Source organism: Stegodyphus dumicola, chromosome 11, assembly GCF_044657685.1.
Source record: "Stegodyphus dumicola isolate Sdum_Otavi_A_Nest chromosome 11, ASM4465768v1".
NCBI lineage: Eukaryota > Metazoa > Arthropoda > Arachnida > Araneae > Eresidae > Stegodyphus > Stegodyphus dumicola.
Genome location: NC_140778.1, coordinates 132139740 through 132203346, shown reverse-complemented (window position 1 = coordinate 132203346; position 63607 = coordinate 132139740). Strand labels below are relative to the sequence as shown.

The 63607-nt window shown below is 34.7% G+C and overlaps 1 protein-coding gene and 2 non-coding genes across 3 annotated transcripts; all 3 read right to left on the bottom strand.

Annotated features, from left to right (window-relative positions):
• Positions 1-18971: 18971 nt before the first annotated feature.
• On the bottom strand, positions 18972-44705 carry LOC146994385 (uncharacterized). The gene is made up of 3 exons (XM_085826358.1): positions 44587-44705; positions 40104-41067; positions 18972-19051 (listed from the first exon to the last, which is right to left on the bottom strand). Exons 1-3 carry the CDS (start codon positions 44671-44673, stop codon positions 18972-18974), a joined length of 1131 nt encoding a protein of 376 aa, XP_085682484.1. The 5' UTR covers positions 44674-44705.
• LOC118198503 (U1 spliceosomal RNA) lies at positions 23160-23320 on the bottom strand. The gene has a single exon (XR_004759780.2). It is a non-coding gene; the product is annotated as a U1 spliceosomal RNA (small nuclear RNA).
• Positions 35350-35511, bottom strand: LOC118198504 (U1 spliceosomal RNA). Its single transcript, XR_004759781.1, has one exon. It is a non-coding gene; the product is annotated as a U1 spliceosomal RNA (small nuclear RNA).
• Positions 44706-63607: the final 18902 nt, after the last annotated feature.

Here is a 63607-nt window from a genome sequence, read left to right as displayed (position 1 = left end):
TTTGTTTCTATTGGTTTAGATGTGAAAGACAATAAGTTCCGAACATCAAAATACAGAAGTCCTTTGAATTATCCCATGCCATACCTAAGACTTTGAATGGGAAATTTTCTCTATTAAAATCTTCAGGATTTTCATCTGGAACGATACCCTGTTTTACCCACAATTCTTGTAATTGTATTGAGTTACTATGCCATTTGTGAAGTTGCATGCTTGCTTCCTTAAATATTTGGACCGATTCTAGACTCGTAGTTAATGCTTCATTGATCGTTGGTTGGCTTCCAATCACATCATCTACATATACGTTCTCATTCAAAAAGTTAACCGTTGTAGGATAAAGTTTATTATATTTTTTCAGATGATGTTTAATGGTAGCAGCTAATAGAAATGGACTACTATTTATTTCGAATAAAACTCTAGTGAACCTATATATGTTAGGAGAAATGGTTTCATCATTAGGGAAATCGGAAAACAGAAACATGGTTGCGTCTCGATCTTATTCATGTATGAGAATCTGTAAAAAGTCTTGTTTTATATCTGCGGTGAAGGCTATTGGATTATACCGAAATCTTAACAATATTTCGAATATTTCAGGGTATAAATTTGGCCCAACATGTAGACAGTCGTTTAAAGAAATGGATCCTGGGGCATGCGATGATGCATCATAAACAATACGTAATTTACTTATAGCTCGATCCTCGCGTATAACTTCCCTATGTGGCAAGTAAAACACGACATCCTCTTCATTTGAAATTTCTGAAACTGGTTCGATAATATTTTGTTTTAACTGATCTCTTAATACATTCCTGTATTCGGAAAATAGATTAGGATCTTTTTTAAATCGTTTTCTAAGTCGATGAAATCTTTGTTCTGCGATTTCCCTATTATTATTTAGATTTGATGTGTCATGTTTCCAAGGCAATCTAACTTTATAGCGAGAATTTTCATATGTTATATTTGATTCGAAATATTCGAAGACTTCTTTTTCAGTTGAATCGAAGTTTTCCCTCTTATCAATAAGTCCTGAGTTTTCCAAGTCCCAAAATTTTGTTATTTGTTTGGAAATCAAATCTTTCCCTACAACTACATTGAAAGCTAAAGAGACATCATCATCACCTTTTTGTCCATGTAGGCACCAGCCGAAAATAGTTTCCACTGCAACAAGATTTTTGCTTAAGCATTTAACGTGTCCCATTACTATGTTGTAATAATAATCTTCACCAATCAGAATGGCAATGGGTTTTTTACAATCGGGAAAATCTGCGAGCAGCAAATATTTTAATTGTCTGTTTTGCTTAATTTCTTCTGATTTAGGAGGAGGAATATCTGTACCTGATATATGATCAGTTACTAATAATTCAACTGCTATTCTAGAATCGGGAGAACTTCTATGTTCTAAAGTTAATTTAACTACGTCATAATTTTTTTGGATGGGAGAAGTATTCCCAAAAGTGTAGACAATCAATTTTTCTTTTCTTATGACTTCGAGGTTTAACCTATCCGCTAACTCGCTAGCACAAAAACTTTCATACTTCCACTATCCAAGAGAAGTCTGGCAAACACCTTTTCCTTAGCTGTTTTAACTTTTATCGTGCAAGTCTGTAAAAGAATTGTGTTATTTGCATTATGTGAAACGGCCGAAACAATTTCTTCTTTCTGTTCCTTAGTTTGTGTATCATTTTTCGAAATTGATATACTATCCTTTTTATCACTTGGTGTATTTTTAACTATCGAACTGGATTTAAAACATATGGCTTCTGAATGTTTACCTTTGCAAATTTTACAAACTTTAGTTTGGCGTTGCCGGCACTGTGAGATTTTGTGTTTTGGGGCCAAACAAAGAAAACAACGCGCTTGTTTTTTTTTTCAAAATATCTCTCTCCTCATTAACTGTAAGGCATAAACAGGACTCTGAGTCATGGTTTCGAAAACAAAAAATGCAGTTTCGATTTGATGACGCGGCTGCCATAAATTCATGTGTGGTGACAGTTTGTTTATGTTTCGGCGTCGGTGGATATCTGTTAATACCTTTCATTTCCGGGTTTGACTTGCGTGGAAAGGATAACGAATTAATCTTTTCTCGCGATTCTATTTCTAATCGGAGAAAGTCTAGAAATTTGTTTAAATCATAGGTTGAAGGATTTTCAGTATTTGTACGATGAAATTCTAAAGTTATATCGTTCGGGACAATTTTCATCAAAATCGGAATAAACATGTTGGAATATGTTTCTGGTTTCACCCCGAATGCTAAAAGCTTCTGACTTGAACGTTAATTGTATCATAAAGTTTTCGCAATTTTGTCACTTCACTTGAACTTTGAACGGGATTTAAATTTAAGAGATTAGAAATGTGTGTATTGATAATAAGGTCACTTTGACCGAATCTATTTTTAAGAATGTCTATAGCAGAGTCATAATTAGCCTCTGAGATTGAGAGACCTTCTATGGCTGATGCTGCGTTTCCACATAAATAAGTTCCCAAATAATTAAATTTTTCGATCTTCGAAAGTGTAACATTGTCATGAATAGTGACCTTGAATGAATTCCAAAAATTCATCCAATCGTTATAATCTCCGGAAAATTTATGAATTAACAGTTTGGGCAATTTCACATTGCCTTCAATCTGTCTTTTGGTTTCAACTTCTGTAGATGAATTATTTAAATTCGTGTTGATATTTTGAGTATTGTATTTCCTTAAATAACGGTTGATTTTAGACTTCGCTATTATTATTTTATCGTTATATTCCATAGGAGTGTTAATATCTGAAACTAATTTTGATTCATCTTCAATCAAGTTTTGTATTTTTTCATTTAAATCATGTAGTTCCGTTTCTTTACTATTTAACAATTCCAAACAATTTTCTAACTCTTTTTGATTTTCTTCTTTTAAATACTCATCTACATTTTTAATAATTTGAGTTACAGAAGCATGTATATGTGCTCGATTCTTAATTAGTGTCTTCTGTTCCATTTTAATAAATTATCAAAGGAGACTTAACGTGAGAAGTCTTCGCTTACAAAGCTAGTCCAAAAGGCGAAAAACACAAATTTTCAAATTAATCAGATTCTTTTCTGGAGCCGATGCACCATTCTGTAACGAAAGTTCTAGATCAAAGTCGAATCACTCATAATCCAAAAGACGAGATGCATGGCCTGGAGGGTTTTCCATAAATTTTAATTAAGCTTAATATTTACATGTATACAATGTAGGCTAAAATGCCTGAATCGAATATTTAAGGCTCAAAAGGCAAGAACTGAATAGTTCCAGCTAAAATCTCAATCGAATTCTATTGCGTAGTGCATCGAAATTCTACCTTCAAGAAGAAGAATATTTTTTCAAGTCACGTGTTCAGAAGGGGAAAGGTTAAGTAAGCCAATAGATGGACTCCTAACGCCATCTCTTGGCGATAGCAAAGAATATTCCTTAACACCATGCTTGTTCTGGATATGAGGGAAAAAAAACAGCCTTTGTTTGGCATGGATTTTAAATAAAATTCTATAAATATTAAGGGTGATCTGACTCAAATCTCTTTCTTCAATTCATTCTTCAGTGTGGGGGGCATGCCTCTGTTTTCCTCCCACCCTTCCAGCCTAATTGAGATTATACTATATAAAGTCAACGGCAAATAAAATCACTGCTGGGTAGCAAAGACGCTGCGTTGTAGCAAGATCTAAGAAACATATACTAGTTTTGTGTCAGAGCTTCTACTTGTTCCTAGGACGCTGTAGGTTTTGTTCCCATCTTTGTATGTTTTGATTGTTACAATCCATAAAGCTGGAAATATCATTTCTTTCTTCAATCCACAGAAGTCATACTCACTCTTATGTTATTCTATGGCCCTTCTCATAAGTTCATAAATATTCTTCAGTCAAGTTCAAACCCAGTTAAAATGAAACCATCTAGTTCAGGAAGACAATGCTAGATTTTTAGAGAAAAAGACCCATGAACAAAAACAGAGTACAATACACTGCCTCATGTTTTATGTAATTTTAAAAACAATCTTTACACATGATTTTGATATGGGCTGTATATTATTTACATCTTCTTTCAGGCAAAACGTCCAAATTTGGAACAAATCAAATTCATCCCCCTTTTCTAATGCAGTTTTAATGGCTATCAGTATGTAAACCACAAAATGTAACACCCTAAAAGAAAAACATAAATGATGAAATTTTAATTTTGCCATAGAGAAATGCATATTTACCCCAAAAGAGAGCTTGTATTTCTACCTTTTACATTAGAGTCAAACATTGAAATGTCCATATCAGAACTGAGAAGAAAAGTTCTATAATTAGTTTACCATAATTAAGTAAATGTAAGAGTTTCAATATGATGCGGAGCCAATATCTATTTTAGAATCAAACCAACTTACCTCAAGAAAGCCTGGTTTGGCTTAGGAACATTAGCTGTAACTTCTGAAGTAGAAAAGTCAAGCGTTTCATTTCAAAAGTAAGAATGGAAGAAATAAACTGCTATGACACAATTTAAAAAAAAATATGAATAAATAAATAACACATAACAAATTTAAGCTATGTGTGACTAAAATCTCATCTCAGAAATGAATTATGAACTAAAATCTCATTTCTCATCTCATTCCGTCCATACCTTGTGCAGCTATTATATCATGCTGTCACAGTTAAGAAAAATTACAAAATGTGTTATTTATATCTGTCTAAAACGGTACGTTACATAATTTGTGAGAATAAATTATGCGGCTCGGCCAATTAAATTCCTTCCAATTAAGAAATGTAGGAACAAAGAAAATGCAGAAATACAAAACTTATTATATTTTTTTAAATGTACAAAATCCAGGCCACATATTTTTCAGCAGTTAAGATACACAGGAAGTATGTGAATTTAGGACCCATGAAGACAAGAATTATATCGATTTAATTCATCTATGCGTTCATGAAGAAATGAAAAAAAAATTGCAATATTCAACACCACGCAAATGTTATTCTTTTGCTCATTGAAACACTTGCGTTCACTCAGTTAGGAAGCATCATTCATATATTCACTGCAGGATTAACAATGTTTGCTGCTAATAAGCTACAATTGTTACAATAACGTTTTTGACTTTAAACTAAACTAAACTCAGTGGCACAAACAGCCCTAATGGTCCAAGGCCTGAAGTGCCCCGAAATCTGCTTTCTTGACCGTGGGCCCTGGGGTACGTAAGCATAGGCCCTGAACAAGTGGTCAGCTTGTCGCAGGAGCCCCCAGTGTTTAGTCCCCAAGCGAACTTGGTACTCATTTTATCGACCCAAGGGATGGAAATTAAAGGATGAAAGGCTGAATCAACCTTGCACAGCCCGGGGTTCGAGCCCCGGACCTGGGGTGCAGTTGCGCGATGCGCTAGCCACTGCGCCACCGGGCCTCGTTTTTCTCTTTATCTATGTTGTTACTGCGTTTACCAGCGGCCGAGTGGTAAAGACGCTGAACACTGATAGTTCGGTCCGAGATTCGAATCCCGCGAACGGGCTGGCTGCATGGGCGTTTTCGTGGTTTTCCCCATGTGTAACATGTGTACGAGCCAGTTTCCCTTAGAAAGTCCTCCACGAAGGCATCCCACTCTTTAGGCAGATAGCCCTCATGTGCTTTGCCATAATTGAATAATCCAATCCAATCCATCCTGTGTTGTTACTTACTACAGGACTGACAATCTGAAATCTGTAATCGGATGGATTTACAACTTGGATCTGTCTGCAACAGCTTCTTCTCATCGATTTTAAGATAGTTATATATTGATCTAAACAGGCATTCAGTTATAGATGGAAAAAAAATATTAACAAAAATTACTTATAGCTTCAAGCAATTCAAACAGCAAATCATGCAGTAATGAACACAAACATGAAAAAGGAAGCTCTCACCTAAAAGCAGAATATATTTTTTAAATGTTCAATCCATATTCCTATGAGTAGAATTCCTTTGAGAACTACACATTTGAATTGCGATTTTTAAAAAAATATATACAAGAACAGAGCTTAGAACTTTTTGAAGAAAGTCATGAAAATGAACATGAAAACCTGAACATGAAATGTGGAACAAGCGTGAACATGAAATGTGGAAATCTTCTTATTGGTGGATTGTTGATCAGACAGATACAGAGAAAGCATGCATTCCCTTCCCACTAAAGAAAATTCAATCTGGACAATGGCCAAAAGGCTAGAAAACAAGCATAAACATGCTGGTCCCACTCTTGATACTACAGGTGTGGTCTCCACTCAAAAAATATGGCAGATACTTTTTTATTATCTGCATCCCAGTTTCAACTTATAGTGGAATATTTTCCTGTGGCATATTTTTCAAAAACTGCAGTTCACTGTCATAAATAATGACAAATACACAGAACCATAAGTAGATAAGAGATAATATATATGTATATATGTATATGTATATACATATATATATAAATTTTGCCAAATGATCATAAAATGTTCCAAAGCTAAGCGAATTTTTTTTTTTTGCATCCAAGTAAATAACAGAGCAAACAAAAAAAGCAAGTTGAACAGCCAGCACATGAATGCAAAGTGCATATACCTGTTAAAATATACCATAGGTAACTGATGCAATAATTTTAATGAAGTGAATTAGGAGAGGGAGAAAATGCATGTCATAGCAAATAAGTAACTATAAAGTTTCCAGCACCATGTAAGGATGGCAGATCCAATTTAGATGACAAGAACATGCACATACTTTTGAAAAGATTTATTTATTTCAGCAATACTTCGTCAATAGGAATTTATCCTTTCAATATTTCCCAATGGAAATATTAGAGGAATAAATTGTTGTAACAGGACTGAATAATTACTAGCATCCCCTCATACACCAAAAAAAAATAAATAATAAATAAATAAAAGGAAAAAAAGTTGGTGTGTTTAATTATGGCAAAGCATACTAGGGCTATCTGCCTAGGGGGAGGGATGCCTTCGTGGAGGGCTTTCCAAGGGAAACTGGCTCGTACACACGTTATACATGGGGAAAACCACGAAAACACCCATGCAGCCAGCCCGTTCGCAGGATTAGAACCTCGAACCGAACTACCAGTGTTCAGCGACTTTACCGCTCAGCCGCTGAAGGGCCAGGAAAAAAAGGAAAAACTTGCTTTGGAAAAATTCATTCGGGAAATCAATCTCCTTTGACGCAGATGCAGATACACCAATAATTTCTAATTTTCAATAAAAAAATAAGCATATTTTATTTCGGAAATCACCTACTGCGAAATCATAAACACGAATAGTGGATATAAAGAGTAAAAGGTACTTTTCCATTTCACTGACGCAAATCTCGCCAAAAAGACTTTATTGGTCACAAGACACAGTATGCACATAAAAAAATGTTAATAAATATTAGTTCTAAGAATTTTTTAATTTAGAGGCATAAACATTTTAATATCCTTTAAAAATTTTTCAGATGGGTCTTGCGTTTCCGTTCTCCACATAAATTCAGCGAAATACCTTTTCAGATGATAAAGTGCCGTTCCTCGGTGTTTCTTACTTCGCTATTTGGCGCTACCTCATAAGTATTTCTATTTTTTGTATGTGGGTTTCAGTTTCCGCATCGATAAAATTGTATTTATAGTTTCCTTTGCAATATTCGAAATTTTCCTCTTCCAGTTTTTCAGTGCAGTATGATTTCCACGAATCCGAATACATTATAGTCTCTTTTTAGATGTTTCCCTTAATTGCTTCTAATGTTCATCGATCGGTTTGGAGCTTCGCAAGGAAACATTCCTTTGTTTCACGGCAAGCTCCACCAAAGTTCCATTGTTGTGGTAGAATCCGTCCGGCATTGTTTTTGCGCTTCGTGAATAAACATGTACTTTCATCCACTTCGACGATCATACCAGGTTCTTCTATTTTCCTCTGTTTTACGTTTAAGCAAAGAATCCTCATAAACCTGGCGCATGTAGTTATTACAGTCTACAATTTTTCCGGGACCTATTTTCAACTTAGTGATTCTCACACCATTTAACTGAAGTTAATTCTTCGCTTCAATCATAAATAAATCTCACACACTTCAAGAAATTCAATTTCGATGACTCAAACTATGTGTCTTTCCGGATACTTCTTTTACTGAGACAAATTGAAAGACTACAGCGCCACTGACTTTCATTTCCGAAATACAATTTCATTTCATGTCTATTATCAGAAGGCAAAACGCAAGGTAATTTGATTTTACTCGGTTAAAGATTGCAAAATTTAACATCAAAGTTTATTGTATTATTAATATTAAAATTATACATTATTTCTTTTCTATTTATAGAGCTTCTTCCTAAAATAATGTTCTCAAATATGACATGATTTTTATATTCTGAGGCATCTTTTAAATCGAAAAATATAAGTCAATTTATAATTAATGCTCTATTCGGTCCATTTCAAATTAGAGCACCTTTTATTTTAATAGCGAAATACTTAGTACTTAACTTTATCTGAATATTTCTGAAAGGAAATAAGATAAGGATTATTTTTTAATATTATTTAAAACTTGCAACTTAGTTATTATAAAATGTAAGGGGAATAATTCTTTTAATTATACTTATCAGATTTTTAACCTTAATTTCAACAATACATATTCCCAAACTCTTCTTTATTACTTTCTTAAGTACGCATCTCATAGAATTTGATTTACAATACCTTTTAACAGATTGCTTTCCAGTACGAACAATTCTCGCTTACATAGTTTTATAGCGTATTTGTCAACAGGATTTCAATTTATGTTTACAATTCAATGTTAAGGTTATTATTATATATTTAGATAATATTTATAATCATTATAAATTTAGATACATTTAATAATTAGATTTCGTCACAGTAACTCTCACAGTTGTTTATGAATGTTCACAGTGGTTTCACAGTCTTTATTTCAAATACATTTATAAATAACTAGCAGCTTTGCTGCCAGCCTTTGTCTGGCTTTTAAATGTACCGGAAAAATGGCTGAAGGAAACACCAAACGTTAAATTTAAAAACTGCGTAGAAATTTACTCTGCAGAACAACTTCATAAAAAAAGTTATTACGTATAACAAAATTACAATGAAATAAGCAATATCCCTCAATACAAATATTAATTATCCTAATAAATAAATTAATCAACTTCCCTTCGCAAAATCTTAAGAACTCAAATGGTGTAAAGGAGGTTAAGAACTTTGTTTCCTAAAAAAATCACTCAAAACTTTTCAATATCTCAAAAACGGTGAAATGAGCAATAAATAACATAAAAGAATACAAAAAACAAAAAATTCTGAAAAGCAAAGTATAATTAATGATATTTTATCTTATATTTTCAAGAGAAAAGAATTAGAATGAAATAAGCTATATCTCTTAATAAAAATATTAATTATCCTAATAAAAAATTAACCAACTTTCTGTTGAAGAAAAAAAATCATGCAAAACTTTTCAATATCTTACAAACAGTGAAATAAGCAAAAAATAACATGAAAACAACTCAAAAAACATAAAATTCCGCGCAGAATTTTACTCTGCAGAACATCTTTATTAAAAAAAATCAATAAAAATTTATTATATATAAAAAAATGACAATGAAATATGCCAATCTCATAAAAGCAGTGACATAAGAAATATGATGAAAAATTTTTGCCAAACTCATATTCCTAAAAGAATGAAACTATTCAAAATGATGCGTTTTCATGAAAAATCTATCAACAACAATAAAAATTGTTGCCAAAATCACATTTTTAAAGATGTGAGATGTGAGAAGTGTATTCGGAAGCTTCATTTAATTTTTTTTTTAAATACAAAATATTATCATTTTTCCAAAATTCTTTTTGTAAAAGCAGTCGCAAGGATGAAAGTTTAACGTGTCCAAAAATCAAAGAAAAATAAACTGCACATTTTAAAAAATAAACTGTTTTAGAGAAAATCCCGTTGAAAAGGTGTCTCCCTTTGTTAAATAAATTCTTATTTAATCGATTTATTGAAACACGAAATTTATTTTAAGTTCGTAAAATAGCTAAGTGCCTACGTTTCATGACGATGTGAAAATAGAGTGTATAGAGTAAAATCTCGGTTTCCTATATCCCATTATGTCTCAAAATGACGCGATTTGGTCACAAAACATAAAATAAAAAAAAATTCGAATTCGAATTTCGAAAAAATCACTTCGAGGTGCACTGGCTCAGTCTAGATGCGCCTATGTACCAAATTTCGTAGCCGTGGGTCTATTAGCTTACGCGCAGCACGAACGAAAAACACACACAGACTCTTTCTTTTATTATATGTAGAAATGTAATAAATAGTTACGTATTTTGTTTAAGGAAAAAAGACTTGCGTTGGAAACATTTAACAATCTGAAATCAATAAGAGGACCATTCATAATTCGGACCTTCTTTGGCAGGTTACACAAATGTTTTCACCTCCGTCGATTACCCTATTTTAAAATTCTTTATAAGCTATCTTGATGATGTGGCACGCTCATACGGTCACATCATCTTGACCGCACATGGTACTTGCGCCGAATTCGCAAATGTATCCGTCTTCTGTTCCACACATTTGTGTAAAATTACATATAATTTTACACAAATGTGTGATTACAAATCAAGGAAAAGTTAAGTTATTGGGTTATCTGTATATTTGGTTAATTTTGTCGAGGATTGCATTTGGTAGTAAATTTATCTTTAATTAACCCAAATAAGTAAAACGTGTAAGCCCAAAGTGTTTATTTTTCAGATATATAAAAAAAAATGTTAAGTTTAAAATAAGTAACAGTAAAGCCTCTCCTCCAAAAAAATGTAAAAAAGTACATGTTACAATAATATATGGATGTGAAAAAATTTCTTTTACTTAAAACCTTTTGGCATTTGGAACATAAAAGAAGTAGCGAATACTCTATCAAGAGTATCGAAAGATGTATGCAATTTTAAAGGTACGGTAAAGGTAATTTTCATACTTTAAGCATAACATTTTTGCTAAAATCAAAAGCAATAACATAATTTTTGCTTTTGTTTTTGTAGTTCAACAGCTTAGAATTTTATAAAACAAATTCATAATCAAAATCGCTGTTGTTAGTTATCGAAAAATAACCAAGATATGAATTTTGCGTAAATGTCTCTAAACTATACAAACTGCTATTATCCATCACACTATAAATGTTTCTTTTATGCGGAAGCGTCCCGTTTTTCGATTTGTATGGAAGCGTAATGTGTCGAAATACTACCAGAACCTTGGGCCTTGTAAGAGAGAGAGAGACCTCACAGGAGTTCAGCATTCGAAAGCAATGACTGGACGTTTCCCTTGGACTCAATCAACCAATCAATATCTTTTATGCCGAACTGTAGCTGTTAATTACGCGACGTCGCCGGCTCTTGACATACGTGCCAACATGGGCGCAGCACGTGGAAATGTCCGGACGGGTTGCAGGAGTATGGCGATGTTAGGAGGGGGTGACTGGCATCACAGGACGGAGAAAAAGCAATGACGAGCGCTGAAAACAGGAGAGGCTCGACGTAGGTGGAAATCTGATGAGTGTTGTTCGTGATGTATAGGCGGTTAAAAACATGCAAAATAATATGATAAATTAATTTTATTCATCATCTGATAGGTACATATGAAAATACAGATACATAAAATAATAGGCAACAAAATACATAATAGTGGGATATACAAAATGAAATTATATACACTATGTACAGGAATCAGAAAATGCTGCAAATTATGTCGGAAAATTTGACTCACGGGTGAGGTGGGCCGCGTAAGGTCTGAGTTTGTAATCTTCTCTAAGTGGGATATAATCAAAGACTTTAAAGTGATGCAGATGCTAGCAGGTAAGAGCCTTGTTGAAGAAGTTTGAGTTCATCTTATGTAGAAATTTATCTACAGTATCAATCTTGAGGTCTGGATGGAGCGTATAATTCGAAACATAGTAATGGGCATTAGTGATGATACACAGATACTTGTTTGCAGTATTTGTAATTTTTTGATATCATTATCCGTGACAGCTGGCCACGCAGAGGACGCGTATGACACAATAGGGCGTACAATCGCCGTATACAGATGTCTTTTGTGAAGAAGATCCAACTTTGAATTTTTGCGTATTAACGCGATAATCTGTTGATAACAGCATGCGCTTTATTGCGGACCTTTAAAACATGGTCGTTCCATCTAAAAGTGCTATTTAGGACAATACCAAGATAGGTAGCTTTCTTGACTATTGGGACTTCCACGTCGAAGATTTTAAGCTTGCTGTTGATGGGAGTTTTTAAGATCTTTTTACGAATAATAATCAGCTGGGACTTTTTGCGCGTTTATAGCGATGCGCCACTTTTTGCACCACTCTTCAATTTCAGGTATGGCACGTTGCAGGTTTCTGATAGCATTATCTACACTCATAGACTTGTTCGCAAGCGCTGTATCGTCGGCGAAGCAGCCTAAAAAGGAGTTAACATCTGTACAAATTCTAGGGAAGTCAGCTGTGTAAAATATATATAAAATGGATCCTAAAATCAAACCTTGTGCAACTCCAGCGTTTAATCTTTTGTAGTCAGACTTGTCAGCACCAATGTTCACATAAAAATTTCTATTTTTTATAAAAGAGTAAATGAGCAAGATTAAGTCAGGATTGAAGTCTAAGGAGATGAGTTTACAAATGAGCCCCTCATGCCAGATGCGGTCGAAAGCTTTCGCCACGTCCAGCATGAGTAAGGCCACGCTCTGATTGTTGTGGAGTGCTCCTCCAACGAATTCGGTAAGTCTAACCAGTTGTTTTGTCGTACTAAGTTTTTTCCTGAACCCGAATTGCTCGGGAGGGATCTTGCTAAGATTCTCCATACTCCATTCTCTTCAGTATGATGCGTTCAAAGAATTTTCCAAATCCTGGGAGAAGGCTAATGGGTCTGAACCCGTCCGGCCTGGTAATATCCTTTCCTGGTTTAGTTAGAAGAATCACTTTGGCAGTCTTCCACTTATTAGGAAAATAATTGTTCTCCATGCATGCGTTGAGTATGCTAGTAAATTTTGTGATAATTTGGAGAGGTAGATTTTTGATTGTAACGTTGTTTATTTCGTCGAAGCCTGGAGCTTTTCTATTTTTTAACTTGCGTATGATCTCAAGCACCTCTTTGGGAGTAGCATAATCAGTTTTATTTTTCGCCCCTGGGCCATTAACCCAGTCTTTAATGAAATATCTGGTGTCATAAGAGAACATAAGATCACATGGATCTAAATTGGGCATGAAATGTTTCTCTAGGTACGAAGCCATGACCTCTGCATTGCCCTTATTTATTAATGCGATACTATTGTTATCGTAGAGAGGTTTATTTCACGTTTGCTTGCGTTTACGATTTTTAGCAAAAGTCCAGAATGAGTTATTGGGTTCGTTAAAGCTAGTAATTTTCTCATTCGATTTTTCTGTTCTATAAATACTTACTTCACGTTTAATCTCTTTGCTCAGCTTGTTCATGCTGTGTTAATATTCAGATCCCATGAAATACTGTATCTCTTACGAAGTTTATTTCTTTCTTTTATTTTGTTCCTAATGCACAGAGGCAATCTGTCAGCATTGTGATCCCAAGGGATTTTCTTTGTTGCTGTGTTAAAAGCATTGAGTATGCTGTTTGTAAGATTTCCGCTTACATAGTGGATATCGTACGTGGTCTTTAAGCTTTTAAAGTCAGGAGGGTGTTGAAGGATGACGTCACTAAAAACATTCCAGTTTGTGCATTTTCTATATTTCGTGTCATTACATTTATTTGTACCTAGGGTGGCGATGACTGGCACGTGATCGGATGCCAACTCGACTTTAACTTCAAGATACATTGGTATAGAAGTTGTGGTGAGAAAGATATCAAGTATGTCCCCATACCTGGGGTTAGACTGGGAGGTATGTATATTCATTTGGGACGGTGGTATGTATATTCATTTATGTATATTCATTTGGGAGGGTGTTGAAGGATGACGTCACTAAAAACATTCCAGTTTGTGCATTTTCTATATTTCGTGTCATTACATTTATTCGTACCTAGGGTGGCGATGACTGGCACGTGATCGGATGCCAACTCGACTTTAACTTCAAGATACATTGGTATAGAAGTTGTGGTGAGAAAGATATCAAGTATGTCCCCATACCTGGGGTTAGACTGGGAGGTATGTATATTCATTTGGGACATAAAAATATATGGGGTTGTTATTTATAAAATCCAGAAGTTTTTCTCCGTTGCGGTTTGTCTTTCTACATCCCATTCTGTGTTCTTGGCGTTAAAATCGCCGGCTATGATTACGTGCTTATTGTTAAGGAGTAAATCATTAAGTACATTTTCGTCCAACTTGTTAGTGGATGAATTGTACAAAGCGACGAAATACACAATACCGTAAAGCGGTAGCCGAACAGAGACAGGGATAGACTCGTGTCCATTACAGCGGTCTTCTTTGATTAAACACGATTGCAAGGAGCTTTTCATATAAATGGCGACCCCCCCCCCACCTCTGTGACTTGACCTGTCGCCGCGATAACATTAATAGTTTGCGGTATTGATATTTAAACAAGGGCTCACAAACGTTTCAGTAATTAAGGCAATATCTATATCGTAAATAAGTAGGAAATTTTGAAATTCCTGAATTTTGTTATGCACTCCGCGTGCACTCCAAGTCGTGATCTGTATTGGTGCCGTGTTAATTGTTCTTGGACCCATTATCAGTGTTTATTGTGGGAATTTCGTGATTGTTTTTATTGAGGTCCTTGACCTGTTGTGTAAGCTGGAGAAATCCAGCACTTTTGATGGCTGTAACGAGCTCAGCCAGGTCTGAGAAAACTTTTTTCGCTTCGTTGATGGTATCGGTATAAAGACCGGTAGAAAGAGCTTTAGCATAGGAATTTCCCTCAATGATTCTGTTGGAAAATGTTTTTGTTTTATCTATATTTGGTTTAGGGTATTTTTCACATCCCTTATAACTCGAGGTATGGTTTTGGTTGCAGTTTGCGCAACATAATGGTTTATCTTTGTTATTTTTGTCTGGGCATTCTTTTATAGTATGCTTTTGGCCGCATCTAACACATTTGGGTTCATAGTTACACCCTGCCTGAGTGTGATTAAATCCTTGGCATCGATAACATTGTATCGGGCCTTGTCTTCCTTTGTACTCGACTACTTTCATCGTGAAATCGCATAAGTATTTTTCGTGATAGATTTTTCTAGATGCATCGTTTTTCGGGAGGGTGATAAGAAAAGGTGGAAGCATTCTTACTTCACCTCCTCGACGTCCAGACATTTGTTTTATATCCTCTATGGTGTATCCTAGTTCCTGTAACGAGGTTCTGATTTCTTCAATTTCTGTGGTTAATAACAACCCATTTATGACAACTTTGAGGCTTTTGTCTTGAGGTAAGATATACGAGTGATGTTCGACTTTGAGTTCTTTTAGGACTTTAACTATTCCACTGCAACTGTCTGCATTAGCAGTCGTAACCTTAATACCTCCTTGAATTCTTTGACCGATGAAGTCGAACTTGTGTTGTCGAACTATGCCAGCTATCTTATTCCCTTGGACTCTGGTCGCCACGGACCTTATAAGAGAAAGACAAAGAATAAGTATTGTTAAGAAGGAAAGCTTCGCAGCAGGAGTGGCTCCTTCCGAAGGAAAAGGGACACAACTGCGCATGCGTGAAATATCTGTCGCCGAAAAGCGCCAAAGCTCGAAGCTGATGTCGAAGTTCGAACAGGTTCGACAGTCACAAGAGTTTAAAGTTGTGTGACTCCATTTTTTTCCCTACATATTGACAGATATAAAATCAGACATCAAACTGCGATATGGATAATACAAGTTCAACTAGTAAAGCAAAAAAGCACGAAAATTCGAGTTTAAATTATCGCGAAAAGTCAGAACGATTCATCTTAACCCGTGGTCCTCAATTTCCTGTACACGTGGCGAAGGTGGAACATCTCGGCCAGGTACATCACAAAGGGAAAATTCTCGCCAACAGGTTCCGTCGCCAAATCCCTTGGCGAATTGTCCCTCTTCTTTCTAGCGGCGTAGAAGACAAACTGATTTACATTCATGGACCTTATAAGAAATAGACTAAACCAAACGGGTTTTCTCCCTCGTCTGAAGCGTTGCGGGCTGTCACTTTGATCACATCCGGAGGAGTAGGGACGACATGCAGAAATTTAACATTGGTTGCCTATTGCAGCGTGTACAATTGTCAAGATAAAGCTGTCTGTAGTGCCTCATTTCACAAATTGCAATTTCTACATATTTTTAATTTTGAAATTGAGATTGATTTTTAAAAATTTAGCATATTTATCAAGCATAATTTACATTCCAGATAATTATAAAGCTATTGCATGCTATTTTTTTAGCTTTTCCTATGCTGTAAGGAAATTTATAACTACTTCTTTTAGAAAATAATATTTTGAATCTGAACTAACAGAAAATTGCTAGAAAATAATATTTTAAATCTGAACTAATAGAAAATTGCTAGAAAATAATATTTTAAATTTGAACTAATAGAAAATTTCAAACAAGGAATTTTCTCTTGCAATTTTTATGCTTTTTATTGGTGTAAATAAGTAAAAAATACTAAAATATTTAAAAACTAATTTTTGAAAGTTTTGTTTAAAATTCTAAATTGTGCTGCTTTTTTAAAATTATAGTTCAGTATTATAGCACAATTTCTATAAAAGAAATTTATTTCAATTATATTTCATAATACATCATGGTGATAAATACTTTTGACTCCTTAAAAATTTTTATACATTTAATTCTAATATTAAAATTGTATTTAACCGTCATAATTAATTTTGCTTGATTTTATAGTGATTATTTTTTAAATTTATTTTTAGTTCAGCGTAAGATTTTTTTTTTTTTTTTTTTTTATTTACTGTTAATTTAATTTATTAGCCCAAAGGGGCGGTAGCCTAGAAATGCTATTAGTTTCGAAGCGGCATTTTGCGCTGTTTTACTATAAATGTCCGTGTCTCCTTGCAAATTGTTGTTACCAAATATTATCGCCCTGTATTATACATAAAAAAGTTAAATAATGAAGAATCTGCATGAATACATGTATGTTTCTCGCACTGTGACAAAAACGACAGTATCTAGAGCGATCAAATTATGAATAAGGTAATCCTCCACTCGAACATGGGCATGTGGACGGGCGAATTTCGAATTTGTTTGAATCTATTTCATATTTTGTAAAACTTAACGATTTTGTTTAACAAACTCAACGAGTTCAAAGTAAGCGATAGACTGAAAATAACATTTTTATCTCCAGTGCGGAAATTCTAAAGATATGCTGTTTTCAAATGTATGTGGTTGTCGGGCGAAGAACATGATATTCAATAAATATAGGTAACACACAAAACTTTAAAAAAAATGTTACTTTTGGGCGTAATATAAAATCTGAGTGCTTCTAGATTTTATTTTGTCTTTTTTCTTTCCCTTAATTACGCTCAGAAAATTTTATGCTCCGAAATTTATGAATTATTAAAATAACTAATCCACTTTAATGTTAATAACTTAATGATCATATAACCAAATAAATATGATCGTTTTGCAATGCTATTATAGTTTGGAAAATATGTAAAGAAATTAAATAATGAAGAATCTGCATGAATAAATGTATGTTTCTCGCAATGTGACAAAAACAACGGTATCTAGAGCCATAAAATTTTGAATAATGTAATCCTCCACCCGAACATGGGCATCTGGACGGCCGAATTTCGAATTTGTTTTAATCTGTTTCATATTTTGTAAAACTTTAAGGAATTTTTGATTAACAAACTCAACGAGTTCAGAGCGAGCACTGTACAGAAAATAACAGTTTTATCTCCAGTGCGGAAATTCTAAAGGTATGCTGTTTTCAAATGTATGTGGTTTACGGGCGAATGATATTCAATAAATATAGGTAACACACAAAACTTTAAAAAAAAGATTCCTTTTGCGCGTAATATAAAATCTGAGTGCTTCTAGATTTTATTTTATCTTTTTTTTTTTTCCTCCCCTTCATTACGCTCAGAAAATTGCATGCTGCGAGTTTTATGAATTATTAAAATAACTAATTCACTTTAATACTAATAATTTAATGATAACATAATCAAATAAATATGATCGTTTTGTAATGTTATTATAGTTTGGAAAATCACTGCCTGAAAATGTTTATTAGATTTTAAAAAAATTATCAGATCTTGTTTAATTTTACCTTATTTATTTCAAAGCATCGTGTACTATCAATCTTATTTAATTTTACTTTATTTTTACGCAAAATTAAGTTCATAAATTTTGTAATAATTAATTAGAGATTTTACCGTTTTACCAAAGTAAAGATGTTTGTAGAAGAATTACGCGTGAAAAAAATGCGCGAAATGCAGTAAAAAGTGCTTTAATAACATACGTTAAATCCTATTTGAAAAAAAAACTGTGACTTTCGTAATCTCATCACTATACAACGTATCACATTTAATAACTAAAAACAGTTATGTGATACAAACGCCATAGGTTTCAGTGTTAAAGTAAACCAGATCGTCCATACTCTTTCTTGCGGACATGTCGTTGACGCGCGGCCCGCCCACTGGGTTTGTCTCTCTCTTATAAGGTCTATGTGGGAGAAAAAACGTTTGCGTTGGTCTATTTTTTGTAAAGTCCATGATCAGAGCGCTGTGAAGCAAGCTTTTGATGTAAACAAAAAACACCCCATCTGGTGACCGAAGCTTCGGAGCAGTGATTCACTTTTAGTGCCGATTTGGCCACTCCTTCCTTAATTACCTCCATGGCCGGCATATATCATTTGGTGTCGGTTGTATCATTTTTGGGACTAAAACTAAAAGACCAATTCTATGCTTCAAGTGTCAGAGCTATGGACATTCACAGGCGAATTGCTATAAAAAAGAAATATGCTGTAAATGTTCCCAGAATCACCGATCTAATACATGCTCTTTAAAACGTGAAGAAAAATCCATCTGCTATTTTTGCCGTGGAGAACACGTATCATCATACCGTGGTTGCCCGATTTGTAAAAAGCGTTTTCAAACTCCTAAACCTGCAGAGAATACCCAAGAAATTCCAAATCTTAAAGATTTCCCAGCACTCGCATCTAAATCTGAAACTGAAATTAAAGAAATTCAAAGGAACATCCTATTCAGCGCCGTCTTTAAACAACAGAAGATCCCAGTAGATAATGATAATCCAATATCCCAAGTTTTATCAAATCATAAAGTTTTCAAATTCATTCAAGATATGAACGATGTTGCAGTTAATATCAAATCTGCTAAATCCAGTACAGAAAAACTTTCTATCGCTTTCTTAGCAGTGAAGATTGCTCTTGACTTCGCAGAAGAGGAAAACTAAGTCTGAATTTTACTTCTTGTTACTTCCTGACACTCCAATAGATGGCGACACCCAAGCGACGATGTTTACACCAGAAACTTTCCACTTTGAATAAAGTGGATTTATTTCACACTAAGACGTACCCCGCAGGGTAAATAACTTCTGAGTCAACATCCCCAGGACTATATACTCATTGATACTTCAATTCATGCCAATTCATTCATCATTTTTTGGACTTTATCGCTTGCTCCAGTGAAATGGAAATGTACTTTTTCTAAAGTAACAGGAGTGCTGGTATTTGAGAACTTTGTGTTAGCCTGGGGTGATATTTCTTAATATCGACAGGGGACGGTTATTTCTTGTTATGCACTTTCAGTTATATATATCGGTAAACTACGTTAGTTATTTTAATAAAAGTTATTTATGTTTAATTTTTCCTGTATGCCTTATTAAACGTATGGTGTTTCTTTCAACCATGAATGCGTACCTACTATGCAATAAAACTTGTTCTATCTTCCCTTAAATAAAGCGATAACTGCAATTTTTGCACTCCTTTTGCATAGCATTTCATTACATTAGATATTGCGCAAACATAAGCATCATTCAAAACTACTTAAAAACTGGGAAGTTTCTCAGAAAATTTTCTTGAAGGTACATCGGTTTAAGGAACACAAAAATTTTCGAATACCTCTAAAAATGTATCTATCGTTGATTCTGCTTACAATGGGCAATCTGTATTATCCAAAACAAGAAAATTACAAGTAAAATTCTTTGAGGTGTCATGTACCTTTTTGTCTGAAGTGTAAAATAGTGTCAAGTATAGGAAACCATATTAATAGATAATCTTCTATAGTTAATGCATAAATGATATTGTGTTAATTTTCTTTGATTTCCGTGCTTAAAATATGATGAAATCTGTTTCATTCATTAAGTACGTTTGATATGAATTTTTCATTTAATGAAATAAAAATAATTTTTTTCAAGGTATTTGACCTTAAGCTACAGTTCCACAATTTATTAATTACTAGATGGCAGCACATACCTTCGTATTATCTAAATGGGCGGAGTCCAGTTAAACCCAAGGAGGTTAGAATAGAAGGAGGGTGGGTTCGCAGTTTCTTCCACTATCGGGGAATGAAGCTCCACGGAACAAGCGGCGTCCATGTTTGTAACTTCAAAACATTTGCCATACGGTAGTGAAACGTACGTGTTTCTCAGCTGTTAAATGCAGGGATTTTCCAGTAAAAATATCTTAAATTTATAATGAAATGCTTCGCTATTGTTAGTTTTTTGTTTTAAAGTTATAAAGATGATATCCGTAATTTACTAAGTAGAGAAAATCATTAAGAAATAGTTCGAAATCTAAATGATGTTTCTGCATAACTTCAAGAATTTGTATAGGTTTTATTATCAACTTGTTGGGTATACTTTCCAATTGTTTCTTTAAGAAGTGATATTTCTGATTTATTCGCAATATTATTACAATTTATTAAGGAATCACTTAGAATAATTTTTACCTGAAATTAATAGCAGATAATTATCTAAAAAATGGTAACATGTTGCTTTTTTTTAAATGAATGTTTTAAATAGCTTTTTTTCACAACCAACAACCTTATATCAACAAGCCAATAAATATTAATAAAATAAACCACATTTATGTGAATTCAATGATTTCAGTTAATGCTCGTTTCATATTTATAAATTTCAATGAAATTACCTTGAATTAAGCTGAATTACAGAAATGTACCTATATAAATTTTTGGATATATCTTTTCACATGTTCAATTGTGTACTTACGTTTATCGCAATACTGCCCAGAAATTTGTAAGCTTATGCAAAAACATTTTAACAACTGAACAGTTTATCTCGATCAAATGCACAAATTATATTCGTAACAGTTCACAAAATTTAAAAATGAATAATAATTAATGCATAAAGAAAGCGTTGCTTTACTTAACACTTTTACAATTCATAAAAATAGTAACAATTGATTTCTTACTTTTCATGAAAATTATAAAACTATTTACCTAAGCGTTCAAATCATACAGTTTAATTACTAGCACATATCATTGTATGTTAAGGAACGAAGATACCAGCTGTAAGCAAAAACATTAAAATGTATTTAACATGTTTTGATTATTATTAAGTTTTTTTTCACATCTGGAAAGAAAACAACATGACATTGTGATATTTTTTAACATATTTATGAAATTACACACACACACAAAAAAAAAGAAAATCAATACTTACGAGTGAACAGTAATCTCAGGAATATTTTTGAAAATCTATTTGTGCATCCATATGCAATATAAGCTGACATGCTTCAAAAAGAAAAGGGGAAAAAAATCTTACTATTACAGACTTCTTTGCACAAGTCACAGTGATAACAGTAACATGGCCGCCAAGCTTCACCGTTTGAGTTGAACCTTCCCTCCTTCTATTCTAACCTCCTTGGTTAAACCGTACCTTTCGGAACATTCCAGCAATTTATGAATTGTTTGGAGCATGGAATCGTGATTTTAAAATAATGCAAATGTTTCCTAGTTGAAAGTTTGGTGGGAAAAGTTGAAAAAAATCTATGACGCGAGTTTTCAAAGCTAACTTCAGAAGATTCGGTACAGTAAATTAAAAGTTTAATTGCGGAAATATTCCCAGTTATTTTTTCAGTTTTTGCATGACTAATACATTCTACTTAGCTGTTTAACAAGTTCATTTAAAGAAATGCTAGAATTTCAATTTCATTCAATACAAACAAAGCTTGTGAAAGTAATGTTTAGTATTGGTTATTCTTTCGGAGTTGTTCTCGTATCCAAGACAGGCATAGCTAAATTTCTCTAATTTTTGGTCACTTAATGAAAGTTTTAGCTGTGAGTGCAATAGTAAAATATACAAAATGCCACATTGGCGGAATAAAAAACTCAGATATCTATTATCAGTAGTCGATTGCTGAAATTTTGTTGCACTGTGCTCTTTAAGTGTCACTGCTAAATAAAAACTAAACAAAATGTATATCACACAGGTATGGTTAATTGAAAAATCATGCAAAATAAACCAAAAATTTGTACAATTTTTAAGCATAAGTTTTAAGTTAATGTATAGTTTTATAACAATCTTGGCTTTACTGTGCTGTTAAAGTAATAAAAGCTTACAATTTTTTTTTTTTTTTCTTTCTTTCATTTTTATTCAATACAAAGAAATCTTATGGGATTTCTTCCATTTTAGTACTAGTTATTCTGTTGAATATGTTCTCGTATCCAAGAGAGGCGTGGCTAAATTTTTCTAATTCGTATAATCACTTTAATGAAAGTACTAACTGGGAAATATGTGGCAGTAGTAAAATATACAATATGCAAAATCAAAAAGTTCAGATGCACGTTATCTCTATTCGTTATAATTTTATCATGCAAAAATTCAGATACACGTTAGTTGAATTGTTGTTACACTGCGCTCTAAATATCACTGCTAAATCAAAACTAATAATCACTCAGATATTGTTAATAGAAAAATAAAGATACGATAAAAATATAAAAATCTTTAGTTTTTAAACATAATTTTCAAATTAATGCACAATTATATAAAAATTTCGGCTTCAGATAGCTGTTTAAGTAATGGAAGTTTGCCATTAAATAAAAATACTATTTAATCATATCAGCATTTCCCTTCTATTCTTAACTAAAAGTACTACTACTTCCCTGATGAATAACATTAAATCAACAATCAAAACAGACTTTAAAGATATGAATTTTCTCTTTGAACGAGAAAAGAACAAATACAAAATTTTCAGAACCCAATTTGTATAAAATCAGGGCAGTAGGAATAGGATTAAAATTTCGTCACTCATTGAATAACATACATTGTTATATAGAAGAAACTAATTTTCATTTTATTAGGGACAGCGCGAACGCAGTCCCCGCTACCAAAAATTATGCACCCCAAGCAACCGCAATTTGCGGATGTGGCGAACGTCAACCCCTCGAAGTGCAATGAGAGGCCTCTGCTGGGGGGAGCCTCCTTGATGATCAAGGCGTCCCCAGTGCCAGGTAAGTATGCGGGACTCAACTTCGGAAAATTTCATTCTATTATTATTTTTATAAAAATACTGGTGGTAGTTAAGAAAAGTAGCCTCACATATTTAAAGTTTCGTTTACACTGGTTCGTTGGGGTGACAAGCGCAAAGCGTAATAAAACACTTTCTCATATGCTCGCACTAGATGGCGCTTCATGACGGGAAACTTGGGGGAGCGAAACGTAAAATTTTTGTGTAGTATTCCTTTTTACGATTACAATTTTTAATTAAAATGGATTTAATTTTTGCTCGATTAAAACTTATTTTATTTCTTGCTTTATGTAAGAGAAGCAGAATGCAGTGATTTATACTAATATGTGAGAGATGACTGCAGTTAAGGAGATGCAAATAATTTAATTGAAGAAATACGCTTGAACGAAACGAAATTTCTTTTAATTACTTTCGCATGACTCCTCTTCAGTTCGATGAATTTCTAGCGCTCATTGAACTATTATTCAAGAGCAGAACACTAATTTTTGTCAGAATATCCCAGAAAAGAATCGTTTGGACTATAGGAATAGGATATCCCAGAAAAGGATGCTCTCTGCGCATGTCAGCGCCATGTTGCGCGTGATTTAACATGGACCTTATATGAAAGGTCTCTCTATATACTCCCATGTTGCTATGAATGAAAATCTAAGTTAAGAATTGTGGATCGCAGAATTCTTAACTTAGATTTTTTTTGCTTAACCATAAGAACTAATTCTCAAGATGAAACTGCTTTGAAGTTATAGTAAATTATCGCTTATTTTCTTGTAATTTATAAAATTGTTATACCTTTCTTTTTTAACTATCCATGGATTGAATATGATTTTAAGGATTCGTGAACTTAAATCGTTATTACGCCGGAATTAATTTTTTATGGGCAATGAAAGGGAACTCAGTAATTATATTTTTTTACTTTTGCTGCCCTACACTACTTGTTCATGCAAATTTTAATATATTAATCCTTTATGAAAAGCTAAATTTGACATTTATAACATAAGTAATCAGTGTAATTTCTTCATATAATAATGTAACTTATAGTTTTTATATGAGTAAATTCTTCATTTACTCTAGTTTTTTGTTTATTCGAAGTAAATTGAAAATAATTCTTAGGTGTTAATATTCTTAATTAATGGATGAAATCGTACTTTTATATGTACCACGACGAACAAAGCAAGAATTTTTTCGAAAAAATTTCATTTATTTTACTAATAATGAAAGTGCATAACATGCTAGTGTTACAACATAGGCGTAAAATGTCCTACCTCCCATCTTTCCTGACTGCTACAGTTATTTATTGCTTTAATGAGAGTCACTCGTATGCTTGCATTCAAAGTATTGCACATATTAAGAAATATTTTTCACCCTGCCAACATCATATTTGCTGCAGCTCATATTGCTCATTCATTTAATGCAAAATTCCTAAATGTTGAGATCCGTTTTTGGAATAAATTCTGTAACAATGTTATTATCTTTATAAATACTTTTTCTCAATTTTAGTTAAATTTTCATATATATTTGGGTATTTTGATCCTTTCCTATTTATACCATAGTTTTCACTCATATAAAAATACGGAAACGAAGAAAGCAATATTATAATTTAAAATGCTGTTTAGCTGAATTTTAAGAATGAAGGATACAGTGTACTAGAAGATACAATGAGATTATAGCCTTATTGACTTGTATGTTAAAATAGGGTAATCATCTTTTGTTCGTTTGTTATAGGGCGCTAATAGCGCATGTGTCCCATCGAAATCATATTAATGTTTATTATTATTGTTGACATCAGTCCTTTTCCTGATACTGAAATATTTCTCAGGTATTTTCTTTTGAAGCTGAACAAATTTTCATCAGAGCAACAACTCTATACAAATTTTAAAAATTAATAGAAGCAATTAAAAAAAATGGGCTTCATGTGAATTTATTTGCTGCATCACTTGGTTAAAAAAATACAGACAAAGCTTTAATATACTAAAAGCTGGACTATGCAGCATTCAACTAATCGGAAAGTCAGCTAACGGAAATATTTTAATGTTAGAAACTCTTCCCCCAAAGCAAATAAGTAAGCCTCTAGTAAGTAAATAAGAGATTTGTAAAGCCATTGTAAATCACGAAGAGTACATGGTCATGCCAAACAGCGTGATCTAACTCCAGTACAGTGAAAATCGTTTAACTCGAAACTGAGGGGACTGAAATAATTTTTTGTGTTAAAAATTATTGCAAAAAAAGAAAAAGAAAAAAGTATATTCAAAAAAATTATGTTTATTAGAGTACATTTTATTTACATAGACATGTATATATGCATGTATTTATTAAAAAATCAATGAAACAAAAACATCCAGAAGAAATTAATTTAATACAAAATTTTCAAGTGTTTTGAAAACACTTCCGTATTTTGTTCATTCCCAGAAGGGAACTCTTTTCGTGTTAAGCGATTTTTGTTTTGTGTCAAAAGAAAAAAAAAAAAAATACATGAAAATACATAGTAGTTTGTCGGGCCAGTTGTATTGTTTCGTATACAATATTTTGTCTTAAACATGCGTGAAAAGTATTTCACTGTATTAGGCAGTTTTTCTGTTTGTGATTTAGAACAAATAGACAATTTACGTTTACAAATCCCCATTTATCTATTTAAAGTTCAGAAGGATCAAGATGCAGTGAAGTAACAGATTGCAATCTTAAGACTTACAAATCTTTTAAAACATAGTTTAAATCACTACATTTAAAACACTAAATCAGTGATAATTTGAAAATAATTATTTGTTCTGAAAAACCAGTAAACCACAGTTTAAAATTATATTTAAACAACAGTACATCAGTAATTTTAAAAAAAAAAAAAAAAAAAAAAAAAAAAAAAAAAAAAAAAAAAAAAAAAAATTATAGTTCATTATTATATTATTAAAAAGTCTTTATGAATGCAAAATTATCATATGATTAACTATTCATTAATGAATTATCTCATTATTTATTATAATTAGAAAGGAGAGATATTTTTTTAAATAATGCTTAAAAAAATTACTGTCATCAGTGGGGTTTTTAAGGCAATTTCTGTTTGAAAAAGGGATATCTTTTCAAGTGAAATGGTCCATCACAGAGATTATTGCATAAGGGAGATGGCACGTGGGTAGGATTTTCCAAGAAATCTGTCTTAAAGAACAGATAATCTTATTTGGGAAGTATTCTTCAAAAGATCACTACATTAGGGATGTGCATGGAGGACTGCATTAGGGATCTACATGGAGAATGTTCCAAAGGAATTTGCCCTAAAAGAGAGATGTTATTCTAGGGTGTATTTTAATATTTATTTATTGGGCAGTCTGATACTGCTCATTGCACAAGTACACATAAAGCAATATTTCAATTCACTCCTCAAAGAATGACTGCGTACATTATCTCTTGACAATTTGCAAGTCTTTTTCTGTTTTCACTTTTTATTTAATTATTTTTTCATATTATCTCCTTTTACTTTTAAGTAAAATAAAAAAATAAATAAATTTTTGTGCATGGTTAAATATACCCAGTTATGAGGGCTTTGATTGTATATTGTTTTTTTATTTGTTAAAACAGCATTTTTTGTTTAATATAAGTTGTCAAACCTAGACACACATTGATTTTAATAACAATCTTATCAAAGTATCAAAAAACGATTTTCAGCACATTTTGAGTATACATCAGCCCTACATTGATATGAGTAAATGGGAAATATTTTCATTCTAGTCTGAAGTAGAAAGGCTGTTATAATGATGATTCAAACAAAATTAATTAAACTAGTAAACTAACAATCATACACAGTTTAAGATAGTAAAAATAAAGATAAATAGTGATAAAGTAATGAAAAGAAAAATCTCAGAAGCATATTTTCAAAACACAGCTAAATTAGCCAAGAATAACACGGAATAACACTACTGATTTTTTTTTTTTTTTTTTTATTTATTTATTTATTTTTAAAGATTTAAAAAAAAATAGTGCCAAAAAACTACACTGAAATACTTGATAAAAACTTCTTGCTTAACTGTCTTCGTGGAAGGAACACTTATTTGAAAAATAACTTGCTAATTACTAGAAAATGTATAGTTGGATAAAAATAAATGCAATCATTTATAATAAATTTAATGTTATTTATTTACAGAAAAAATTAATTCCATAATTTAATGAATTTCTATTTTTAATTAAGAACGTATAAAAGAAACTGATTATTATTCTCTAAGACATTTAGCCATTAAAATCAGAACTGTGTCTGTAATCAGAGTGCTATTTTTTTTTTTTTTTTTTTTTTTTTTTTTTTTTTTTCAATTTAGGTTTTTTTATTGACTTAAGTCTGATTTTTTTTCAGTGAAATGAAATCACGAAAATAATGACTTCTGAAATAATGAAGTGATATCAATGAAAATAAAGGTAATTTTACAAGGAATGAAAGTCCTTCAGAATATTCAACCTCATTTTAGACTTTTAAAATACATTAAAATTATTTTTAATTGAATTTAGTATATTTATATTCAAAATTCTTGGAAAGAAGATTTGGCTTGTCATTTGAATGGTTTTTCTATTTAATTATTCTCCGAAATCCGAACATGATTTGATAAAATATTCAATAAATATCATAATAATATTATTACTATAAAAGCCTATTTGAAAACAGCAATTTTTTAATATAATAGCTTTCACGAATCACGTGATCACGAAATTCCTTAAAAAATAAGGAGGCAATGTAATATTAAATTACACTCCCTCCGTTCCAAACTAGTTGCTACATTTCGGTCGAAAATTTTGTTCCAAATTAATTGCTACATTTCAAGTAGATGGAGTCATAAATAACTTTTGATGCAGTTTAGTAGACTGATACCACTAAAATTAAACATAAATTAAAATTGTTTTATTTTAAAATTATCACAACTTGGTATTTTCATTCTCAGTTTTTACCTTCCACAAATATAGTACTTATTTGGGACAATTTTTTCAGACCAAATTTGCAGGGTCCGCACGCTCTTAAGCCACGCCCCATTTTCTAAGGATTCTACCATTAGTTTATTAAAAGATCATTTTTACGGGATTAAGTCAAAGCCTCGACAAAGAATCTGCAGCGGCAGCGCCAAACAGGCGATACGGACTTAAAAACTGTACAAAAAAGCGCCAATTGGCGAAACAGTAAACCCGTTTGGCAAACCTACAGGCTGACGGGAAGAGAAGAATTTTCCCCGGCAGTCAAGTGGAACTACTTCAACAAATGTGTGCGTCTCTGCTTCGCCGAGATATGTGAACTTGTGTACTCGCATCTGTACTGTGCTCTGAATTTCTTAAGCCGTTATAATGTACCCGGCAACTGTTACTTTTCCTTATTAAATTTGATTATTAATTGTAACATGTCTATCTTAACTAAGATTTCGGCTTTACTAGTTAATGTTAGGGATATTTTCGTATGCACGTGTTACTCACACGTACATCATTGGTGACCCTGTCCCTCGCTCCTTCTGTTTCGATCCCTAATGACTATCTGTCTCAATCTTTGTTAAAAAAACTAAAAATATGCCTTATTTTGATGCCAATGCTCTTCCTTATGACTGATAAAGGCTCCACCCTATTTATTTCCTCCTCATTTTATCGTACGGATTACACGTGGTTTATCACACTTAAGGAGGATTTACAGGTATGTGGTCAAAATTTTTTTTAATTATCTGTCATTGGTCTTAATTATGTTTTTGTGATATGTTTTGCTCTAAAATTATAGTTTTAATTTAATTATTGATTGTTTAAAATTGATCTTTGGGTAATATTTGTACTCACACTTTTATTGAGATATTGAATGTCTTCATTATTTTATTCTAAATTGATACTGTTTTGATAAGGTATAGTGCAAATCATTAAGTTTACGATTTACGATATATTTATAATTGGCAACCATGCCAGGATCGGAAGGCCAAACCAACGAGGAATCGAATATGGCGGTTCAGGAGCCACAAATCTCACACGTGGCAGTTAAAATTCCCCCTTTATGGAAAAAAAAATGTTAAACTTTGGTTTATTCAAGCTGAAAGTAACTTTGCTTTAGCGAAGATTAGTAGCGATAGTACAAAATACAACCACGTGGTTTCTTCGATAGACCCTGAAACTCTTTCCGCAGTATCAGATATTTTATTTAATCCCCCAGCGACGGCTAAATATGATGCCCTTAAAGCTAGGTTAATAGTAAGTAGAATTCTCAGATTCGGAAAGCGAGCAAATACGCAGACTTATTTCTGAATTGCATTTAGGGGACGACAAACCATCTCACTTATTGAGAAAAATGAGAGAATTAGGTGGAAACTGTATAACTAACGAATTTTTAAAATCATTATGGCTGCAAAGATTACCTTCTGAGGTGCATGCCATTTTATCAATAAGTTCGGAATCCTTAGACAATTTAGCAAAAATGGCTGATAAGATAGCTGAAGTGCGCACGCCAACGAACAACAGCGTGTTCGCGGTCCAGGCAGCTTCGGCGAGTTCCCCCAGAAACCCTAACGATTCTGGTGCCCCCTCGAGGAGCTTAAGGCCTTAAGGAGTGAAACCTCTGCCCTAAGTAAACAAGTCGAGCGACTCTCCCGCGGAAAAACGAGGAATAGTTTCCCCCGGGATCAACATAACACAGCACGTAGTTTTTCGCGTGGGCATTCCCGAGAGCGTGTGAACAATTATTGTTATTTTCATTCGCGATTCGGTAATAATGCACGAAAATGTCGAGCCCCTTGTTCCTTTTCTCAGAACACTACGGCCCAGGAAAACTAGTAGTAGCGGCTGTCGATCGAAATTCATCGGCAGTCGCGCATTCATGTCGTTTACATGTTTACGATAACAGATTAAATTTAAACTTTTTGATTGATTCGGGCTCGGATGTTTCATGTGTTACACCGACTTCTAAGTTTAAGAAAATGCATCCTGATTCGCTTCAATTATTTGCCGCGAATAATTCCAGAATTTCTACGTATGGAACAAAATTGTTAACTGTGAATTTAGGACTTAGACGAAACTTTTCTTGGAAGTTTTTAATCGCCGATGTACCAGTGCCTATAATAGGAGCCGACTTTTTAAGGCATTTTGATCTTTTAATCGATTTAAAACGAGGTAGGCTTATCGATAATACTACGAATTTAACTCGTATTGGTTCTCTTTCCGATTCTAAAAATTATTTTTCGGTAAAGTTAATATCTGGTGATTCACCATATCACAGAATCTTGAAAGACTTTCCGGAAGTACTGAAGTTAAAATCCGATTCGGGTAGAGTAAAGCATAGTACGGTTCATTACATCGAAACAAACGGTCCTCCTGTGCACAGTAAACCGCGTAGGTTAAGCACTAAGTTATACGAAGCAGTAAAAAAAAAGAATTTCAATTTATGATAGATCAAGGTATTTGTAGACCATCAAAATCAGCATGGTCATCACCTCTTCATGTAGTTTCTAAAAGTTCGGGCGACATACGGCCAGTAGGAGACTACCGAAAACTAAACGCGTGCACCGAACCCGACAGATACCCTATCCCGCATTTGCAAGACTTTAATAATACGCTTAGCGGAAAGACAATTTTTTCAAAAATTGATATCGTTCGGGCATATCATCATATACCAGTCCATCTAGATCATATACCGAAAACTGCAGTTTGCACCCCATTTGGTCTTTTCGAATTTCCGTTTTTAAATTTCGGACTGTGCGGAGCGGCTCAAACCTTTCAAAGGTTTATGAGCGAAATTCTTGGAGATCTAAAATTCGCCTACGTCTACTTAGATGATATTTCGATATTTAGTGATACGGAAGATGAGCATAAATCTCACCTACGTACTGTTTTTGAAAGATTAACTTCATATGGATTGACAATTAACGCTTCGAAATGTGTTTTCGGCGTTCCGGAAATATCTTTTTTAGGCCATATAATAAAGATGGTACCAAGCCTCTGACGAACAAAGTGGAACCGATACTTAACTACCCACTTCCTAAAACGGTAAAAGATTTGCAGAGATTTTTAGGATTTTTAAATTTTTACCGTCGATTTTTACCCAACGTAGCCCAGAATCAAATACATTTAACTTCGTATTTAAAAGGGGCTAAGAAAAATGATAAGACAATCCTGAATTTGTCTGAGGAAGCGCGGAGTGAATTTCAATAGTGCAAACAGCTAATCGCTAATGCTGTTCTTTTGGCACACCCGAAGAAAGATGCCCAGTTGGTTTTACAGGTTGATGCGTCAGACTTCGCGATCGGTGGAACGCTATCACAAATAGTTGATAGAAATTTACAGCCTCTCGCATTTTTCTCACGAAAGCTTTCGCAGGCGGAAAGGAACTATAGTGCGTATGATCGAGAGCTATTGGCAGCTTATGCTGCTATTAGGCATTTTAAGCATATGTTGGAAGCACGGAAGTTTTCTTTAATCACCGATCACAAACCGCTCACGTATGCATTCCGACAGCGTTTGGATAAGTGTTCACCTCGTCAGGCTAGGCAGTTAGACTTTATCTCACAATTCACCACTGAAATTCGCCATATAAAAGGTTCGGAGAATATCGCTGCCGACGTACTTTCGCGTATAGAAGCAATAAGCATGCCTAACCCTATCGACTATGAGGAAATCGCTAAAATGCAAGAAATCGACCCAGAATTACAAACATTGCTTAAAGAGTCAAAAGTTCTACATCTCAAAAAAGTTACCTTACCGAATTGTAGCTTACCGATATATTGCGATGTGTCAACAGGTAACGCCCGTCCTTACATTCCTCCGGCATTCCGTGAGAAAGTTTTCGCCACCTTGCACAAATTGTCTCATCCCGGCATTCGCGCATCAACAAAGTTAGTATGTTCACGGTTTGTTTGGTCTTCCATCCGCAAAGATTGCGCGAAATGGGCACGGCAGTGCATTCCGTGCCAGAAAGCAAAAGTAAGCAGGCATACTAGAACCCCGTTAATGAAGTTTCCAGACCAATCACAGAGGTTTGATCACGTCCACCTTGACCTTGTTGGTCCCCTACCTCCTTCTCAAAATAATTATTACTGTCTAACTATGATAGATAGATTTACTAGATGGCCCGAAGCAGTACCCATACCAGACATAACAGCACGCACAGGCTTTCTATGACCACTGGATTACTCGATTTGGTTGTCCGACTGTTATTACTACCGACCAAGGGCGACAGTTTGAAAGCGGCTTATTTCGAGCCCTTTCCCAATTATTGGGAATCAAGAGGATCAGGACGTTTCCGTACCACCCACAGGCGAATGGACTGATCGAGGAATTCCACCGTCCTTTGAAAGCTGCCTTAAAAGCGCACGATACCAGTGACTGGGTGGCTGCCCTTCCAACGCTGCTGATGGGTTTCCGCGCCGCTCTCAAAGAGGACATAGGAACAACCACTTCTGAACTGGTGTATGGAAAGACTATCCATCTCCCAGGAGAATTTTTCAATCCGACACCTCCGGATGCGTCCCCCAAACAGTTTGTGGAGGATTTAAAATCTCACTTTGCCAGTGTCCGCCCGACCGCGACTTCTAGCCACGGCCAGCGAACATGTTTCATTCATCCACGCCTTCACAAGTCCACATATGTGTTTTTTCGACACGACGGAGTTAGAAAACCACTTCAAACTCCTTATGATGGACCATTTAAGGTGCTAGAAAGACGAGATAAAACGTTTGATCTCGAAATAAAAGGGACTAAGCAAACGATCTCCATAGATAGACTGAAACCCGCTTTTGTAACCATGGACTCTTCTCAAGTTGCTTCCAAGAGTGTGAAAAAAACTTCGGACATTTGTATCACCCGTTCTGGACGATTAATCCGACCCCCGCATCGGTATGTCACATTTCGTTGACACTGCGGAGGGAGTATGGAGTGGCAGCGCCAAACAGGCGATACGGACTTAAAAACTGTACAGAAAAGCGCCAATTGGCGAAACAGTAAACGCGTTTGGCAAACCTACAGGCTGACGGGAAGAGAAGAATTTTCCCCGGCAGTCAAGTGGAACTACTTCAACAAATGTGTGCGTCTCTGCTTCGCCGAGATATGTGAACTTGTGTACTCGCATCCGTACTGTGCTCTGAATTTCTTAAGCCGTTATAATGTACCCGGCAACTGTTACTTTTCCTTATTAAATTTGATTATTAATTGTAACATGTCTATCTTAACTAAGATTTCGGCTTTCCTAGTTAATGTTAGGGATATTTTCGTATGCACGTGTTACTCACACGTACATCAAATCTCTAAGGAGAAGAATGAAAGCTTCCATAGACGCAATGTAAACCTGTTTCGCCTCTGCGCCGCTGTATCGAAGAGGCACGGCTATGCAGTGAAACACCAGCGCAGGGTGAAATTTAAACAGCGCAGTTCGAGGAGATAGTAAATTTTTTACTTTGAAATAAATCAAAATGTTTTATTTTCATACATTTCTGGAGTTTTATGAGCAAAAGGATGTTAGTTGGAATTTTGGGGCGAATTATAGAAATCCTGTCCAATTTTTACTTTCAATTTAAACAGCAAGCCGTACGAAGACAAAATTTAAATGAAATAAATTTCTTAATTCTTTTCTTCTGTAAACTTAAAAAGGGGCAAAACACATGCCATACAAAACGTAATAAATTTTTATGGATCCATAGTTAAAATTTTACAGTGAAATTTTAAACGCAAAATTTGCAATAACTAACTGAAACAGAAAAAAATATTTAAAGACAATTAAAGGCACCCCTAAATAAATTGAAAACACTGAAATACATTATAATTATCCGACAACAACTTTAAAAACAAATTACCATGAAAACGTTTAGACAATTATTTGGAATGACCATTGTGAAAACCAAGAGCAAAGTTTTCACCCAATAGCCAAAACCATTTCACTTACAGCATTACATTTAAAAAGGCCTTTAAAAGAATTTCACATAGCTAAAACCAAGTATCTCTGACTACAACAACAAAGAACGTTTTCGAACAACGTGGTAAAAGATTGCTAACATGGCCGACGGCATGTTGATGTTGCTGCTTTTTTGCCTCCTGATGTTATTTCGCACATGCGCAGTGAGGTACGGAGGGTGGATAGCTTTGGAATGGTTTGCCCCTTTAAAGTAAGTTTCAGGGATATACATAATGTGTCTCTTCGGTCTGACGGAGCCACATTTTCCCCGGGGAACCTTTACTTCTTCTTTTTAGAGATTCTTTGCCCTCGAGGGCTGTCTGCCTAATGGTTGGGTTGCTTTCATGGAGGACTTTCTAAGGAAAACTGTTTCATACACATAAGAAAGATCATTTATCGAAGATCATTACTGGTGCAACACTCCATACAAAATGGTGCGTGTTTTAACGCTGGCCAAACACTGGATTTTTGAAACTAATTTTGTATTGATTTAAAAGGAGGGAATGCTTAGTTAGTATATGTTGTTGCTTGATAACATAGCACCTCTGAAATTTCGGAAAAATGTTCAAACAAAATAATAAAATCAACAGTATCAATAAGCAATACAAAAGTATTCAAATGTCGCAACTAATTTGGGACAGAGGGCGTATAACTTTTTGTTTCGTCAAATGCTATTTTTTTTTAATCACGTGATTAAAATCATCATTTAAATGACAAAATTTTAATCAACAGTTTAAAATCAGTTACACCCTAAATACATTAAACACATATAAGTTGTCATAAAAAGAAGAAAAAAAAAACGATTATTATTAAAAACTTTAAATCATGCCTCAAGTAATCTTCAGCAAAGGAAAAAAAAAAAGTGTATTCACGTTCCACATATGCGAATATAAACTATTTCGTTGGGTAAACGTTGTCTTCCACGAAAAATGGGATACCGACTAGTGTATTGTATCGATTGTTTCGAGAAGAGCCTTCTAGTTCGACACATTGAAAATTTTTCAGATATTAGCCGATGGAGAACGGGTTACTTTCTGCTCTCCTAGGAAAAGAGCTCATATCCCTCCTTACGCCCCGATGAAAATAATAAAATCGACTCTCTCGTAGTTTCTTACATTTCGGAATGCATATACGATACCACATCTCTTCTCTTTCATGACCGGGATCAGCGCGAACGCAGTCCCAGCTACCAAAAATTACGCGCCCCAACCAACCACATTTTGTGGAAGTGGCAGTCGTCAGCAGCCCCAAGTGCAATGAACAGCCTCCGACCAGGAGAGCCTCCTTCATGATCAAGACATCTCCGACGCCAAGTAAGTATGCTGTCTTTCGTTGCTCACCTACTAGCTACCATGTTTTCATTATTAGATTAGTGGTTGGTAAAAAGAAAAAGTAATATTTTGGGATAAAATTTTTGATTTAAATTTTCTAATTCTACTTTAATTCACTTATTTTCTCTTCTAAAGTTCTTTACAAGCTTCGTCCTTTTTCTTGAGAGATCCTCATTACTTCATTATCATAGGAAGTCTCAACAATTGTTTTGTACAATTTTGACAAATGCCTCAGATTGTCCGAAAATATAACCATCGATGTAGTTAAGGAAGAAATAAAAGCAGAGAAAGTACCAGCAAGGCCAATTTATGCACAAGGCCTGTCAGACAGGACAAAACTCTGGTTCAAAGTTTCAAGTCGGATTTTCGAAATTTATCACTAGGTAGCGCTCGCCAACCGCTAATTTTTCATCACACATTTCAACATTTGTAACGTAGCAGATTAATAACAAAAAGTTAATTTTAATAAAAAGTATCACTGTTTGCCATAATTGGTGACCTATGGACGAAAAATAAATGGTATATTGTTGCATGCCATACTGCAAAGTTTCTTTCTTCCTTTTAAGAAATTTTTTATGGTTGTATTTAAATAAATATTTGCAACATATAACTGATGGAAATGCTATGCATAATACATAGCATTTCCATCAGTTATATGTAATACAGATGTAATACAAATACATAATAAAAATTTCTTAAAAAGAAACCAACATCATGTACAATTTTAAAGCTTTAAAATTCTTTTGATATGTTTTATCTGTCAGCTTTTGTATATAAACAAGTTTCTTAATATGCGTGCGTATGTTCGACAATGATGAACATTTATCTTACGAAAAATACAAAAACATTATTACTCGGACAATTTTTAATGATACTGGAAGTCATTATTCTTCACTTATGGAGAAGGAAAGCTATTCGTTAGATCAATACTGTGATAAAGATTTCATGAAAGACTTTCCCAAAAAGCATCCGATTGTGATTGAATTTCACCAAATTCAAGCTGAAAGGAAGAGAAAGCAGTTTCTCATATCAGATAAATCTACAGATGATGAATGGCAAAAGAAAACGCTGCAGGACCTTAGGGTGGAGTTTAGAAGATACAGATGTAATCTAAGCAACATGATTTTCTTTAGATGTCAGCATTACGAACACAGACAGATGTTTTGTAACAACTCGCCAAGATGTCTCAAGTGTGGGCAGGGGCACCTGTCCTACACCTGCAAGTTAACCAAAGTAGTGAAGCCAACTTGCGCGAACTGTAAAAAGGAGAATATTGCTACTTCGAAGTTATGCGAATTTCGACCAAAAGTTCGCGTTGCCTCTGACAAGAGGAAAAGGAATTCAGAGCGGTAACCGCAGTCTGAGAATTTGTTTCTGCTGTCTGAAAAACCAATCCAGAAAGAAAGTAGTATGTCATCAGAATCCCACCCCGCTAAATTGGATTTCGCGATGGATAAAAACGTACAGATGATTGCACTCAAGTTCCTAGAACATGTGGAAAAATGTAAGAAAATAGAATTGTCACAGGCTAATGTTTTACTTGCCGTGGGAACGGTTGAGCAGATGATAAAAATGGACTTGTAATTTTCTCCTACTTTTGCTGCATGATGAACCTGATATTAACTTCGCTTAATTTCTTGTATGCTCGGGCCTCAGGAGATAGCACCGCCCTCCGGACTTTGCCTTCCTGCTCTGGTTGGTAGTCACGCCTACTTCTCATGACTGACCTCTCTCTACGCCTGCCATGCATTAGGCTCCTCCCTCTGTAGTTCAGGATTCTTTCCTCTGCAAGTTACTCCTCCGGTATTATAACGTCATGTGCCTTTATGCATGGACCTTATAAAACCTTATAAGTCCATGAGGTTTCATTGTTAAAGTAATCCAGATCGTCCCTACTCTTTCTTGCCGACATGTCGGTGACGCGCGCACCGCCCACTGGGTTGTCTATCTCTTATAAGGTTCATGGATACAAACGCCATGTGTTTCAGTGTTAAAGTCATGGACCTTAACACTGAATAGACTAACCCAGTGGGCGGGGCGTGCGTCACCGACATGTCCGCAAAAAAGAGTAGGGACGATCTGGTTTACTTTAACCACTGAAACTTATGGCGTTTGTATCACATAACTTTTTTTAATTATTAAATGTGATACGTTGTATAGTGATGAGATTGTTGAAACTAAATAACGTTTGCATAATCCGAGTTCAGAAAACAAAACATTTATTTTACATATTTTAAAGAAATAACGTACTGAAACAACATGTTTCATCTACACAATCAATCGACGCTCTCACCAGAGCATTACGCCATCAAACTTGGCACACATCCAAAAATTCAAATTGAAGAACTACAGAAGCGTTGTTGCCACACAAGAAAAGACATATAGTTACAACTTCACACAATAATAAAAGAAAAACACACTTTTGAAAAATAGACAATAATAATAAAAATAGTAATAATAAAATTCTTAACAATATTTTCTAGATTACGCAACATCCTCCCCCCCCCCTTTTTGAGTCAGTGGCAAACGACTCAAAAACATATGTTATCCTATTAAAAAGATCTAGTACATTAGGCTTCTTAACAAGCCGTCCTGACGACGTAAATTTCTGTTTTATATGCTCTATGTCAGTCTGATCGTTTTTCTTATCGTCGTTAACGTTAGGCTCTTCAACTAAATTTTCATCTATTTGTATCTCTAGTGGATAAATACGCTGAACGGCCTTATGAAAATCCCATTCTGAGTTTTTAGTTTAACTGTTCGAACTTTGCCATCCCGACCAGGAACTTTCTCTATAATTTTACCCAAAGGCCAATACAAACGTTTTTTGAAATCATCGCCTATTAAGACTATCTCCCCAATTTTAGGCAACCGGGTTACTTTATTTTGTGGTTGTTTCATTATTAATTGCCCCAAATATTCTTTTCGGAAACGGTTCCTTAAATCTTTAAGAAGTTTCGTGCGGTATTTAATTCTTCTCAAAAAATCCTGAGAGTCAATTTTATCTATATCTGCTACATTCGAAGTACAATTTTCAATTAAAAATATTGACGGAGTTAAAGGGATAGCATCTTCAGAGTTCTCCGAAATATATCTTAAAGGTCGAGAATTAATTACCAACTCACAATCGCAAATTAAGGTTTCCAGTTCTTCATAAGTTAAAACAGATTTCCCCAAAGAACGTCTTAAAAGGTCTTTAACCATGCGAACTAGCCGTTCCCACCAACCTCCCCACCAGGAGGCTGTTGGTGGATTGAATTTCCATACTATTCTCTTTATTTTTGCCTCATTCTCTATTATGTCCCAGTTAAGTTTAGACATTTCGTTATACGTTCTTCGGAAGTTAGTCCCATTGTCAGAGTAAATGGTTCGTGGTCTGCCACGTCTGGCTATGAATCGTCTTAAAGCCAAAAGAAAACATTCTGTTGATAACGAAGTCACCAGTTCTAGATGGATTGCCCTGTACACAGCGCATGTGAAGAGTGCCATCCAAACCTTCTTACCGTCTTTCAAAAACAATGGGCCAGCTAAATCTACTCCCAAAATTTCAAAAGCCCTATAATCTCCTACGCGATCTTCAGGAAGAGGAGTCACTTCGCAAGACATCAGTTTCGCTTTATATGGTTGACATATTACACACCCTTTTAACACATTACGCACAGTTTTACGTTGTTTTAGTACCCAGAATCTTTCTCTTAAAATAGATTGAAGCATTTGAGTTCCAGCATGACAATGTTGCTTATGAACTGACTCAATTAACAATGTAGTAAAGATACATTTACTCGGTAACAAAATTGGTGTTAAAAATTCAGAATTGTCTTTGCGTTCCAATATTCTATAATTTTTTCATTATCAATGAATACATCAAGTGGATTAACAGCTCCAATGTCAGGGAAATTTGAGCTTTGAACCAACCGAATCAAAACTTTTTCGGAATTTATAATTTCAGCAACAGTTAGTTTAGATTCTTTACACAAATTTGACTTCTTCCTACAGTTAGAAATAAAACGTAACACCCAACCGGTTACACGAATCATTTTTTCGTAATCAGAAACTCTTTCTGCATACCAAGGAGTGGTATCCTCTGAAAAGTTAACATTAATAAGTTTTACCTTCCTCTTTTCCAAGTCAGCTTCGCTCGGCTGACAAACAATATTGGTAGGCCAAAATTCAGGGCTTTCTCTTAGCCAGAGAGGTCCCTTAAACCACTCCGAGTTAATCATTTGTTTAGCAGAGCAACCTCGAGATAACACATCTGCTGGGTTCATATTACCAGGCACGTGCCTCCATGATTCAGGTTTTGTCAACTTAGTAATTTCTTTAACACGATTGCTTACAAATTTTGACCAATTACCAGGATTTCTGATCCACCACAATGCGACTGTGGAATCACACCACAAAGTTACATTTATATCAAAATCATTAAGAGTTTTACAAACAGAATATAATAATCGGGATCCAATGCAACAGGACATTAATTCCAATCTAGGAATCGTCAAATTCTTAATAGGAGCTACTCTAGATTTTGCTCTTAAGAGAGTAATTTTTACACTGCATGAATCAACACTTCTCGCGAAAATACATCCTGCATAAGCATATTTGCCGGCATCGAAAAATACATGCAATTCAACTGTTGCAAAGGTTCCAATGAATCGGGGTATTGCCACATTTTTCAACAAAAGTATATCAGATAACCACACAAAAAATTTACTTACAAAATCATGAGGCAATACCTCGTCCCAAGAAAATTTCAACTTCCATGTTTCTTGTAACAAAAGTTTTGGAAGCAAAGTTATTGGTGCAAGTATTCCAATTGGATCAAAAATTGATTGTACAATAGACAGAATCAGTCTCTTAGTTACCTTAGTATCACAAGTTATCATATTTACATTTATATTACACGTTAAAGTATCATTGTCTAAATTCCACAATATTCCTAAAAGAGGTGTGTCCCCAGAATGTTTTGTAGTATATTTGGAAGCAACATTGCTCTCCCATCCCCTTAAATTAAATCTGCCTCTCGACATAAGACTTTTGGCCTTTTGAATTAAATCCTCTTGTTCCTCAATATTGTAAACACCCGTAATACAATTATCTACATAGAACGAATTTTTTAATTTGTCAGCCACATCTAAAAAGTCAGATGAACAATTATCCAAGAGATATTTAATAGACGCACCTAGAAGATAAGGGCTGCAGGAAACCCCAAAAACTACTCTGCAGTGCCTATACACTATTTCTCCCTCATCACTTGGATAGAAAAATCGCAAGTAATCTCTATCCTTCGGAGAAATTCCTAACTGCAAGAATGCTTTCTCTATGTCTGCACTCAGACCAATAGGAGAAAATCTCATTCTGTCTAAAATATCAGGGACTAATTCTATTAAATTAGGTCCTTTCAATAAACACTGATTCAAAGATGGTTTTCCATTTTCACAAGATGAAGCATCAAAGACGGGTCTTACCTTAGTGCTTTCACTATTCATCTTAATAACCGGTCTGTGTGGTAAAAAGTGGCATTTATTGTTTAATTCCTTTTCCAGAACCTTTTCCTACAGGTTTTTGAATTGCACCATGTATAATTCACAACATAGCACCTCTCCAATCTATCGGCACATCAATTACGCTAAATTTGTTTCATTCAATTGCAATGGCATAAAAAGGCAGCTTTTCGAAATTAAAAATTACCTCATACAGCACAGCATAGATATTCTTCTCCTCAATGAAACCCATCTTAAAGCAACCGATAATATTAAACTCCCCAACTATGATGTCTTTCGTTCAGACCGACTTCATAACAGAGGCGGAGGTACTCTCATTGCAACAAAGAAATATTTAAACTGCTACCCAGCCACTCTACCACCTCTCCAAAGCCTTGAAGCCTGCGGATGTATTATGAAAAGTAATAACACAGATTATTTAATTGTTTCAGTCTACAAACCACCTAATAACCTACTCAATATCACCGATCTCAACAATATCATCAATTTAGGATATCCCACTGTTATCTCAGGCGATTTTAACTGCAAACACCCGAACTGGAACAGCTCTACCACCAATGCTAACGGTATCATCCTCAACAATTATCTTCTCGATAGCCATATCGATATTTATGCACCTACTGAACCCACCTACATTCCCACTAATCTACGTGGAAGACCAGATGTTTTAGACATAATCATCACAAGCAAAATCTCTCAAGCTCCTTTTGTCTATGTCGCAAATGATCTCTCCTCCGATCATTTGCCACTTCACTTTACCCTTTATGGGTTAAAACATGGCCTACCTCCTTTGAAAACAAAAATTAATTGGAGCAATTTCAAATACATTATGCAGAGGAACGTCAATGCTGCTCCTAACCTCAGTAACACCACAGAAATCAACGAGGCTATTACTCAACTCAATAATCAAATCCATACGGCAATAAATAATTCAAAAATGCATAAAAAAGATGACTCCATTACCCTTCCTCTCCATATCAGGCAAAAAATCAGAGAAAAGAATAGACTTAGGAAAATAGCACAAAGCACCCAACACCCTAATGATAGAAGAAATTTCAATAGATGCCATAAAGAATTAAAGAAAATTATCAAAGAATACACTGACCAGGCCTGGAAAAGCTTTGTGCAAAGCCTTTCCCACGACGATCACTCAGTCTGGCGCATCGCAAAAGCTCTAAAACACAACAACAATAGCATTGGACCCATCAAAATTAATAACGCAATAATCAACAAACCTGAAGAAATAGCTGAAATTTTTGCAAATAATTATGAAGAACAGTTTTCTAACAATCTCTACCCTTGTCCCAACGACTGCAATATCTCTAATCATGTCAACAACTTTATTCAAGAAAACTCTAGGAACTTCAACCCTCCTACCAGTCCCAGAGAAGTTCAAACCATTATTAGGCACCTCAATATCAAGAAAGCCACTGGATATGACCAAATTTCCAACAAAGCACTGAAAAACCTTCCATCCAAAACAATAGTTCTAATTACCAACATATTTAACGCCTGCCTGAGAAAAAATTACTTTCCTGATGCATGGAAACATGCCATCATTTTTGTACTGAAGAAAACCGGTAAAAACCCAGCTCAACCCTCAAGTTACAGACCTATTTCTCTGCTACCCACAATAGGCAAAGTTTTTGAGAAAATTATTGTAGAAAGAATTAAATCCTACGTTTTTTCTAACAACATTATCAATAGCAACCAATTCGGATTTAGACCTGGATACTCCACCACACATCAAGTCTGACGCATTGTGGAATATATCGGCGAAAGTTTCAATAAAAATGAAACCGTAGCTGGTATATTCCTCGATATTGAAAAAGCTTTCGACAAGGTATGGATCGATTGGCTACTCATCAAACTCATTAACTACAACTTTCGACCCAGCTTAATAATTCTTCTTTCAAATTTTCTACGCAATCGTTCCTTTCAAGTTAGAATAAACAATATCCTCTCTTCCACTAGAATTTCTAAAGCAGGAGTAGCTCAAGGATCGGTCATCTCTCCAATACTTTTCAACCTCTACATTAATGACATCCCTCCATGCACTAAAACTATAATTGCAAGCTACGCAGACGACACTTCTTAGCACTTCTTAGCAAATCTAGGAATCCGGATCACGCCAGAAAAAACCTTCAAGAACGTATAAATACAATAGCCCAATACTTCAGAGCCTGGAAAATCAAAATTAATACCTCCAAATCAGCCCTTATTTATTTCAGAAGAACGGTCATCAGAAGAGACATAGGAAATATCCAAATTGAAGGACAAAACATCCCTAGAACCAATATTATTAAATACCTTGGAGTTTACATCGACTACCGCCTAACTTTTCGTAATCAATATTCGGAACAAAGCCTATCAGGCATTTATGGCTATTTATGCCTTAATCGGAAGAAACTCAACGCTAAATCTAAACACCAAACGCATCATCTATCTGCAGGCTATCCGCCCAATTCTTCTCTACGCTGCGCCGGCCTGGGCAGCCACCTCAAGAAATAATCGACAATCCCTACAAAGAATGCAAAATAAACTACTCAGAATTTTAATCGACGCCCCTTGGTACGTAAGAAACTCAGCAATTCATAGAGACCTAAACATCAAACCATTAGATAGTGAAATACTTAAACATAGCCATAACTTCTTCTCCCGCTGCAATAGTCATCCCAACGAAAATATTCAACAACTTAATAACTACGATAATACCCTAATTCAAAAGTACAAAAGACCACGAAATATCTTTCACGACGGAAACTGGTAACTGTACATATTGTATATATTTACTTCAGTTATTTTACTTATTTTATTTTACGTATTTAATCAAGATTTCTTATTTTTACTATTGAACTTTGGACTCTACTGTTGAGACAACTAATTATCATATTTCCGAATAGTAAAAAGTTTTTCGACCAATCACAGTGTATGTTACCCATCTTATAAAAGGCTACGACCGCCCAGTCACATCATTCAGCCACGAACTTCCATCAGGGAAGCACGGTTGCCGCAGCGCACCTATATGCCATTCAATGCCAAATATGCCATTTCATAATTGCTTCTACAAATTCAAGTCTTCATAAACGCCATAGCCACCTCTAATTATGCCATTTCATCTTTTTTATGCCATTGCGAATTAAATTTTCTCATCTACAACCGCCAAAGGATGGCGCCAAAGGCCGCCAAAGGATTAACTTCTCAAAAACTTTGCCTATTGTGGGTAGCAGAGAAATAGGTCTGTAACTTGAGGGTTGAGCTGGGTTTTTACCGGTTTTCTTCAGTACAAAAATGATGGCATGTTTCCATGCATCAGGAAAGTAATTTTTTCTCAGGCAGGCGTTAAATATGTTGGTAATTAGAACTATTGTTTTGGATGGAAGGTTTTTCAGTGCTTTGTTGGAAATTTGGTCATATCCACTTATGCTATTACCAGGATTACCATCTTTAGATGGATAAGTTTTTAATAGGATGCCCTTATCAGGGTAAGATAACTATGTATTGGTAAAGGCCCTTCTTAGGGCCGAATACCAATCAGATAGGCTTAGGATATGGATATGGAACCTTTTCTATAATATTTAAATTTTCCCACTCTCTAAACACTTCTTGATATTCCTTCAAAGAATTATTTTCTTTTGCCCTCTTAATCATTTTTTGATGACGTGTCAAAGCAATGCTTTTATTATCTGATAAATTAGTAGATTCGCATTTCCAGGGTAATTGTAATTCATATCTACCATCGGGTCGAATAGATAATTTATTCTGAAAATCAATCTCGTAGTCGCAATGAAGATTTTTCGTTTTACTATTTTCCGTCGGGTCGGAAATACCCAAAACTTCAAGCTCCCATAAAGATTTCAAAGAAGCATTATTTACATGTAAGGAAAGACTTATTAGGGCATTATCCCTGACAGTATCATTTTCTCTACCCATAACCGTCCAACCCAGTTTTGTTTTGACTGCAGTTAAACCAGAGGGTAATTCTAGGTATTCGTCAGTTAACAGTTTACCAATGACATCTGCACCTATCAATAAATCAATTTCACTTTCCTCGCAAAATGTGTCACTGACCTCAATTTTCCTGCTTTTCAATTCCTCTATAATCTGAGCATTCTTGATTGTTGGAACAAATCCACATATCTTTTTTTCAGAAAAAGCTTCAAAACAACACCTAAAAGTGTTATCTAAACTGCTTATGTCAATAGCAAAAACAGAATGGGTTACAGGCGCAGTTTCCCTCCCCCCAAACAAACCATGAATTACTTTCTCCTGTCGAATAGGATCAGCCTTCATTCGTTTCATAATTTTCTCCCCAACGTATGATCGTTAGGATTCCGAAACCAAGAGAATTCTAATTTTTCTCTCTCGATCTTTAACTTTAATTAGAACACATAAGGCTTACCACAAAATATACAAACATTTTGCTTACCTTTACTGGTTTCATTTTGCGCGGCAGATGTTGCTAAATCTGAATTACCTGAAATAACATTTTTATTAAGACGCTTAACAGAATGAGTAAATCCTGATTGTGCTAATCTAATCATTTTTTCCGATTCTACTTCATGCCTTAAAAACACATTAGTTTTTCAAGTGTTCTTTCAGAACTCTTTTCCTGTCCCTGTTCAGAAGTTCGACTCCGCTCCCAGGCACGTAGAATATTCTCAGGTAGGCACGACTCCACTAAAGGTCCCAAAAAATCAGCAAACTTTTCCTTGGTGCGTCCTAAGCTTTCCAGCGCTCGTAATTTACTTTCTATACTATCATAAAGTACTCCTAAGTCCGACGCCGTTCTGCCTGTTGTAGCATTCTTTGTAACAAGCCCGAGCAAATATCTTACATAGATCTGCACCAGAAGGTCTTCTCTACCAAATCTTTCTTTCAGCTGCTCGATGGCTTTAGGATAATTCGCGGCGGTAACAGGAAAACTGTTCAAAAGTTGAGCTGCCTTTGAGCCAGGTACTGCACTTTGCACTAAGTACAAAAATTTATCTTCCGGCACAATATCCGCATCTTCATGAATTTTGTAGAATTGGCTCCAAAAGCCTAAAAATTCTCTTGCATCTCCAGAAAATTTTTTTCAGTTCAAGTTTAGGAAGTTTGAACTTCCTGTTTTTATTTTCTTTAGGATCCGAAATCGAAACTGAAGCCATATCTGTAGTAACATTCATCGAATTCAATTGTGCAATTTTATTCTGAAGTTTCACCTTTAAAGCTATAAAGGAATCTCTGTATCCTTCAGCCGTATTAAATTCATTCTCGAAATCAGCTTCCTTGGTTTGTTCTAAAACACTGCTTTGAGTACTGTCCAGGCGTTCAAATTTGTCAATTAGTTGCCCCAACAACACTTGCAATCTCTCAGGATCCGTACAAGTAGGCAATTCTTCTTCCACAATCTTCGTAGTTAACGTAAACGAAGTACGTTCACTTTTACGTTTTGCTTTTAACAACTCCATTTTAACAAAACGCCTAAATGAAAACTACTCGAAATCACACAAACGTCCTGTCAAACGAACGCCAAACTTTTATCTTGAAACTAAATAACGTTTGCATAATCCGAGTTCAGAAAACAAAACATTTTTTTTTTACATATTTTAAAGAAATAACGTTCTGAAACAACATGTTTCATCTACACAATCAATCGACGCTCTCACCAGAGCATTACGCCATCAAACTTGGCACACATCCAAAAGTTCAAATTGAAGAATTACAGAAGCGTTGTTGCCACACAAGAAAAGACATATAGTTACAACTTCACACAATAATAAAACAAAAACACACTTTTGAAAAATAGACAATAATAATAAAAATAGTAATAATAAAATTCTTAACAATATTTATTAGATTACGCAACAGAGCTTATGAAAGCCGCAGTTTTTTCCAAATAGGATTTAATATATCTCATTGAAGCACTTTTTACTGCATTTCGCGCATTTTTTCATGCGTAATTCTTGTCTTCAAACATCTTTACATTGGTAAAACGGTAAAACCTCTAGGCACAAAATTTATGAACTTAATTTTGCGTAGAAATAACGTAAAATTAAATAAGATTGATAGTACGTGATACTTTGAAATAAATAAGGTAAAATTAAACAAGATCTGATAACTCTTTTTTTTTTTTTTTTTTTTTTTAATTTAATGACCATTTTTAGGCAGTGATTTCCAAAACTATAATAACATTACAAAACAATCATTTATTTGATTATATCATCATTAACTTATTAATATTAAAGTGGAATATTTATTTTAATAATTTATATAATTCGGAATATAAAATTTTCCGAGTGTAATGAAAGGAAAAAAAAAAAGTAAAATAAAATCTAGAAGCACTCATTTTATATTACACCTGAAGGGAAGCTTTTTTTAACGTTTTGTGTGTTACCTATATTTATTGAATATCATGTTCCGTAAACCACATACATTTAAAAACAGCATATCTTTAGAATTACCGCACTGGAGATAAAACTGTTATTTTCTGTAGAGTGCTCTCTCTGAACTCGTTGAGTTTGTTAATCAAAAATTCGTTAAAGTTTTACAAAATATGAAATAGATTGAAGCAAATTCGAAATTCGGCGTTAAGATGCCCGTGTTCGGGTGGAGGATTACATTATTCAAAATTTGATGGCCCTAGATACTATCGTTTTTGTCACAGTGCGAGAGACATTCATGTATTCATTCATGCGGAGTGCGAGAAATATACATTCATGCAGATTCTTCATTGTTTAATTTCTTTAAATGTAATACAGGGCGATAATATTTAGTAACAACAATTTGCAAGGAGACACGGACATTTATAGTAAAACAGCGCAAAATGCCGCTTCGAAACTAACAGCCTTTCAAGGCTCTTTGGGTTAATAAATTTAATTTACAGTAAATAAAAAAATCTTATGCAGAACTAAAAATAAATTTAAAAAATAATGACTATAAAATACAAGGAAAATTAGTTATTATGGTTAAATACAATTTTCATATTAGAATTAAATGTATAAAAATTATTAAGGAGTCAAAAGTGTTTATCACTATGATGTATTATGAGATATATTCGAAATAAATTTCCTTTATAAAAACTGTGCTATAATATTCGTCTATAATTTTAAAAAATTAGCCCAATTTAGAATTTTTAACAAAACTTCGTTTTTAAATATTTTAGTATTTTTTACTTATTTACATTAATAAAATTTTTGCAAAAATAAACATTGCAAGAAAAAATTGCTTGTTTGAAATTTTCTATTAGTTCAGATTTAAATTATTATTTTGTAAAAGAAGCAGTTACAAATTTCCTTATAGCATAGGAAAAGCTAAAAAAATATCCAGTCCTGAAATCATGTAACAGCTTTATAATTATTTGGAACGTTAATTATGCTTGATAAATATGCTAAATTTTTAAAAATCAATCTCAATTTCTAAAATAAATATATGGAGAAATTCTAATTTGTGAAATGAGGCGCTACAATCAGCTTTTTCTTGACAATTATACAAGCTGCAATAGGCAACCACTGTTAAATTTCTGCAAGTCGTCCCTTCTCCTTCAGATGTGATCAAGGTGACAGCCGGGAATGCCTCAGACGAGGGAGAGAACCCATTTGGGTTAGTCTATTTCTTATAAGGTCCATGGCAGAATTATTCGCGCGTTTCTCAAAATCGCCAACCTGAAACTAAGAAGTCAAAAAATTGCACAAACTCGGTATCCATGTACACATCGACCTATTTTCACTTAAATAAATCTTAGAATTGCACAAACTTGGCATTGCACACTCTTTTGACTTTGCCCGGGTACACATCAATATATATACACCATAGAAGTGGCCGTGCCAAGGTTGTGGGCTCTGCTGGGATCCAACCTAAAAGAGCTGTATGAGTCATAGTTCCAAAGAAAGTCAGCAGCTTTTTAAATAAATAACTCAATTGTATTTGCCCCAAGTAAAATTCACGAGCTTTTTTAAAAGTAATCACATCACAGTTTTCGTTTGAGTAATAATAAAATTACCTTCAATCAACATTTCTTTCCTTTTCCATTTCATTACACCACCATTGGACTTTCTTTTAAATTATGAAATACTTCCTTTATTTGAATTACACTTCGCATTTCTTCTGCAGATATGTGAAGCTCTGTAGACTTCCGCAGCTTACAGCAAAGCGATGCTCCAATATCCAGACGCCCACATTGCCAGAACAGTATTGCTCAAGAATGCGAATTTTGCATTTTACTAATTTTAACATAACACAACAGGTCCTTTACCATCGCATTCCTCTTGACATACTATGAAGAATATCAAACAAACAGATGTACCCTATTTATTTATTTCTTTCTGATTCACCGCAGGTATACAACTACATTGAGTTTTGACCTGTTCAATCTGTGCAGCCTATGAAGGCCATTCACGGTTTTTAGTACATTAAGGTGCACCTCGCCCGGGGGCGTTACATTAGAACAAGGTGCAATCATTCCGTGACGAATCCAAGCTGAATATTCGAAAATTGGGAAATTAGTACTTGGAAAACAAAATCATCCAGCATTCAAGTCCATGCATGATGCATTCGGTCAGGATAGTAGTGTAAGGTTACTGAGATAGGATGCGCAGTCCAGATACGCCGCTGGCAATGATTTTCCTTCCGGAAAGGGAGTCTCCAACTCTCACCTGGAAGGTTCTTCTTTTTAGGTATGAGATGATTAACTTCACAAGGCTGACAGGAAAAAGAAAGTTATTTAGCTTGTAAATCAGTCCTTCGTGCCAGACCTTGTCGAAGGATTTCCCAAGGTCTATGAAGCATGCTGCCACACCAGTCTTGTGGAAAAAAGCTCTCGTGATAATCTCAACGATATTTAGTACTTGATGGGTTGTACTGTGATGTTTCCGGAAACCAAATTGGGCCGGGTCTATCAGATCCAATCTTTCTAGGTGGTCTGTAATTCTGTTGTTTAAAGCTTTCTCAAATATTTTTCCGATAGCCGGAAGAAGGCTAATAGGACGATAACTGTCTGTAAGTGAGGGGTTTTTCCCCGGCTTCAGTATAGTGATAATAATCGAGTGTTTCCACTGCGAAGGGTAATAACTCGTCCTGATGCAAGCATTAAAGATGTTTGTAAGTAGCACTATACACCTTGGAGGGAGTGCCTTGCTGATCCCGTCAAACCCGTGAGCTTTCTTGGTATTGATATGTTTAATGATAGTATGGACTTCTTTCGGGGAGATGAATTTTATATAATCCGTATTATCCCTGTTTTTGAGCATGTTAACGACATTTTGAACCTCTTCTTCAAGCTGAGGGTTGGTCAAGGGGGTTAGGCCTAAACGTCTCCTCAAGTTTCTCTGCGAACACATTGGCTATGTCTTCTTCAGAATAGTGGGTGGATCCCCATGTGACTAATTGGAGCAATGTGATACGTCCTATCTTTTTCCATCGCATTCACAATTTTCTACATAGAGCTTGTATCAGTGCTAAAATGCTCTAAAAGATTATCCCAATTACTTGACCTGAATTCCATGATGCCGGCCTGAATTTTTCTGTTGAGGTAGTTTATAGTCCTTTTAAGTGAAGGGTCTTGCGTAACATTAAACCTTTTCCTAATTCTATTTCTTTCCTTTATGTCGCGAGATATATCTTTAGGTAGTTTATTCCTTAAGGTATTTCTGCAAGCATACGAAGAACTCTTAATCGCATTTTGAATTTTGGAAGTCAGCGAATAAATTTCACTTTCAATTTCCCCGCTGTCTCTCAGATGGGGATTACAAGGCATGTTTCGTAGTTTATCTGTAAAGCTGGTCCAATTCACTTTAGTGCGTTTCCTTGGAGGGTCAGGGTAAAAGGCGTGAAAATCAAACACTACTGGATAGTGGTCTGACGACAGTTCTTTCTTGACTTCTAAGTAGGGAGTCTGACTAATATTTTTAAGTAATGCAATATCTAGTATGTCTCCGCCACTTCGACAGTAGAAAGTGTATTCACTTGGGGTAACTAGCTGTAAGTTATTTGCATAGATATAGTTTTTAAGCAGAGTACCATTTCTGTTACCCATCCTGGCTCCCCAGGAGCGATCTTTTGCATTTAGATCACCTGCAAGTATGGTAGGGAAATTCGTCGACATTATAATGTCTAAGTCCTGTAAGTTGATATCCTGCGGGGGGTTGTGCGCTGCTACTATAAGGTAATTGTCATTGGTTGTACTGCTAGCAAGAATTGCAGTGTATTCTAATCTCGTCGTCGTCGGGAGCTTGATAGTGTTGAATTTAATGTGATTCTTGATCACAACTGCAGTACCTCCGAGGGTAGTCCTGAGCCTATCGCTTCTAATAACGCTATAACCTGGGATTTTGGCTTGAGATGAGTCTCACTTATCAACATAATGTCAATATCATGAGCCGATAAAAAGTCCATTAATTCAAGTTTCTTGTAGTAAACACCATTTGCATTGAAAAGGGATATCCTTAAGTAAGAATGCGTCGCATCGATCAAATTTGTCACGTGAGCATGGTTATTAGAACTCATATTCAATATTTGAAATGTGTTAGATGGCTTCCATGCCGACTTCAATTTTACCCACTAGGGACTTTGCTGATTTAAACTTCATAAAAAGTTCCTTCACTTTGCAAAGCTGCTTTTTGAACCAATCAAATATGTTCTCTTCAGGTTTTCCGCCTTTCGCCCAGCTGGGCCAAGTTTTGGCGTTTTCGTCAGTTTTCCCACCCGGCAAGGTGGGGAAGTCATCTTTATTCAAAGTAAATCTAGCTTCCTGCTCTTTCGCTGAGAGTTGGGGTTCATTTCTTCGGATTTTAGGATACTTTTCACATCCCTTGTACGACGAGACATGACTTCCATCACAGAGCGCACAGCGCGCCGCTAGTTTCTCCTTGGGAGTTTTGCACGTGAACGTTTCATGCCAGCCTGCACATTTCATGCAGAGGCTCTGTAATGGCAGTGCTCTCTTGAGTGTCCATAACGCTGGCACCTGTGACACTGCACAGGTCCAGGCTTCTTCTTGTACTGTCTGACTACGACATCCTCGAGTCCTCGAAGTTTTTCCAAATCTTCTTTCCATCATCATTTCGCTTGGTTTCAACTAGAAACAAGAGTAGCTTCACTATCTGACCTTCCCTATAGCTGGTCAGCTGCCTCACTTTTTCTACGGGTATTTTTAACTCCTTCAGCTCATTTTCAATAGCTTCTACTTCAATACTTCAATAGCTTCTATTTACAATAGCTACTACTTCATCATTTCATCGTTCTGGGTAGCTTTTTTATCACCGCTTTTAGCGGTCTATCTGAGTTAATTTTAAAAGTGTAAGGGACTCCTTCACTTGCGACATGCCTGTGATCGCTTTATAATCATCAGGGGTTTTGCTCGAATGGTTAGGGTATCTCCTTTCAATCCAGCTTTGTAACTTTTAGTTTTTAAATCTTTCTCTATTCTCTCTTTTATCTTATCCCAGTCGCCACTGAACTCGTCTAACACGATTGGGGGAATATGGTTTGCCGTTTTTCTGGGGGCAATAAATTCACCTTCAGTATCTGCACTATCCATTTTGTCGTTATCCTGTAAATCCGCAAATTTATTTTTCTGAGGTGGTTCATTTATCTCAGTCTCAGATCGCGTTCTTTTTAGGGTATTGCGAGGGGCAATAAATCCGTCCTCATTGACCACGTTTTTCTTTTTAAGCTTAGAATTCGTTCTCCTAATTTTAGGGGTTTCCTGCGCTTGCATATTTAGCTGTAAATCACTCAACTGCTCTGAAATATGCTGAATTCTCTCAGTAACCGGTCCTGCTTTCAAACCTGATTTTTCTAATTGTATCTTTTCCATAATCAGATTATAAATCTCATTAAACTTTTCCTTCGGTAGGTTACGGATAACCCGTTCATCTAGATTATTTCCGTAAATCATCTATCTCTATTTCTGACATGGCTAGCTCCAACCTAGCTGTTAGCTACTGGTAGCCGCAGCTTTGTATAAACTTTATACTCTGATATAATTTAAAGCGTTTCGAAGCGCGTCACAAATCATATATTTTCAGAAACGTATTTTAACACCAACTTACTTACTTCAGTTACTACGAACACTTACAGAATCTATAACTTAACTTAACTGCGAACATGAAGACAACTTTTATTAAATTCAAAACATACTTAGATTATACCTTGCCAGTGCCTATGGTTCAAGACCATTTACCTAGATTTTACATTACATCAAAAGGAATAGTATTAAATACTAAAATTCTAATTATTTAGTGGTGGCTTTAGAAATATGTATGTGTGTGCTGTTCCAGTTCTAGTTCTGATGTCAGTTTCTGATCTTGGAAATTTCTTCGCTTTGTTTCGGCTAAAATTAGTAATTCCCAATGGAATTCGATCAATTAATTAAGTTAATTTATTGAAACTTCAACTCAAACGCATGTCCATCTGCTGTGATAATAAATCTGTCTCTGCAGTCATTATAGAGTTATAAAAATAAAAGGCTCACCTGAAATACGGATTTTTACTCGTATATTTAAAATAATAGTTTTAAAAGTTCAATTTGTTTATATCATCATATCTATTGATGAATGATATTTTTTGAAATCTTCAATTCGTAAATTTTAATATCGTTTCCACAAATAGAAATTTAATAAATTGAATAAAATTTGAAGCTGCTCACGGATTGATTCACTGCATTTACTTTAGTAGTATATATTACAGCAATGCTTCATGTGATATAAAATTGAACATCCGTATTACACTGTTTTTCCCCACATTCGATTTTTTTTTTCTTTTTATTCGGAATTGATTCTCCCCATACGGAATGCCACGGTAACAAATTATACGGATGGGATTATACTTTATATGGACAAAATTATTATTGTGCGCACTCACACTTCTAGACAAAACGACAATTGAAGATTCATCTCCTTTTTTACACTCTGTGTACGAATATTAAGTACAAAGACATTATTAGAAATCCCCCCCCAGGTTTTATGAATATTTGCGCCATTTTACATAAGATAGAAGAAAGTGAGCGATCTTCAACGTCTACTCAGCAGAAAAAGAGAAAAAATGAGGTTATGAATTGGAAAGACAAGAAGGATATACGTTTGGTGAGTGCAGTCCATAATAAGTCTATGACTGATGTTGAAACACGAAAAAGAACTGTAAAACAAACAATAATTGTAAAATATTACAGTAACAAAATGGGAGGAGTGGACCGCCTAGATCAAATGTTATCAAATTAATCCTGCTGTTAGAAATAAGCAGAGATATTATTACTTTTCCATTATGCTTTATTTCCTTATAACTTTACTTAATATTCATTTAAATTCATCCACTACGAAAGTTATGTATGTACAGAGAAAACAACATTACGCGCTGCGAAAAACAAAGTGTTGCTGGGAAGAAATTTTCGCGAACAGGAGAGGACGGCGAAAGGGTTAAAAATTACGGAATGCCTATGGTTCAAAGATGTACCTCCTCATCAAAATTACATAAAAGCGAGCAGAAATAGGAAAATTGCAAAAGTAGTAAACTTGATGCTCACTAGAGGGAGCCACATAGCTCGAGAAAGGTTAGGGATAGCTAGAATTTATAAAACTTAGGAATATATAATTTGTTGTAAGTTTTTAGATTTTTAATAATTTTTTTTAATTTTGAATTTTATAATTTTTTTTTTTTTTTTTTTTTTTTTTTTTTTGTATCTTATATTTTTATATACACGATACAACACAAAACCATAAAGCAGAGAGGAAAGATTTTACGATAGGCTCATTGTCATGTGGCATAAAATGGGAGTGCAAATAATAAAACTATCGAGAGAAAAAATTCAAGGCCGAATTAAGTTCTGCGGGAGATGTGATTCTACAGTGAACAGAATGATAACTTTGCATTATGACCACTTCTCAGGTTGCAGGAAAGAATGATGGTAAAGCTTGGAAAAATAAGCACCCATACGGCAGCTCGTTGAAGGGACGTCCTTCATTGTTGAACCATGTTATGATGTCGAGCGCCTGGGTAAATACCACTATCCCAATGTAGTAGCATATTCTATTTTTCGAGTGTTAACATAGCATGGCGAATTGACCATCTTCATGCTAACTAAAATCTTCAATATTATCCTCACCTGGCAATACTTTATTCAGCAGTGGAAAATAGCTAAGATTATACCTATCCTCAAGCCTGGTAAATCTGTATCTTATAGACCAATAAGCCTATTATCTTCAGTAAGCAAAATATGTGAAGCTATCATACTCAAAAGAATCAATGAATTTCTGGACTCCAACAACAACAACAACAATTCCGCATCAATTCGGGTTCAGACGACATCTCTCCAAGACCAACCAAGTCTACCGAGTGGTAGAAACTATTGCAGAGGGAATGGCTAACCGGAAAGTGACTAGTGGTTTATTCCTCGACATTGCCAAGGCTTTTGATCCAGTTTGGCTGGATGGCATCACTTACAAATTACACATCCTGGGTTTCCCGAGCTACATCATAAACCTTATTAATTCCTACCTAACAGGTAGACACTTTGTTGTTCACCTCTCTGGCACAAATTCCACAAGCCATGTCATCATGGCTGGAGTCTCGCAAGGATATCTGCTCGGACCTAAACTTTTTAATATTTATGTGAACGACATACCTTCCACACACGACACAGCATTAGCTATGTATGCAGACGACACAGCCGTCCTCGCACAAAGTGCATTTCCAGGTGCAGTTATACAACGACTACAAAATTACATACACACGCTAGAGACTTGGCTCTCCAGGTGGAAGATTCTCGTGAACGTGGAAAAAACAACAGCCATTATGTTTGCGAAGAAGACTAACTTCAAGAAAAACCTGGAGTTCTAATACACTGATATTCTCTGGGCCAAGCAAGTTCCTTATCTTAGGGTGATCCTCAATAAGTCACTTACATGGTCCTTGCACATTACATCTATTATCCAGAAGTTTCAAGTTCGTAAAGCCAAACTACACCCCTTAATTGCTCGAAACAGTATATTATCTATTGACAACAAGTTGCTCATTTACAAGTCCATTCTTCGTCCACTTTTGTGTTATGCAAATCCAGTTTGGGGCATATACCAAGAAAACTCATAGGAAAAGATTGCATGTTTGCCAGAATAGTGTTCTACGACAAATTGTAAATGCTGAATGGTATGTAAGGAATAATAGAATACATGAAAAGTTAGGCATTGAGTTACTGCGCACTCATGATTACAACTTAGCCAAAAAATTAATGAAAGGCAGCAAAATAATTATTAAAATCTGTGATTACGACTATAACAGATTTAAAAATATGGATAGGCCTGTGGCCCAACTAAATGTATGGATCATATAATATGCAGCTCTAAAAATTCGACATATGTGTTTATTTATGTATTTATTTTCATTCCTCTTATCTGCTACACTTCAAATTTTCTGTCTGCATTCTCACTTTTGTGTACGTTATAGATATATGAATATAATTATTTCAAGTTCATCTCTTAATATTTGAAGTTGTGTACTTGATAATTCTTAATGGATTCAATTTGCCTATGTTTGCACTACCTCATTCCTGTCACAGTCACCAGTTTCTCGACTTTTCTGCTCTCAATAATTTAGACAACTCCATTCATATTAATATGTTAGCAATATTCTTATCTGACCTTAAGAAAGTTATATTAAAAAAAAAACTATTTGATTTATCTTTCGGTTATTGTATACTAACTTTCGAAATGATCAACCTGTTCGACAAGGGGTAGAGCCTTGGCTCAGGCACCCTAGTGTGTGAAACACCATTCTACAGAGAGAGTATGGCGAATTCATGAGACTCTCTTTAGAAGTTCATAGCATTTATTAACAGTAGTAGAGAATAGCCGTGATGATGAAGGGATGTCTTGTTGAGTAATGTCCGCGAATTTGTAGAAGAGAAAGTTGCAGTGCAAGACAAGCACGAATCGATAATTTCGGAGTGCAGCATCGGCCATCAGAGATCACGGACCTTATATGAAATAGACTAACCTAAGTGGGTTTTCTCCCTCGTCTGAGGCGTTCCCGGGTGTCACCTTGATCACATCCGGAGGAGTAGGGACGACTTGCAGTAATTTAACAGTGGTTGCCTATTGCAGCATGTATAATTGTCAAGAAAAAGCTGGTTGTAGCGCCTCATTTCACAAATTAGAATTTCTACATAATTTTACTTTTTAAATAGAGATTAATTTTTAAAAATTTAGCATATTTATCAAGCATAATTAATGTTCCAAATAATTATAAAGCTATTGCATGCTTTCAGGGATGAATATTTTTTTAGCTTTTCCTATTCTGTAAGGAAATTTGTAACTACTTCTTTTAGAAAATAATATTTTAAATCTCAACTAATAGAAAATTTCAAACAAGCAATTTTCTCTTGCAATGTTTATGCTTTTTATTGGTGTAAATAAGTAAAAAATACTAAAATATTTAAAAACGAATTTTTGAAAGTTTTGTTTAAAATTCTAAATTGTGCTGCTTTTTAAAATTATGGATGAGTATTATAGCACAATTTCTATAGAGGAATTTTATTTCAATTATATTTCATAATACATCGTAGTGATAAACACTTTTGACTCCTTAAAAATGTTTATACATTTAATTCTAATATTAAATTTGTATTTAACCGTCATAATTAATTTTGCTTGTGTTTTACAGTGATTATTTTTTTTAATTTATTTTTAGTTTTGCATAAGATTTTTTTTATTTACTGTTAATTTAATTTATTAGCCTAAAGAGGCGATAGCCTAGAAAGGCTGTTAGATTCAAAGTGGCATTTTGCTCTGTTTTACTATAAATGTCCGTGTCTCCTTGCCAATTGTTGTTACCAAATGTTATCTCCCTGTATTATATGCAAAGAAATTAAATAATGAAGAATCTGCATGAATACAATGTATGTTTCTCGCACTGTGACAAAAACGACAGTATCTAGAGGCAGAAAATTTTGAATAATGTAATCGTCCACCCGAACATGGGCATCTGGATGGACGAATTTCAAATTTGTTTTAATATATTTCATATTTTTTAAAACTTTAACGAATTTTTGATTAACAAACTGAACGAGTCAGAGTGACCACTGTATAAAAAATAACAGTTTTATCTACAGTGTGGAAATTCTAAAGCTACGCTGTTTTCAAATGTATGCGGTTTACAGGCGAAGAACATGATATTCAATAAAAGGTAGCACACAAAACTTTAAAAAAATGTTCCGTTTGGTCGTAATATAAAATCTGAATGCTTCTAGATTTTATTTTAATTTTTATTTTCCTTCATTACGCTCAGAAAATTTATGTTCCAAATTTTATGAATTATTAAAATAACTAGTCTACTTTAATGTTACTAATTTAATGATCATATAATCAAATAAATATGATCGTTTTGTAATGTTATTATAGTTTGGAAAATCACTGCTGAAAATGTTCATTAAATTTTTTAAAAAAATATATCAGATCTTATTTAATTTTACCTTATTTATTTCAGAGCATCGCGTACTATCAATCTTATTTAATTTTACGCAAAATTAATTTCATAAATCTTGTGCTTAGAGTTTTTACCGTTTTACCAAGGTAAAGATGTTCTTACAAGAATTACGCGTGAAAAAAATGCGCGAGATGCAGTAAAAAGTGCTTTCATGAGATATATTAAATCCTAATTGGAAAAAACTGTGGCGTTTATCATCTCATCACTATACAACATATTGCATTTAATAATAAAAAACAGTTATTTGATACAAATGCCATGATTCAGTGTTAATGTAAACCAGATCGTCCCTACTCTTTCTTGCCGACATGGTGGTGACATGCGCCCCGCCCACTCGGTTAGTCTATCTCATAGATAGACCTTATAAGAAATAGACTAACCCATTGGGCGGGGCGCCCGTCACCGATATCTCCGTATGAAAGAGTAGGGACGATCTGGTTTACTTTAACATTGAAACCTATGGCATTTGTATCACATAACTGTTTTTGATTATTAAATGCGACACGTTGTATAGTAATGAAATTATGCAAGCCAGTTTTTTTTTTCAAATAGATTTAATATATATCATTAAAGCACTTTCTACTTCATTTCGTGCTTTTTTTCACGCGTAATTCTTGTACAAACATCTTTACTTTGGTAAAACCGTAAAAATTCTAAGCACAAAATTTATGAACTTAATTTTGCGTAAAAATAAAGTAAAACTAAATAAGATTGATAGTACGCGATGCTTTGAAATAAATAAGGTAAAATTAAACAATTAATTTAAAAATTTAATGAACATTTTCAGACAATAATTTTCCAAACTATAATAGCATTGCAAAACGATCATATTTATTTGGTTATATGATCATTAAGTTATTAACATTAAAGTGGATTAGTTATTTTAATAATTCATAAATTTCGGAGCATAAAATTTTCTGAGCGTAATTAAGGGAAAGAAAAAAGACAAAATAAAATCTAGAAGCACTCAGATTTTATATTACGCCCAAAAGTAACATTTTTTTTAAAGTTTTGTGTGTTACCTATATTTATTGAATATCATGTTCTTCGCCCGACAACCACATACATTTGAAAACAGCATATCTTTAGAATTTCCGCACTGGAGATAAAAATGTTATTTTCAGTCTATCGCTTACTTTGAACTCGTTGAGTTTGTTAAACAAAATCGTTAAGTTTTACAAAATATGAAATAGATTCAAACAAATTCGAAATTCGCCCGTCCACATGCCCATGTTCGAGTGGAGGATTACCTTATTCAAAATTTGATCGCTCTAGATACTGTCGTTTTTGTCACAGTGCGAGAAACATACATGTATTCATGCAGATTCTTCATTATTTAACTTCTTTATGTATAATACAGGGCGATAATATTTGATAACAACAATTTGCAAGGAGACACGGACATTTAGAGTAAAACAGCGCAAAATGCCTCTTCGAAACTAACAGCCTTTCTAGGCTACCGCCGCTTTCGACTAATAAATTATATTAACAGTTAATTAAAAAATCTTATGCAGAACTAAAAATATATTTTTAAAAAATAATTACTGTAAAATACAAGCAAAATTAATTATTACGGTTAAATACAATTTTAATATTAGAATTAAATGTATAAAAATTTTTAAGGAGTCAAAAGTGTTTATCACTATGATGTATTATGAAATATAATTAAAATAAAATTCCTTTATAGAAATTATGCTGTAATAATCATCTATAATTTTAAAAAAGGAGCACAATTTAGTAATTTAAACAAAACTTTCAAAAATTTGTTTTTAAATATTTTAGTATTTTTTACTTATTTACACCAGTAAGCATAAAAATTGCAAGAGAAAATTGTTTGTTTGAAATTTTCTATTAGTTCATATTTAAAATATTATTTTCTAATTAAAAATCAATCTCAATTTTAAAAAATAAAATATGTAGAAATTCTAATTTGTGAAATGAGGCGCTACAACCAGCTTTCTCTTGACAATGAAACACACTGCAATAGGCAATTAATGTTAAATTTCTGCATGTCGTCCCTACTCCTACGGATGTGATCAAGGTGACAGCCGGCAACGCCTCAGACGAGGGAGAAAACCCGTTTGGGTTAGTCTATTTCTTATAAGGTCCATGATCTCATAAGGTCCATGGCCTAGTAAGGGAATCGTTTTCTTGCCCTCATGTGGCGTGGCTTATTTCCTTCCCCTGGCTTCACTTTCATCGTACTGTAATAGCAGAAACGACATCTTCATGTATTCTAACCTCCTTGCATAGAATGCACGAGGCATTCATTACAAGATTCCGGAACTTACAGACTTCCTTACGAATTATGACATCGACGTGGCAATGATAACAGAAACTTTCGCTACGCCGAGTATGAGGATGACGATTCCGAATTTGAAATTTTACAGATGCGTTCGTCTAAGTCACAGAGGTGGGGGGACGTCGCCATTTATGTTCGTAACTCACTACAGTCCTGCATGATTAATGATGAGCGTTACAATGGGCATGAACTTGTCACTGTGTCTGTCCTCCTTCCACACTACGGAAATGTCTACTTCAATGCCATATATAAACCGCCGAGTAATATGCTTGATATTAATTACCTTGCCAAGATCCTGGATACTAATAAACAGGTCATACTCGCGGGCGATTCGCGGCCATGAGTCACGAATGGTGTTGTAGTAAAACGAATGAAAACGGCACGCAATTTTCTGAAATCATCCTGTCTATTTTCACGTGCCAAGAGAATATACCTATCTGCCACAGAACCCACGATTAGGTGACATTCTTGATGTTTTCTTCTCTTCTACTTCCTTTTCCTTCAAACTTGAAGTACATCAAGATCTTAACTCTGACCATTGCGCAATCGTCGCGACCTTAGGCACGCATAAAGACGTTATGGAGGATCTTATCAACACGACAAACTGGAAAAGTTTTCACGAAATTCTTTGTGATTGTCACAACAATATCCATAGCCTACGCACTCCGGATGACATTGACTCCGCAGTCAACCAACTTACTGCAGATATTCAGAATGCATGCAGAAACTCCACCAGAAAAATCCCTAGACATCAGATCACAGACAAATTACCAAGCAAGATCAAAAATCTTATCAGAGAGAAATAAACTTAGAAAAAGACTTCATATTACCTGCAACCCTAATACCAAGAGGAGAATGAACAAACTCAATAGAGAAATTAAAAAACAGATCACTAAGCACCGTAAAGAGCTGTGGGATGAAAGGATAGAGAGCTTTAAGGAGCCCAGTAACTCATTTTGGTCTATTGTAAAACGTCTAAAGAATAAGCCCACAGTTAATAGGCCAATATATAATGACCACTGCATTGCTCTTGCTTATATTGACAAGAGTAATATTCTTGCTGAGCACTTTGAGAAGCAATTCTCCCCGAATACTGTCCCAAGCAATCATGAGTTTTGGACCGAAGTCAGCTCCACAGTTTCTGACTGGATAAATACAGACACCATGCACAACCGACTTGAACTCGTTTCGCCTCACGAAGTCTTGAATATTATTAAGAAACTCAGAAATAGAAAGGCTCCTGGACTTGACAATGTAAATAATGTTGCACTGAAATGACTCCCTATTAATACTATCACACGGTACACAGACATTTTAAATGTATGCCTCTACAACAGTTACTTTCCACGGATCTGGAAGACCGCCAAAATGATTGTACTCCCCAAGTTGGGGAAAGATCAGACTAAGCCAGAAGGGTACAGGCCCATCAGCCTGCTTCCCAGTATAGACAAGATATTAGAATGAATCATCCTTACCCGGATTCAGCCACATCTTGACAAGCAACCATTAGAGCAGTTCGGATTTCGTAAAGCTTTTTCCACAACAAAACAGCTGGTGCATTTAAATACATTCGTAGGCAGTGCCCTTGCACAACAAAAGATATGCAGCCTTACTCATGCTAGACGTGGCGAAGGCATTCGACCGCGTCTGACATGAGGGGCTTATCTATAAGCTAATCAGCTTAAAGTTCAGTAAAGAACTTATTCAGATCATTTACTCTTTCCTCTCCAATAGGACCTTCTACGTTCAAATAGGCAAATACTCTTCTAGAAATAAGCATGTGAAGACCGGCGTCCCACAGGGATCTATACTTGGACAGGTGGTTATACTTGTTTTATGTGGCCGATTTACCAGCAGAACACTTAGATCAGAATTGTTTTATGGGGTACTATGCAGACGACACAGCTTTCGCTGTCAAGTCTGCATCGCCAAATTTTGGCATTGGCAAACTGCAAAGACTTGAGTTTGCCGAATGCCGAAACTTGAGCTCTGGTGCTCTAAGTGGAAAATCGCAATAAATGCGGACAAGTCAAAAATTATAGTTTTCAAGAAAAAGAAAATGAACGCGCCTCTGACTGCTCAACTTAAACTATTTGATACTGTAGTGCCTGTAACAAATTTCAAATTTTAAATTTGGTCTTCCACATGCTCATATTCGTTGGAGGATTACGTTATTCAAAATTCGATGACTCTATGTACCGTTGTTTTATCACAATACGAGAAATATACATACATTTATGCAGATTTTTCATTATTTATTTTCTTCAAATATAATGCAGGACTCTAACATTTTGTGGCAACAGTTTGAAAAGTGAACCGACATTTATGAGTCCGACGCAGGGATTCAAATCCCTTTGGACTAATAATCTGTTCTCGTCTATACGAGCCAGTTTACCGTAGAAATTCCTCCACGAAAGCATCTCTCAGCTTTGGCAGACAGCCCTCGAGGCCATGCCTTAATCGCATAAACACGATCTTTCTGAAATACGGGTTTCTGAATACTCCTTTCAAAATAAGGTGGGGCTTAAGAGCATGCGAAACCTCTAATTTTGCGTCGATAAAATTGTCCCAAAATAAACGCTACATTTATGGAAAGTAAAAACTAAGAATGAAAACCTAGTATGCAGAGTTACATTCCTTATAGTACATTGCATAATTTTACTGATGTCGATAGAAAGAGTCATTAGAAAATAGGGCGTGGCTTAGGTTTCGATAAAATTGTCCCAAAATAAGTGCTACACTTGTCTAAAGTAAAAACTGAGAATTAAAACCTAGTATGCAGTGTTACATTCCCTGTAATACATTGTATAATTTTACTGATGTCGATCT

What these genes read in the sequence shown, in the direction of transcription:
- LOC146994385 (XM_085826358.1), bottom strand. Translation starts at nt 44,673, where the DNA reads ATGATTAAGAGGGCAAAAGAAAATAATTCTTTGAAGGAATATCAAGAA. An exon ending in ATTTAAATATTATAGAAAAG is followed by an intron (nt 41,068 to 44,586) that starts GTTCCATATCCA and finishes CTGTAGGAAAAG; the next exon opens with GTTCTGGAAAAGGAATTAAA. An exon ending in CAAATATGCTTATGCAGGAT is followed by an intron (nt 19,052 to 40,103) that starts GTATTTTCGCGA and finishes CTTTAATTTCAG; the next exon opens with TTTCAGATTTAGATGCGAGT.